Source organism: Podarcis tiliguerta, assembly GCF_965153285.1.
Source record: "Podarcis tiliguerta genome assembly, chromosome: 5".
In the NCBI taxonomy this organism is placed as follows: domain Eukaryota; kingdom Metazoa; phylum Chordata; class Lepidosauria; order Squamata; family Lacertidae; genus Podarcis; species Podarcis tiliguerta.
Genome location: NC_139538.1, coordinates 31,622,923 through 31,695,011, shown reverse-complemented (window position 1 = coordinate 31,695,011; position 72,089 = coordinate 31,622,923). Strand labels below are relative to the sequence as shown.

General features: G+C 41.8%; 1 protein-coding gene and 1 long non-coding RNA gene across 3 annotated transcripts; one reads left to right on the top strand and one right to left on the bottom strand.

Annotated features, from left to right (window-relative positions):
- Positions 1–23,613: 23,613 nt before the first annotated feature.
- On the bottom strand, positions 23,614–64,079 carry SLC25A36 (solute carrier family 25 member 36). 2 transcript variants are annotated; one of them, XM_083443004.1, is made up of 7 exons: positions 63,920–64,079; positions 49,457–49,627; positions 43,969–44,046; positions 37,812–37,912; positions 29,853–29,919; positions 29,251–29,540; positions 23,614–28,414 (listed from the first exon to the last, which is right to left on the bottom strand). In XM_083443004.1, the coding sequence occupies exons 1-7, from the start codon at positions 63,958–63,960 to the stop codon at positions 28,221–28,223; spliced, it is 942 nt and encodes a 313-aa protein (XP_083299130.1). In that variant the 5' UTR covers positions 63,961–64,079; the 3' UTR covers positions 23,614–28,220. The 2 variants fall into 2 exon arrangements, with proteins under 2 accessions (XP_083299130.1, XP_083299129.1); XM_083443003.1 differs by lacking the exon at positions 63,920–64,079 and adding an exon at positions 60,027–60,476.
- Positions 29,926–36,619, top strand: LOC310678770. Its single transcript, XR_014511956.1, has 2 exons — positions 29,926–35,521; positions 35,590–36,619. It is a non-coding gene; the product is annotated as an uncharacterized lncRNA (long non-coding RNA).
- Positions 64,080–72,089: the final 8,010 nt, after the last annotated feature.

Here is a 72,089-nt window from a genome sequence, read left to right as displayed (position 1 = left end):
AGGGGAGTTCAGCTGTTTCAGTTGCACTGGGCATAGAGCCTCAGAAGCTGGAGGTGCCACAACTATGAGGTAGAATGGAAAGCTGAGAGGTGGGGAGTGCCAAATTTTGATGTCACACAGGGAGCTGCTGAAATTTGGGTCCATTCACATGACATTGGATATCGCCCATGAATCTTTCTCCAACACGCATTTCTGGGATGATAGTGAAGTCCACAGCTAGAATCACAGATCCAATAGAATCTGGTATCAAACGGTTCTTCATTAAGTGTGGCTTTTAAGACAATAGAGTAGTTTTGGGAATCCAAACCGTATGTTTCCCATAGCATGGAGAAGGAAGTCCTTCATCAGCCATTATTAGAGCCCTACATTTTCTTGCTCTTGATTTGACCACTAAAATTACCTTACAGCTCTAAACTTGGCTCACATCTATTTTAGGCTATATTTCTTTTTAATAGCACTAATAAAAATAGCATAACTGTGTTCTCTTGAATGTAAGTCATCGAGCTTCAGATTGTCAAAACAAATCAAATCAATTTGTTATGTGTTTGCATGAAGGGGTTGTGGCAAATCAGCGGTCCAAAGAAAAGGCTAAAAAAAGAGAGAGTTGTATAACATCTAAAATCAACACCAGCTATCAGTGGCCCTTTGAACTGCCATATGTAGTTTTATCTTCAATCTGCCTATTTCCGTTCAACCATGTCTTTTTTAAAAGCAGAAGTCAAGCAAATTGACATTTGGTCTTAGGATAAATTGTATTTTTACAAATCTGACATGGTATTTTGTCTATTTTGCTCTGGCATAGGATGTAATGACACAGGGCCAGCTTAAGGCTGCCAAGCGATGAATATACTTCCTTCCAAAGAGAAGACATCAATAGTATAAATCAATAGATGATAGCTGTGTACAAGCTAATCTGTTTGCAGCACAAAAGTGTCTTTCTTCTCACTCCAAAATCATTTGTGTTGGTCCTGAACATGCTGCTTTTACTCTGGATCCTGCCATACATAAGAGTGGTTGTGATTACTTGAAATGCATTTGAAAACCCTTCTCTTGGTTCGGTTATCCATACCTTTCCTCCCCAGCGCATACCCAGGAGAATGAAGGAGGAAGTGGTGATTGTGATCTAGGTACATCCCCACACATAATGTCATTGGGCAAAGGTGAATACATGCCCCATTGCTGGGGCCACATACACTTGTTTTTAAATGGACACAGTGTTGGAGAATGAAAATCAAACTGCGAGGAGTTTTTATTTTTAGAATGAAACCAGTTTGTGAAGAAGCTGGGGGCTAAAAATATGTAATGGATCTAGATTGTTTGTGGACTATGTAGAAAAGACAAGTACTTCATTGTTCTGGAATAAAATGATGTCTTGAGCCTCATATTTGCTGTAAGTATAATACTGCCATGAGGTTATTTACTTATTTATAGTTATCTCCTGCCTTTCTGCTGTTGGCAGACTATGCATCTTGAGTGAATTAGAGTGGAATAACCACTTACAGTTTCTGGAGTTAAAGGGCTTTATTCATGCAGGAATAAATTTGCAGACTGAGTAGAGAAGAGACAGAGAAAGTCACAGACATCTTTTCATATGGAGAGAAGAATAAACAAAATGGTTCAGTTTTAAGGGTGGAGTTAACTTAGACAAAGAGGCTTACAAACAAGTGCTGGCTGGATTGCTAGACTAACTGTGCCCCCTAGTGGTTTAAACTAACACATGGATTAACTACAAACTCAAGCAAAGGAAATGCATTTGCTTTTCTACAACACATGGAACCCAAGGTGGCATACACGTCATTTTCAAACCACCCATCAGTCCCATACCTGTTTAATTCCAACAAGGTGATGGCCTCATGAGCCTTCAGCTCATACACAGATCTAGGGAGCAATCCTATGCACAAGAAGCTGGCAAAAAGCTTGCTGATGTAAGTTAAGTTCTAAACCTTATTCAGCTACGGGACTGCAACTGCTGCTCAACCTAACCCTGTCAGAGGGAAAATGAGTCCTTAATAAAGTGTTCTATGCTGAATTGCCAGATTACATGACAACCTAAATAGACTTAGGTTCTAGCCTAAGTCTCTCCTCTCTGGTCATACCTCTGCCACACCCCAGGAACACCCTTTGGGGAGGACTTGAACCAGCCTTGGCTTAGTCAGCTTTGACTTAACTGACTGAGCCAGTATGAGCCAAGTTATCCCAGGATATTTTCAGCTAAGCCAGGGTTGGGGGCTGAGCCCAAGATCTGCTGTATCCTGAGCTGTTCAGTTTAGCAGATCTTGCCATATGATTACCCCCCCCTTAAATGCTAACCACCCATTTGCCTTCATGATATATGGCTAAGGCATCCCTCACCCCTCCTCAAAGTGTTTCAAATAAACATTTGTTTCTAGATAAGCATGCATCTAAATTGCATTTTTGTGGTGTTTTTATATGCATGGTTTCAGGATTACGACAGCGGAGAACCCAAGCAGTGGTCCTGGCATGCCAGAGCGAAGTGTACACAACTGCAGTAACTATAAACAGATTTTATTTTTATTTGTTTCTCTAAGATGCAATGTGCTTAATAAGGAACAAAATGTGTTAATAAACTGGTACAAAAGACTAAAGTGTATAAATTGTTGCTACGAATTAAGGGAATAGTTATTGCAAAGCACCTCCTCTTTCTCTCTTCGTATTATGGATGCTGCCTACACAGTAGTGTGCAAATATCTCATAACGTACTTTATAGCACAAAAAGGACAGTAAAGAGAAGCCAAACATTTTATTTAAATCTCAGGGGGAGCTTAGTTAATGAAAGCACGATATAGTAAAACAAATCATAGCACTCACTCGGAAATCTATGTAACTGAGAAGCTGTCCCTGCCTTCTAAATAATTGGTTGTGTTGTTCTCCTGTTACCTAGCATTTTTCAATAAACATAATCAAAACGCTAGATTATTTTTTAAAAATTGGGTAAGAGTAATTGTAAACATAAATCAGATGAAGGAGCGCCACTCCAAAGGGCACAAAAGATCTAACGTGTTTTGGTTTGGGGAAGCTTTTATAGGTTTTCATTTTTACTGTGCTTATTATAGTTTCAATCAGCTTTTATTATTCAGGAGGTTATTAGGAAGTATAAATAGGCTTGGCAATAAACTAAGTAGGATGGTTTTAAGACTGAAATAAACAAGGCTTGAATGTAATTCGAGAAAAATGACGCATCTAATTTTTTTCTTCCATGTGCTCAAGCCCTGTTGGATAGGACCAAGGTTCCATCAAGTCTAACATTCTGTTTTCATATCCTATGCTTCCAGGAAACCCACAAACATGGTAGTATAGCAGCAACTTTTGTTGCCCTCTGCTAAGTGGCATGATGTTATGGACTGGCTGGATGCAGAGGAATAGAGTGAGGTGTCAGCTGGAGAACCCCCAAAGGGTAAAGGCTCAGAGCTCAGGGATTGGTGGTGGGATGATGTTGAGTGGTCAAAGGGAGAAGAGGGAGAAGATTGGGAGGAAGGGGTGTCCGAAGCTGAAGAGGTAACAGGGTTTAGTGAGCAGGGAGAGTCTGTAGCAGAGAGAAGTCCAAAATCTGAAGCAGGAGAAGAGGGAGGCTAAGAGGCAGAGATGTGTCAGGTTGTGAAGAAGCCAGGATGTCTCCCCCTCCTGGTGTGACAAGCTCCTCTGCCCCTGGTCTGCCAGGACCTGAAGAGGTATGAAGAGGGAGGAGCAAAGACAGGCACATTGGCATAGTCTCAGATTGCTTGGGAAGGACCTAGGAGAGGAGGAGATTTAGGTAGCTGTAGAAGGCTGGGACCTTTAGTTGCCTCCTAGGAGTAAGACCTATCGAGAAGAGCTGCTGAGCAGGCCTAGTTTCTTCCAAAAAAAATAAAAAATAACTTTACATACGCTGTGTGATTTATTGCTGGCTGGCTCCCAGACACATACTGACTCCCTGCTTGTAATCCTGATTATTATCACCCCGACCCAGCAGATGTTATTTTCATTTAATACAACACCCCCTAAACACTTGCATATTAACTGACAACCTCAGTCAAATCCAGGACAGGAGAGCAGATCTAGGACACACAACAGACAATGAGGGTAGAGGAGCCAGTCTTGCGGACTAGCCTGCTAGCAGCCACTTTAAAGAGCTTCCTGTTGCAGATATGAGGAGCTTATACTGCCCAAAGAAAGCCACATGGCATTCAAGGAACTGCAGGAATGCAGAGTGAAAACTGACACTTCAATAGAATTAGTCCCAGCTAATGACAGAAACAGGGACGCGGGTGGCACTAGGACTGGCTGATCAGAAGGGTTAGCGGTTCGAATCCCCGCAACGGGGTGAGCTCCCGTTGTTCGGTCCCTGCTCCTGCCAACCTAGCAGTTCGAAAGCATGTGAAGTGCAAGTAGATAAATAGGTACCACTCCAGCGGGAAGGTAAACGGCGTTTCCATGCACTGCTCTGGTTCACCAGAAGTGGCTTAGTCATTCTGGCCCCATGACCCGGAAGCTGTACAACGGCTCCCTCGGCCAATAAAGCGAGATGAGCGCCGCAACCCCAGAATCAGTCATGACTGGACCTAATGGTCAGGGTTCCCTTCCTTAATGACAGAAATATGTATATATGGAAATGCATGTGGTGGCACTGAAGCCTGCCTACACGAGTAGCTGATATCATTTTATGTCTCAGGCTTATCAATTCCAAGCTATCGAGCTCGCCTTCCTCTGATAATAATGCATATCCCCAACTGAGCAGGTGAAGCAAATTAGGAAGAAAGGGAGGGCAGACATGGAAGGCTTACATAACATGGTATTGTAGGATTCAGGCTCCTGCAGCTGGCTGGGTGGCTCTGATATCATCTGCATGTGCTGCTGTTATAATAATAATCATGGGAATGAATCACGGAAGTATTTGCAGTTTCTGTGCATAATTTCCCTTCTCTTCACCCCCCCTCCCCACCAAATGCTTTAATTTGGGTCAAAGCTTCCCATGATGGAGACGTCTCATTAGCCTATAATAGTTCTCCCCCTCACTCTCCTGCTCTTCATCTCATAACTATTATACCATTGAGGAAGGAGGAGGCAGGCTCCATCACAGCTCAAATCTCTTCAGAAATGCTACATAAGTAAATCCTATCTCTTCTATGTCCCATAACCATCCATTTATTTACATATTGTAGAGTGGATTGGGCAGGAGAGAGTTAATGGAGTTGGACAGCGCCTTGGTATAGCTAAGTTGCCAAGCACCTTCCTTTGTTGAGGAAGCTTGTCTGATGGCAGTCTCAGTTGCTGGCCTTTTAAATGGCTAGGACCGGGGTAGTCAACACAATGCCCTCTAGATGTTTTGGACTACAACTTTCATGGTCTCTGACCATTAGCTGTTTTGGCCTGGGATTGATGGGAGTTGTGACCCTAACTACCTTGTCAACCACAAACAGTGACCCACAGTGTGGTGTAGTGACGTTAGGTCACTACACACAGCCTGTGTACAAATTACTGGCTTACAGCTAGGTTATTCATTTTCTCAGGTTGCATCAAAATGCAGTATTTCATAAGAAATGACAGGCTAGATCTGAATTGTGGCCAATGTCTTGTGTGAACTGCTTCCCAAACCAATGGTGGGATTGCACAGGATGCTGAGCAAATGAGATTGTGCACACAGCTTATGATGGCTGGGAATGCATGATCAAAGATGTGAGATCCCAAGAGAACATCTAGTTTTGTACCAACTGAATGGCTACAGGCAGGGTGCCAATGACAGTAAAACACAACAGTTCCTGTTTGCCAAAGTATGTGACGAACATTTCCCCCTTACGTCTAGACTGAGAATGTTTTCTGCTGACACTCTAAGTTAGAAAATGAGGTGGCTATTACTAGAAGGTTGGATTGAAGTCAGTGGTGCATTCAAGTACTTTTAAAGCCATGTGCTCAATTGGAATCTTAGCGATAATAAGAATATGAAAATTGGCTCGTAAAACATGTCTAAAGAAATAAGAGCAGACAATAATGAGATACTTAAAAATGTAAATGAAACGCCTTAGATTTCACAGGGTTTGCTACCCCCACCCCCAGAAGAATAATGAAACTGAACTTTGGTGATCAATGAAAGTTCTCCATAAACTTATTTTATTTTATAAAATAACCGCTATGCCCTACAGTAAATGATTTGTCCCGTTGGGGTATAACCCTTAATGATTTCAGCTAGAGAAATAGGCAAAATCATTATTAAAGCCGCTTAATGTTTTATTGCTGGCTGATCCTTCCACATTGCTACTGGTCTTTCCCCTGTCTTACATGCTAGAGGAGGCTTCTCACACAGATAGGTCTGATTCAGTATAAGGCAGTTTCCTATGTTGCTAGAGTGTGAGAGTTCAACTGATCTGGATGTTTAAATAATGGCAGCTTCACGTGAGTCATAGAAAACTGTAGTGAGATGCATTTTGATATGAAACCAAGTGTATTTTGACATACGGACACTTCCAACACGCAACCTCTTCCCTCCTGCTGACAACCACCCAAGGAACCATGTCAGCTTCTTGTGTCCAACAGATCTGCATTGGACAAGTTCATCAATAATTTGGTGTTAAGGGTGACTAGGTGTAATCTTTACTGAAGACACCAAATTATTACGTGTTGGAAATGGTGGAGTCAGACTCAGTGGTAGCCAGATTTTGTCTCCATCCTCCTGCATTCTTCAAGGACAAAACTGAGACAAAGAAGAGGACTTTAAGCAGAGGCTTGACAACCATATGTCAGGAGTGCTCTGATGGTGTTTCCTGCTTGGCAGGGGGTTGGACTCGATGGCCCTTGTGGTCTCTTCCAACTCTATGATTCTATGATTCTAAGAGGGGAGATGCACACCTGGGGCACAGCTACTCCATTCAGGACCAGGGAGTCTCCCACACCTGCCCTCTCCCTGTCCCCCAGAAACGGTACTTCTGTTTTGTCAGGATTCAACCTCAATCACTTAGCTGCCAACCATCCTCCAACCACCTCCAGACACTCACATGGACAAGAGGAAGCGCGTCTTCACACAATGCAAAGTGATGACTTGAAATTGGTTCTAATAGGGCTATTCATCATCATCATCAACTTTATTGCCCTAGCCAAAGGTCATGGCATCATGCACCAAGGGAACAAAAAGAAAAGCAACAACAACCATAAAAACCATAAAAACACCAGGCACTGCAGATACAATAAACCACAATCACGTTTCCTCAAAATTATTTGTTGCATACGATGGAATAGCAAGGGCTTCTCAGGTAGAATGTGCCAGCTTAAATGTCCGAATCACCTTTGCAATTGACCGCTATTTTATCTAGTTCTTTTCTCCTGATCCTCTTAGCTGCCAACGCATATAGTGCTACTTTATAAGTTACAAAGTCATCAGTATCACTCAGCAGCCATTTCACCCTTTCCACCCTGTTTGAATGTGTTCCATTCGTGAGCAGGGGTTTTATAAATTGGTCTCTTGGTTCTATAAATAGCGGGCATTGCAATAAATAGTGGTACAGGCCCTCTACGCAAGGTTGCCCACACAGACAAAGTCTCTCCTTGTACTGTACTTTGCCGTACCGACCATCCACCACCACCAAGGGAATCAATTGGAATCGTAATTCTGTAAAAGTGATTCTTAGTACGGCAAGTGGGAGCTTTGTCAAATAACTAGCTTGGATGTGCTCTGTTTTGATAAGTGAGAATTTTTGGTAGAGGCAATTGTGGTTAAATCCCTTTCTGCATCAGACCTGAACAGACAATCTCTTAAGTGCCTCTTATCCCTCTTCATGATCACCTGAAGATCTTGTAATTGTAATTGATATTGGGTCAAGAGGCATTGGATGCAAGGGCGATCTGGCTGCAACATCTGTGACCCCATTGATCACCAGGGTTGATTTGGCTGATCTGGCTGGCTAGGCGGGTGTCCCCTTCCTCCCTCACTGCTCCATGTGCGTCCCTCCCGAAGCTGTGCACTCGGTGGAAGAGGACAACCATCCTAGATAGAAGGAGTGTACCATTCTTCAGTCAAGGGTTATAATAGGAGACTAGACAGATTCATGGAGGAGGAGAAAGCTATCAGTGGCTACTAGACATGCTAAATGTATACTACGTTTGAAGTCTTTCTGTATGTAATTAGTTGGGCACTGTGAGGAACAGGGTGCTAGACTGGATGGTCTTATGTTGACATGATATTAAATGCACACCCTCCAACATTTTGAAGCAAAAATTTGGGACGACATCTTATCATACGGGTATCGAAGGTGCAACCTTGGCATTATCAGCAGCACACTCTAACCAACTGAGTTATCCAGGTAACAAGAAAAGACTCCAAAGAACTCATCAGAGACATGAACAAGGCAAGCATCAAGGGGGAATTTGATTAAGGGTTTGCATCTTTGGTGTCTGTTTCCTCAAAGCTATCTTCGTATCTTGCGTAAGTGAGGGAGAACAAAAGAGCACTTCTACGACTTTAAAATATAATTTGACAAATGGCTGCCTCCTATTTTCCAATTTGAAAGAGGCTCATGAGTTGTGGAACAGGCACAAGTCTGACTATGTTGGATAAAAATAGATTGAAATCTCTACTGCAAACAGAAAGGATAGCCAAATGGTAGTTTTTATAGATATCTCATTGGCACACACTATAAATTTATTTCCTTTTGATGTCTAAATTGTTTCAAATAACGGCAAACAAAATGAATCTTCTCAAAAAGCAAACAATAATTTGGCAGAAACCCATCAGCTTGCCAGAATCTCTAGTTGAAGATGACTTATTCCCCCCTTACAAAATGGTGCTTTTCCATCAGTATCAAGTCCGGAGTCAATACATCTTCATCCCAATTGACTACAAAAGTCAATAGTGCTTTTTAAAGGTTTTTGTGGTTGTTGGTGATACAATTCACAGCAGCAAATAATGGGGCCAGAGAAGCTTGCAGTCAAAATACAAGAGTAAAGGCCAAGCTTGACTTTCCTTCCATAAAGGTCATATAATATATAACTACTTTAATAAATGGACAGAGCAATCCAAAAGGAAAGGGGTGGGAAGGTAAAGAGATGAACCGCCTTTCTCAGTGCCCCTCTGGAGTCATACTTTTGCCCTTTCTTGTATAAATAATATCATATCATAAACAGTTTCTAATACTGTATAATATTGCATTTTAATATTAATGCTGTGTTTAGTTGGTATGTTTGTTTATTACATTTCTATTCCAGCTTTCCTCCAAGGAGCTCACATAGTTCTTTCCCTTCCCCCCACTTTGATCCTTGCAATACCCCAGGTTAGGCTGAGAGACTGTAACTGGCACAAGGACATGCAATGAGCTTAAAGGCCAAGTGGGAGCAGAACCCTGGTTGCCCAAGTCCTAGTCTGACACTCTGACCACTACACCACAACCCACCTGGGGACCTCATGTGATGGTGGTGGTGATAAATGTCTGTCTCTCTATCTTCTATCTATCAGCAGTCAAGAGCTGACATATGTTTTCTCCATTTGAGGTACCTGTCTGAAGATTAAATAGCTATGGATCCTTCAGATCCATGCCTTTCACTGGATCACCCCCACTTTGCCTCTATAATGTTGGTGCTCAGAAGCTCAGAAGCTTCAGAAGTTGGAACAATGGTGGACAAAAGACCTCAAAAAGTTAGATTCCCCTGTCCTAGAGAAGATTTCAGTCTTTCTCCACCTGCATGGAGGGAGATCCAAAGCAGCTTATGATCCCAGGGATGTCCTGAAGTGGCTTTTGTGAGATATCTCTTAGCATCGGAATGTAATCTGAGTGGAACCCACACACATCCATACCTTCCCTGATCTTTGAAAGACATATTTCTGAAAAGTGTAAACTAATTTCTAACTACAGCATATAATGATCAACTGGCTGGACATTTGTTATATATGCACAGTGTTGGGTGCTGGTCTTCAGAGACAGCAGACTACCAATCACAACTCTCACATTTGTACAAGTTAATTGAACTATTAAATTCCTTAGTGGACTTGAAGGTTAAACTTACGACCGCATTAGAGCACAGCATCATATTGCACAGAGAGGTATGAAAACTAAGATCTATGTTTTTTAGCTGCAGATAATTTGTGTTACATAATAAAAGGCTATGACTTGTAAAAGGAAAACTCATCAATAGCTTGCTTCTTTATTTTCTTGCATGCTTAAATATCCTATCTTTTCCCCAAGGTGATGTACATAGTTCTTCCCATCCCCATTTGCTCCCCAAGGAACCAATCCTATGAAGTAGGTTATGCTGAGAGGTGGTGGTTGGCCCAAGGATATGCAATGTCCTTCTTAGCCAAGTTCAATACACTAACCATTACAAGTGTGCTCTATCCATTGTGACAACATTCAGTCCTACCCTCTGCTTCCCATTCCTAAGGCAGTGACCAACTCATAAGAAGGCTATCATCCCATGATGGCTAAGTTTGCTCAGTAGCCCTTAGTGAGGGTCTAGATTATTGGCAGTACATGGCGGCTAGTGGATTCCACAAATGCACACATTCCCTAATACTTTCAAAGACTCCTTCAAGGTTTCCAAGAAAAGACTTTGCTAGCTGAAACCATACTGATTCTCCACAAGGGTTCTCCTTGGATGTGCTTTAATGCATCAATTTGTTGTTGTTGTTTAGTCATTTAGTCGTATCCGACTCTTCGTGACCCCACGGACCAGAGCATGCCAGGCACTCCTGTCTTCCACTGCCTCCCGCAGTTCGGTCAAACTCATGCTGGTAGCTTCGAGAACACTATCCAACCATCTTGTCCTCTGTCATCCCCTTCTCCTTGTGCCCTCCATCTTTCCCAACATCAGGGTCTTTTCCAGGGAGTCTTCTCTTCTCATGAGGTGGCCAAATATTGGAGCCTCATAAGGACAAATGTTAAGCTAATGGGTGTTCTACCCCAGCACTGGACTGGGCTTCCTGCCTGGCCACATCAAATACATAATTGTATTTCTACCATGATCTCACATGAAGAGGAAACGAGTCAACAAATCTTAACAATAGTGCATGCTTTTGCATCACACAGACAGGGGGATGATGCCAAGCCAGGTATTCTCGGAAGTGAGAATCTCAACTGGAATCTGCTCAAACTGAAAGTGGATAATATGTTTATAGTTTAATTGCATTGTAGTCCCTGTTTAACAAACACAAAACCAAGTAACCCCCCCCCCTTTTTAAGCGAAGCTTTTGAAGAAGTCTGCATGCCATTCAAAGCAGCCAGCAAATTTGATGAGATGTACAGCAGAGACAATCTGAGTTAATTGCTATGGGTGCATAAAAGCTTAGCCATCTGTGCTATTTGATAACTATCAGATAAAATAGTTGGCTGATTATTCAAATTGTTTTCAAATAATTCATTGCAATTCTGCAAGCAACACCCAAAGAGATGCCATCATTATTACTATGCAAATTTTGAATGGCACATCACAGCCATAACTTTTGTTATACACTTATGAAGAGTCTCCTCCTATCAACTCAAAAGCAAAATAAATAAATAAATAAGCTCAACTGGGGGAAAAACAAAATAGAGTCCAAATGACTTCTGCTTGGCTTCCTGAAACAAGTTTGGTGAGGCATTTGTGGTGTTTTAAAATGCTACCTTGGGATTCCTGTCAAGGCACCTTCCCCACCTACATGTGTTCAATTCACATGCAACTATGTATGTATGCATGGCACTGGGAAATAATTAAACAACAACAACAACAATTTATTATTTATACCCCGCCCATCTGGCTGGGTTTCCATTTAATCCATTTAAACTGCAAAAAGGCTCAAAAAGATCAGAAACAGCCAGAAAGGAGTGGGAAAACTGCAAAAAGAGTGCAAAAAATGGGAAAATAACTAGCAATCCCAAGCACTTTGGAGTACTGGTATACCTCCCCTGTAGAGTGTCCCCTCCCTGCTTGTCATTGTTTCCACATTGTCCTCCAGCGGTGAGAAAGACGGAGAGCCACAATTGCCATCATTCATGCCAGTGCTGCTGGGTTTTTTAAGGGTTTCCAAAGGTTTAGAGGGTGTTTACAGGCTTTTTAGATGATGCTCCCTACTATAGGTGATTTCACGTACCCTGGAATGTAGCCCCTGCGTAAGTGGGGAGATATCTGTACATCAACACATACTGTAGACATCTTTTTTGGATTAGAAGAGAGCCATTTTTTAAAAAAAACCCACTGAGGAGTATCTGGAAAATAGCTGTCCTGCTCACGGCATTAGCACTGAAGCATGGCAGATCTGGACTCCAGATCTAAAACAACTTTCATCACCTACTACTGGCACAGACATATTGTGGAAAACCACTATTGCCATAACTGTGCCTCGTTGCAAGTAGTCTGAGATCCTGCACCATCCAAAAGAAAACTCCCAAATCACTCACAACTCTGTAGACTCTCCTCCTATGTCTGTCTATGCCATTTTGCACATTGGGGCTCATCCCTAGGAAAGTGTGCATGGGCACCAAAGTCCGAGCTGCAGCCGTTGCATATAAAAATACCTCCCTAAAGGCATTTGGGATGTCCCTGCCAACAATACTTAACAGAAATGCTTCTGGTCTTTTTAAAAAAGTTATTCCAAACATTTTTTGGGGTGGCAAATGGGTGGAAGGAAGAAGAAGTCCCGACAATAACGGATTGGCATAACAAGCTACCAGAATTTGCTGAAATGGCACAGTTGACAAATAGCCTGAGAGGCAATTCAAAACAAAAATTTATGGAAAAGTGGGATAGATATAAGATACATGTTCAAAAATACAGTAAAGGTTCTCTATCTATGCTAGCATTGGAGAGAGCATTGGAGAGAGACTGAGTTGAGAAATAAGACCAAGGATACATATTGATATAGGAATGTATTAGATAAAATGTAAAGAAATATACAATAATAAGAGTACATTCATTTGTAAAAAAAAGTAATATACAACAGGATAGACAGGAAGCCCAAAGTGTTGGTACATATATGATTTTAGAATAGTTTTTTGTTTTTTGTTTTTTTTCTTTAGGCATATAAATGTTGTGGAATTAAGATTGTTGGAAGAAATATCAACAACCTCAGATATGCAAATGACACAACCTTGATGGCAGAAAGTGAGAAGGAATTAAAGAACCTTTTAATGAGGGTGAAAGAGGAGAGCGCAAAATATGGTCTGAAGCTCAACATCAAAAAAACGAAGATCATGGCCACTGGTCCCATCACCTCCTGGCAAATAGAAGGGGAAGAAATGGAGGCAGTGACAGATTTTACTTTCTTTGGCTCCATGAGCACTGCAGATGGTGACAGCAGTCATGAAATTAAGAAACACCTGCTCCTTGGAAGAAAGGCGATGGCAAACCTAGACAATATCTTAAAAAGCAGAGACATCACCTTGCCAACAAAGGTCTGTATAGATAAAGCCATGGTTTTCCCAGTAGTGATGTATGGAAGTGAGAGCTGGACCATAAAGAAGGCTGATTGCCGAAGAATAGATGCTTTTGAATTATAGTGCTGGAGGAGACTCTTGAGAGTCCCATGGACTGCAAGAAGATCAAACGTATCCATTCTTAAGGAGTGCCCTGAGTGCTCACTGGAAGGACAGATCCTGAAGCTGAGGCTCCAATACTTTGGCCACCTCATGAGAAGAGAAGACTCCCTGGAAAAGACCCTGATGTTGGGAAAGATTGAGGGCACAAGGAGAAGGGGACGACAGAGGACGAGATGGTTGGACGGTGTTCTCGAAGCTACAAACATGAGTCTGACCAAACTGCGGGAGGCAGTGGAAGACAGGAGTGCCTGCCATGCTCTGGTCCATGGGGTCACAAAGAGTCGGACACGACTAAACGACTAAACAACAACAACAATAAATGTTGTATATACCAGTAAACTTTGTATACATGCTGAAAATTATATTATAATAAGCCTTGTAATGTAGTATGATAATGTTTACCAATGTAAATAAGAACGTTAATAAATAAATAAATAATTTTTTTTTTTTAAAAAAAAGGGAAGTTTGCATGGGACTGAAGCTTGAGGCATGTACCCGTGTCTTATACTGTCTGCATTTCACTGGACGACCCCTTTGTTCCAGTTCACCTGACTTGAAAAACATCTTTCACAAAAGATGAGAAATCACTTTAATGAATGGTTGGTACATTTTATTTTAGACTTAGGTTACTGCCTAAGCTGGCATTTTTACTTCAGTTATTCTACTACTGACTGAACGACCTGACACATCCATGAGGAAGCACAGAAGAAAATGTAGCTACGTAAAGAGCCATGAAATGTGGCCTTTTGCCTCTGCCCCACACTTATTCTGCTGAGAAATGTTAAGCATTAGGGTAGAAACCATTTTTAATGGTATTACATAAAAGTCTGTTTCCTTTTATATAGAATAGATGCACTTTCCCAATGAGAGGATTATTTTTGTGCTTGAACCATGTCACAATTTTGCCAGAGGTAGAATTTGCATCATTCACTCCACGATGAGCTAGGATAGCAGGGGGCAGGAAAAAGAAAGAAAATATGCACTGATTTTTTAAAACAACAACAGCAACAAAACAACTTACAGAACACACAGTCCTTTCTTAACTTATCTTTGTTCTAAGTCTGCTATATTTTCAGTGGGCACAGCAAAGAGTAATCGTGGCCAAGGAATATTAGGGGGGGGGGGGAGAGATATTTCACTTTCTCTAGCCCTTCTCAATTGTGCAAAAATATACTCACCTACTTTAATTTCTTCACTTTTAGCAACGATAAGCAAACCATTTGTTTCCACCACGACATCAAAATGCAAAATAGATCAGGTGATCCATCCATTTCAGTGGCATAACTTACATTAGTATATGACAAGTTAATTCTGAAGTAAGTCAACTGCGAGGCAATTTACTGAAGCAGAAAAAATCTGAATCTCTTTGGATAGACAGCACGTAAATTAACAGGCAGTGTAGTCCTCTTGAAATCAATGGCAAAGCTCCCATCGATTTAATGGAGTAGGGATAGCAGCAAAATACTGTAGTTTGTGTACTTCCTTACTATAGAGCCAAAATCTTCTAGAGGCCACTGATTGGAAATAGATGGCACACATCCAACGAAATTCACTGAAATCGACCTGGATTGGCTCTTGGCATGCTTCACTGAGACCTCAAAAAGCTTATCACAATAATATATATTCCGGACTTACTTCAGCATGTGCCATTTGGCTGAATATGACTGGCATTTACCTGTGACAGCATAGCTGGAAGCAGTGTAGATTGACTGAAAACTACACCTGCCATACGCAGCAGTTGGCAACCAGGACCTTTCTGGGAGGCTTCAGGCAAGTCTGTTTCTCAGCGCTGGATATCATTAGGCAGAGTGAGGTGGCGGCTGCCTCAGGCAACTGATTTGGGGTGTCATAGTAGGGCAGCAAGTTGCTATTAATTATTGTTGTGCTTTATTGCCAGTGTGGGAGAGAGGTTTCAATGGGATTTTCTGACTCGGGTACCAGAAGAACTCAACTGGCCTTGGGTACTATCTACCCTGACAGGCAAGTCATTTGCTAATCCTCTGGCATAATAGTGTCTTGAGCCAGCCCTGTCAACTCCTTATCTGTACAATTGATCAGACTTAGTCTAAGGCAGCTTTATATGATTGTGTTAATCATTTAACATGGGATTGTGCCCCTCCATGCATTGGGGACTTGCTCTTAATTTTTATTCATGTTGCTGCTACTTTATGGGAGACAGGTTTGAGAAGAAAACCAGCAACAGTCAGATCTACAACATATCCTTTCTTCAACAAGCATCAAGAGATGGCTCTTAGGAGGTCTTCTAGCTAAGCAGCTTTTAAGAGAGAAGTCCACATGGCTTCTGTAGCGAAGCTATATCAGATGTCTTCGGACTTTTGACTGGGCCAGAGCACAAACCTTGCTCACACTTGCTTGCACCTAAGTTTCAATGAAACAATTTAGGTTTGAATCTATATAACTGCCTCTTGATATGAAAGTGGTTAACATTGGTTATACTTGTTTGGACAAAGGTATGTGGTATGGCTCCATCACCTTGTTGTGGCGAAGGGGCTTGAATAACTCAGAGAAGCTATGAGCCATGCCGTGCAGGGCCACCCAAGATGGAAAGGTCATAGTGGAGAGTTTTGACTAAACGTGATCCACCTGGAGGAGGAACTGGCAAGCCACTCCAGTATCCCTGCCAAGAAAACTCCATGGACAAAGACAACAGGCATATAAAAGTTACGACACTGGAAGATGAGTCCCTCAGGTCGGAAGGTGTCCAACATGCTACTGAGGAAGAGCAGAGGACAAGTACAAGTAGATTCAGAGCTGATGAAGCGGCTGGGCCAAAGCCGAAAGGTTGCTCAGTTGTGGATATACCTGGAAACGAAAGGAAAGTCCAATGCTGTAAATAAAAATATTGCATAGGACCCTTGAATGTAAGAACCATGAACCTTGGTAAGCTGGATGTGGTAAAAAATGAGATAGCAAGAATAAATATTCACATGGGCATCAGTGAACTAAAATGGACAGGAATGGGTGAATTGAGTTTGGATGACCATCATATCTACTACTGTGGGCAAGAATCCCATAAAAGAAATGGAGTGGCCCTCATAGTCAACAAAAGAGTGGCGAAAGCTGTACTGGGATTCAATCTCAAAAATGATAGAATGATCTCAATACAAATACAAGGCAGACCTTTTAACATCACAGTAATCCAAATTTAGGGACGTGGGTGGCACTGTGGGTTAAACCACAGAGCCTAGGACTTGCCGATCAGAAGGTGGGCAGTTCGAAGCCCCGCGACAGGGTGAACTCCCATTGCTCGGTCCTTGCTCCTGCCAACCTAGCAGTTCGAAAGCACGTCAAAAGTGCAAGTAGATAAATAGGTACCGCTCTGGCAGGAAGGTAAGCGGCGTTTCCGTGCGCTGCTCTGGTTTGCCAGAAGTGGCTTAGTCATGCTGGCCACGTGACCCAGAAGCTGTACGCCGGCTCCCTCAGCCAATAAAGTGAGATGAGTGCCGCAACCCCAGAGTCGGCCACGACTGGACCTAATGGTCAGGGGTCCCTTTACCTTTACCTTTGATCCAAATTTATGCACCAACTACCGGTGCTGAAGAAATTGACCAATTCTGCAGATGGTGACAGCAGTCACGAAATTAAAAGATGCCTGCTTTTTGGGAGAAAAGCAATGACAAACCTAGACATCATCTTAAAAAGCAGAGACATCACCTTGCCAACAAAGGTCCTTATAGTTAAAGCTATGGTTTTCCCAGTAGTGATGTATGGAAGTGAGAGCTGGACCATAAAGAAGGCTGATCGCCGAAGAATTGATGCTTTTGAATTATGGTGCTGGAGGAGACTCTTGGGAGTCCCATGGACTGCAAGATGATCAAACCTATCCATTCTGAAGGAAATCAGCCTGGAGTGCTCACTGGAAGGACAGATCGTGAAGCTGAGGCTCCAATACTTTGGCCACCTCATGAGAAGAGAAGACTCCCTGGAAAAGGCCCTGATGTTGGGAAGGATTGAGGGCACAAGGAGAAGGGGACGACAGAGGACGAGATGGTTGGATAGTGTTCTCGAAGCTACCAACATGAGTTTGACCAAACTGCAGGAGGCAGTGGAAGACAGGAGTGCCTGGCATGCTCTGGTCCATGGGGTCACGAAGCGTCGGACACGACTAAACAACAACAAATATGGTATAGCTGCAAAAGTGGGTCTTGGCAAACATTTATTCCTGAAAGTGCTTTACAATTTTTTTGCTTACATTTCCAATGAAAGAAGCACCGACAGCAACCAGTATGGTTCATTGCAATGAAGCTGGATTTTGGAAGATTCAGGGTGGATTAAAAAAAAAGTACTTCTTCATGCAGTGCACATGTGTATCTGAGGAAGTGTGCATGCACACGAAAGCTTATACCCAGAACAAACTTAGTTGGTCTCTAAGGTGCTACTGGACAATTTTTTAAAAAAATATATGTTTATTTCGACTGCGTCAGACCAACACGGCTACCCACCTGAATGCAATGCACAGTTAAACTATGGAACTTGCTCCCACTGGAGACAGCCATCAACTTGGATATCTTTAAAAAAGCATTAGGCAAATTCATGGAGAACAAAGCTATCCACGGCTACTAGCCATGGTGGATGTGTTCTGTCTCCGCTGCCAGAAAACCACTTGCTGGGCATCACAGGTGGGCAGAGAGTTATTGCCCTCATGCCCAGCTTGCAGGCTTCCCACAGGCATCTGGTTGGCCACTGTGAGAACAGAACGCCATTAGCCCTATCCAACAGGCTCATCTTCTGTTTTTATCATAGGCAAAGAAACTGTCACACGCCATTGTCACAAAGATTCTGCTTTGGTAACAGCCCTAGGCTAGGCACCGAAGCATTTGAATCCCACTAGAATGAAACTGTGTTCTTTTCCCATTTGCTCCTCTTGAATAAACAGAGCAAAAATACACACAGCAGTTTTTACGGCACTACTTCACTACTTATTTGCCTCTCTTTATTATTCAGCTTCTGCATGATTTTTAATTCCCTTTACCCAATACTAGATAGTCTCCTTGAAGCCATAGCAACATAAGAAGAGCCCTACTGGATCACAGCAAAGGCTTATCAAGCCCAAAATTTTGTTTTCCCCACTGTGGCCAGAGAGATGCTCCTAGGAAGCTCAAAAGCAGAACATGAATGAACACAATACCATACTCCCTTGCTGCTGTTTTCTAGCAACAGAGAAGCATTTCAGACCACAGCTGGTGGTAAAGAGAAGTTTAATCATTCCCTCCCCAATGGTGATCACAATGGAAAGTGCCCCCATGCCACAATTAGCCTATATCTCCATTTTTTCCAATCATTAATTGCAGCAGGGCTGGAAAGGGGTTAAACCTTACCTCCCTGTGTGCTGTTGACTCAATGGTAATTGGGGACTGCAAGACCTGGGAGAAAGATGATAGATAGATAGATAGATAGATAGATAGATAGATAGATAGATGATGATAGATAGATAGATAGATAGATAGATAGATAGATAGATAGATAGATAGATGATAGATAGATGATGATAGATAGATAGATAGATAGATAGATAGATAGATGATAGATAGATAGATAGATAGATAGATAGATAGATAGATAGATAAAAAGGTAAAGGTAAAGGTACCCCTGCCCGTACAGGCCAGTCTTGACAGACTCTAGGGTTGTGCGCCCATCTCACTCAAGAGGCCGGGGGCCAGCGCTGTCCGGAGACACTTCCGGGTCACGTGGCCAGCGTGACATCGCTGCTCTGGCGAGCCAGCGCAGCACACGGAAACGCCGTTTACCTTCCCGCTAGTAAGCGGTCCCTATTTATCTACTTGCACCCGGGGGTGCTTTCGAACTGCTAGGTTGGCAGGCGCTGGGACCGAACAGCGGGAGCGCACCCCGCCGCGGGGATTCGAACCGCCGACCTTTCGATCAGCAAGCCCTAGGCACTGAGGCTTTAACCCACAGCGCCACCCGCATCCCTTAGATAGATAGATAGATGATAGATAGATAGATAGATAGATAGATAGATAGATGATAGATAGATAGATAGATAGATAGATAGATAGATAGATAGATAGATGATAGATAGATGATAGATCCCCTGATGTGGCCACAATCCATGCAATTAATGTAACATGTAGCTGGGCCCTAATACAAGAGTTTCATGTATTCAGATGTAATACATGAATGTAGCAGATCTAAGGTGTGCATTGCCATCTGCAATCTTGAATGGAGGTTTTTGGCTTGAATACAACTGGATGGGTTGAATACTAGGATTAGATAATTCCTTTATGTAGTTTTCCTACAGCACCTGATATGCTGTAGGGGGAAATCATATTCTGTTTGCATGGAATATACAAGCCTGGCCACTGAATCATTATTTTCCTTTCTCGAGTTAAAAGTTCAATATTTTTACACATGTCCAATATTTTGTTAGTGCTAAAAATGGCACTTAAAATTTTAATCCATTCCCTGGAAGGATGTCAAGATTTTAGACCACCCTTACAGCAAAATGAGATGGCTGTCATCTTGCAGCCTACCTAACCTCCTTGGTAATCATAATATATCATTTTTGTTGTGAGTAATTTGAGCCACAGTCCCAGGCCTTCAAGCATATCCAGTATCTATCTGCCTGGAAATCCCCTAAGCAACTTGTGAGTCATTCAATCACCGAAAAGGCTTGGAAGCATTTCTACTAGGAAAGAAATCCCTTACAACCTTTTATTATTACACATTTTTAAGCAGGCTTCGAAGAGAGAGAGACCTTGGGGAATGACGGATTTGTGGTTTATGCCAATACCTGTGAAAATAGCTGAGCAAAATTGTCATGAAAATTTACTTCCACGGGAACAAAACCTACACAACTGCTTTTACCGGACGGTGAATGTTTCTTAAAAAAAATTAATTATATTTAACTTGAACATCCATCAAAGCAAACTCCCTTCAGGAAAGTAGACTAGTGCAAAGCTGTGTTTAGTTAAGAATTAGATAGCTTGTGAATTGGACAAGAAGAAAATAACCCATGCTCCAAATTGGAAAGTGAGCCCCATGGACCGACTGTGCCCTATAAAAGATTTTATAGGATGGGGTCTTTTTTTTAGAAAGGCTGAGGCACTTGGCCAACAACATTAAGGTATCTATTGAAGTAGCAAATGCATTGCTTCTCCATGGAAATTGAACCCTTCCTGATAAACAAAATTGAATGCCCCGATTGCTGTGCCAGGATTCTTGGCAAGGTACAAACAGGTTATAGGAAGGATGAGCAAGAAAGAATAGGCCATGGATGGTCCCTTATAGCAGAAATGGGGAATCTGTGGCCCTCCACTTATTGCTAGACCACAGCTCCCATAATCCCCGTGCAATGATGCTGGGGATTTGTAGACTGGGCAGTATCTGAAGGTCCACAGGTTCCTCAACTCTGGTTCATAGAAAGCTGCCATACCTTGATTCAGACCATTGGTCCCTCGAGCTCAGTAAGGCCCACACTGACTGGCAGTATCTCTCCATGGTTTCAAGAAGGGATCTGTCCCAGCCCAACGTGGAAAGGCTGGGGATTGAACCTGGCACCCTTCTACATGAAAAGCATGTGCTCTACAACTGTGCCGTGTCTACAGCCTGCCTTTACTGTTGCTTCTCCTCACAGCTGTTATCTAATTGGATGCATTTCCTTAATTCAAACACCTCTTTCCCTCTGTTTCAGATCTCCAGTGTAACTCTCATCCTTCCTTCTCAGTGGATGTTCCAAGCGTGGATTCACTGATGTGTTTTGTTTTGTTTTGTTTTATAAAAAAAACAGCTTGGAGAAGGAAGATGGTGCCCCATTTTTACTGCAACAGTTGAACTAGAGATGGAGGGTGTTTAACCCAGGCAGCGTGTCTCTGATCAACAGCCTGCCCTGGAGGCTTATATTATCTATAACCGGAAAATAGGAAGTTGCCTTATACTGAGTCAGACCATTGGACCATCTGGCTTTGTATTGTCTACTTTGACTGGCAGAAATTCTCCCGGGTTTCAGACAAGCTTTTCCTAGCCCTTCCTGGAGACATCAGTAATTGAGCCGAAAACCTTTGCATTCAAGGCAGATGCTCTTATTTATTAAGAAATCAGGTGATCTAATCATGGATTCTCCATATTACACTGGCTTTTGACCCTCAGTACCCTATGGCAAGGTGCTGGACCTTCCTGGCCTGATCTTTATCTCCATCGCTGCCCCTGAGCCAACTTTGGCAGATTCCACAAGCTCTCTGCCTCTCTCCAGATCACCTGCCTTGGCCTCAAGGAAATGCATTTGTTCACTGTGGGCTGGAAACTCATTGCACCCATGACTTCTGTCAAGCAGGGAGATAGTCATACATGTGGCTTTCTATGCAACCCCACACCCCTGTTGGTCTTCTATTTACACACCCATTGTGTCAGTTTACCTGAGAGTTGTTAGGTCACTGATGGGAGATGCAGCCTGGTTTGCCCTGCTGCTGAATTTGCCCAGTTGCTTGTCACTTGTTCCCTTGGTTTGATGTTTTGTCGCTGGTGCAGAGATGCTACATCTGCTGGGGCTTGCCTCTTGCTTGTGGAACAGATTCCAAGTAGTCATAATCATTGCTAATCCCTTAAGCAAGGAACTTCTATATAAAATATTAGGGAGTATTGCACTCAGCTGCTGTAGCTGACCGTATCCATTTTTACTTGACTCTTTCACCTATTTAACATCCCAAGCTACTTAGCATTTATTTATGGAGTTTTTAAAAGTCACTTTTCATAAATAGTATTCTAATCAGGACACCGACATCAGTAAGGTAGGTCAGTATTGTATTCTGAACATAATGCCAGGCCACTTATACACTGACTAGATCACTTCACTGATCTGGAGAAGCCTTCTCAATTGTCCCATTATGTCATAGTCATTTAGTTTATATGCAGACTAAAGCTTTTAGCATAGTGGTGCCAGTACTTTGGAACACTGTTCTCATTGGGATCAGCAGCCAACGACGATTCTGATATTTTACCACTGGCTGAAAACGTTTCTCGTTTCATCAGATATTATTAGGGGACAAGACTGATTCAGAGTTGGCCATTTCTTTTGCACCTTATTCTTTTGCAATGCTTTAATTATTGTACTCTATTTCCCCCTGAATGTTGGTTTAAAAACTCTCCTGTAAATAAAATTAATTGTACAGAGGTGTGTGTGCTTGTGTGATGGAAACGAGGTATTGGCTTACCTAGTGAATTCATAGCCAAGGTGACATTTGAGCCAGAGACTTCTCAACCCCCAGTTTCTGGCCTGAGACTGATCTAACTGGATTATTATTATTTTGGGATAAACAATTGAAAACACTTAATGACCTTGCTAAAATGGATAAATGGCCCCAAATCAGTAAGTGTGATATCCTCCAACGGCAAAGTAGCAGTATCTCTTAATGAATATTGGCAAACTTTAACCCCCGCTCCCACGGCCAGTTGAACAGTTCCATGGGGATTTAGTAGGAGTTGCAGTTGCACAGCTTGCAAGACAAACAAGGCACTAGATGCCTCACTAATAAAAATTCATTGCATATAAGTTCAGGCACTCTCCTTTGACTTCCTACTACTTTTGCCCACTTTCTCCACACAATGCAAAATTTTACAAACTATTCCTATTGTAATATTCCATTTAAAAATAAAGAAATAAAATATTGAAACCATGGTTTCCCCCCCTATATTAACCTTGTATTAAATTTTATGCTTTTCATCTTGTCATCCTGATCTGGAATATTGTCCTAATGAAAGTCCTCCCAATTCCCTCTTCACTGTCTTTTAGACAAACTGAATATGTTTCTTTTATTTCAACACTTTCAGTGTCACTGTTTTTAGACTGACGTTTTTGACTACCACTTTTAAATTGTGCATTTTTTTGTAATGAGAGACTTGTTTTATTTTATTTTATTTTGGTGTAAGGTGCTCTGGGTGCTCTATGACCGGATAAGTGAGGCACAAAAATATTAAGCTAAAATCCCCCTTTAGTGTTTCAGCCTTTGCTGAATCCCCCCCCCCCACCAATTGAAACTCATTAAGCAGTCTGTATAAGGCAAATAAACAGCAAAGTAGGGCATGGAGGATATATTTTTGGCCAGTATTCCATTACAAAAGGGGGGAAAAAACTTCATGCAAGGCTAACGAATTTGAATAAACACGTTTTATTTTTGAAGTTTTGAGCAGTCCAAACAAAAAGTTGTCGGTATAATATAAATACAAAAGTATTTAAAGCACATCATTGACAGCCAACTACATGGTATGCAAGAACTATAGCAAACCACAGGAGCAGCAGAATATTGGAATATTGGTAAATAACAATGGTTTCCTAGGGCATCACGGTATGTTCACATATACAGGGTATGCAGACTTTTTGAAATAAAACTGAAATTGTACAGAACTTCAGGTCTTTTCAGAAACAGATCAGCATTTTTAAAAGAGAGTAATACATTTACATAGGCACACATCAGTGTTCTGCTTGTTTCAAGAATGTAAAAAGAAACTTGATAAAGAGAATCTCCAATTTGTAGGTCTCCGTCATTCTTTAAGAATACTGCTATCAGAAAGAATACAACTATCAAGATAAAAACAAACAGAATGGAAAACAAACAAACAAATTCAACATCTGGGATTTGAGTATGGGCGTGGAGCATTCTAACATTGGGCTGGGATTCAGACAAACAAGATACACAACTCCATATGCCCAAGCAGGTTTGGCTTTATGTTTCTTAGGTTGCAGCTTCCCAATGTCATATGGCAAACCACTTTTCACACTAAGGAGAGTTTCAAGACAGCTTGCAAAAAAAGGAAGTAAATAAATGAATTGGGCACATCTAAAGTAGGACTCTAGTTCCAAGCCCTGGATTAAAATCCAAGACACTTGTCAGAAAATCCCTTTCTGATAAAAAAGACTTTAAGCCAAATAGTATTTTGCATTGGTGCCTTATAATGACAAATTAGTCACGGGTGTTACTTGTTTGTTGTGTAAATCAAAAACCTTTATTCAAACCATTTGTGTATATCCAAGAACAAAGCTTATTTATAATGATTTTCAAAATTATAAACCTAAGCTGACTTTGAAGTTTCACTTTCAATTCTAGCTGTGCAATATGCATGTTTATTCCTTGGTTTAATGCTGTTTTGTGTTGAATTTTAAACACAGGAACAAAAATTTAGAAAGTACAGGTTTACTTGTTTAAAAGCATCTGTTATGGCTCATTCCCACAATGTGTATGGCACTCAACCAAATATTTTTCAAGAGCAGAACACAAAACAGTTTGACACACCAGATATTATTTCAAGGATGCATCCTTCCTGCATTGGCATGTACTATAGTGCCACCTTCTGGTCAAGCCTACTGCATACATACAGCCTCACAGCAAGTTTTCAATAATAGTGTGTAAATTGGGTGTTTGAAGTAGTTCAAATATTGATTTTCCAAGGCATTGTGGTTGAACTCCACTTTATCAAAGATATATTTTACTAACATAGCCAAATCACAATTAGGACAGGAACAATTTCTCCTTGAATTAAAATGGTGTTAATTTCCTACCCCACCGATCATTGACAATATTTCAACCATGTTTTTGTTATAATTATACAAGGAAAGCTATGGACAGTTTTTGGGAAACAGTTCAGAGGTATCAATAGTTTAAAAACATATAATTGGTTTAATAATAGCTGCATTTAAAGAAGTACCCTGTGAAATGCTAGAAGCCAAATGTGAAGGCTGAAAAGATAGGATTTTAATATCAAGAGTCTGCAATCTAGTGTTATTTCTAAGACGGTTAAATGGAAGAAACATCAACTGTCTTAGAGACTCTAACTTCAGTAAAGAGAATTACTTTCTTGTGGATTCAAATTTTGCTACTATTAGGATCATGGGGTAAGTGAAGTACAGTGGCGATGGCAAATACGTTTAGAGAAAATTGTTCACTTCATTAAATAACCACTTCCCAATTTATTACATACGATAAATGTAATATGTAATAAATTTATTACATATGAGGGGAGTGTAAACTTATTACAACCCACATTCAACAAATGTAGACCTTTCCAATTGGAAAGGTAACATTTCTTATTATCAGGCAAAATCATGAACTTGTAATAATTAAAAGTGAAGCTCCACCGGTGACACTAAAACATCTCCATTAAACCCAGGGGTCTGTTTTGAAGGAGCAGAGAATGTGGGTTCATGTAGTTGACTTTGTGTGACCGCATGCAATTTCAAAGTCATTGAAGTAGCTTCTGAAAGGGTTTCCATTCCTGTGACAGATTTGGTAAGTCACATTTCATAGTAAACTAGATCTGACTGTTCAGAACAAGTATGGTTCACTAAACTTGTTTAGACTATTTATTACCGTTGGAATTCCACTCACAATCACTACACAATGGGGGGAACTCTTGGCTGCCCGAATCCACCTGAGTGTTGACTTTTAGAAAAACCAAAAACACAGAAAAACTCCCCCCCCCCCGGCCTTATAATTAAACAATTTAACATTTCACACTTTGGCCTTTGTGTTGTCCTTTAGCACATTTGCCATTTCTTACCCATGGATGTCAGCAGCAAAATCTACAAATATTTATATGCAGGAAGAAACTAGCTTAAAACAGAGGTTATTGAAGAACAGTTCCTTTAAATAGGTTTTCATATTAATCACTAAAGGAATATGACTACATTTGCCAAGTTTATGGTAATGTGCGTATAATGGCTATAATGAGATCACTTACAACATTAAGGAAAAGAAGTAGACTTGTTTGCTCCCTACTGAAAAAAAATCTGACAGGTCACTGTTCTTCATTAGTGACTCTAGCAAGGAGTAGTACTGAACACTAACTTCAGACCAACGGTTTGCAAGCCTACATTGAGACATTTCTGTCACAGGCCAGAGGACACATAAACCAAAAGAAACTGCTGTTCGGACTGTGCACACATCTGACAGTTCCAGCATTATTTGGCCTAGCAAAATAAAGCCATGATATGCCTGTTTCTGCACAGTTCACAGAGGAATAAAATGTCGTTTTTTTTTTACAACTTTTGCATGAGCTGAGCATTACAAAGATTAGGGGATAGGACTGCCAAGAGGAAGCACTTGCGTTTAATTGCTTTAAGTGAGTGAGATATAAACACACTCAACATTTATCTGCTTTAGGGTGCAATCCTATAAAGTCTTAACTGGGAAGAAGTCCTATTGAACTCAACAAGGATTATTCCCAAGGAGAAAAGCATCAGATTGCACTCTGAAAGTACTAGACTTTGGGCAGGGTTGTGCTCTAAATTACAAATCTTCTCCCCTGGTGTCATTACCATTTAACACAGCTACATTGTAATGACAGGATGTATGTTAAAAGGTAAAAATGTAGGGTGTGTTTATTGTTAGAACCAACAGGTTATCTGCATTATTTCAAATGGCCTGCTTTAGCGATGTTGCTTTTCAGAGATAATGTGAATCATGCAAATGTCTGCTCTTAAAATGTAGCAGTGAATGCTGTATAAGAAGCATTAAGACGTTCAAAGCCAAATATTGGGAAAAACCACTTATGTGGTTTTCTGCAAAGTGCTTCAGGAGGAAGCAAGGAATAAAGCAAAAGGTGATGCCTAAACCCCAAGGTATTCAATTATCTTCTCTGGTTCATTCTAAGCCACAATCTTAGCACTCAATTTTGGACATGGCCGAAGTGTGCCCTATGTGTTACTGAAATCTAGTAGAGTTTGGTATTCTAGTTACTGCAGTATTAGGTTAGTTCAGGTAAAAGCCCTAGATGAACTTAAAGCGAGCACAATGCTGCATAAGCACCCGATATCCTGCTGTTTAATCACATACTGTTTGTTGGTTTTCAAGGATTTAAAAGCAGCATGAGAAAAGCCCTTCCAACACACCAAGCCAAGTTCTCTTTGCTGGTGGTTTGCTCCACAATGCTGTGATCCTTAATACATTTAGAGGTGTTTTAAGTTCCAAAGGGATTTATGGACACAAATTGTACAAAACTGAAGACAGGACGATTTGATTTCAGGTGGATCTTAAGGCTCTTCTCTATTTCCACGGTAGAAAATACTCAGGGCAATTAAAACAGTATACCGCTGCAACACTAGAAATCCCAGGGTCTGATATTAAAGCAACTGGAACTCAATACAAAACGAAACAGCCTGTCCCCCATCTTCACCTCAACAAATAAAGGCCACCTTTTCTGTAGTAAGAAACCTAAGTTCCCTGTCAGATCCCCTGAGGTAGTAAAGTGGGAAGCTTAGTGAATCTTCGTCTTTCATTTTATTTCAGACTGCAAAAGCGGAGTTTCAAGAGATAAGCATTTATGAATCTGCTTTAAATGTACACAGGCATACCCTTCAAACTGGCTACTGTGCAGTAACAGAAAATGAATTTTAAACCAGCAATGAACACGAGTCGAAAAAGAGATGTACGCTTTCCAGTGAGAACACACATGTTGCTATGTTCCTCCTTGCTCACAACCAAGTGTCTGATGCTCACTGCATAGCGTTAGAAAAGTTGACACAATAGGAGAAAATTGCAATGTTGAAATATGAGGAGTTTAAAGGCAATCCTTTAGGAGCAGCTTCAGATCATCACATTGCAAAAGATGCCATATGATGAGGCAGCATGACTGCCTACCAGCCTTCCATTTTGTCCATAGCTGCATGTTCTTGATAGATATTACTCCTACCTACCCACACTGAGAGTTCATGGTCCACTGCAAGCTTTTGGTCTTCCATCTTCCTGAACACAGCTGGTAATATTGCTATCCATTCAGTAAGTAGACTACCACTTCATACGTAGACATCATTATAGCTGTGTTTGGAATCTGTCTAATCAGATGCGTTGTTAGGCCACGGTATAGGGCGTTATAGCCTTCTTCTCGCACAAGCAAAGACAGTGTCTGAAAAAAAGACCTGTACTTTGTTCCTTCTTCTCGTAGTCTTGTTCGTACAACCTCTGCATCAAAAAAGGAGAAAACATTTTATCTTGAGGACAGCTTTCCACAATCTTGGAAGGATTACAACACTTGCCTACTTCTACAATGAATTACTTATTTCATCTGTTGTAGGACCCTCGTACCTACGGGACCACCTCTCCTGGTATGCCCCACGGAGGACCTTAAGGTCCATAAATAGCAACACCCTAGAGGTCCCGGGCCCTAAGGAAGTTAGATTAGCCTCAACCAGAGCCAGGGCCTTTTCAACACTGGCTCCGGCCTGGTGGAACGCTCTGTCTCATGAGACCAGGGCCCTGCGGCATCTGATTTCTTTCCGCAGGGCCTGTAAGACAGAGTTGTTCTGCCCGGCCTTTGGCTTAGAATCAGTTTGATTCCCTCCCCCTCTTTCTTTTTTTCCTTTCTCCTCCTATGAAGAGGCTGCATCTTAACGTTTTAATGTTGTATTTTAATCTTGCTTTTAAATTGTATTTTAATCAACTTGTTTTTATTATTGGTTGTTAGCCGCCCTGAGCCCGGTCTTGGCTGGGGAGGGCAGGGTATAAATAAAAATTATTTTTATTATTATTATTATTAGTAGTAGTAGTAGTAGTAGTAGTAGCCAAAACAGTACTCAAAAGCAACATGTTAGACAATAGAGCAGTATCTAAAAAGAAAAAAGGGTATTAATATACTAAAACTTGTGCACAGTTCTCAAAGGCAAAATGTGATGAATGTATTGGGTTAGGCAATGGGAAACTTTTGTTAAAAATAGCAAAATATTTACCAAAACAAAAGTAACTTATCTCTTGCACCGGGGAAAAAATATATTTGGTTGCTTAAGAAAAGCCTCCCTTACCGTGTGGATAGGCTATGGATGTAGCACAAGTTTTCGATGTAGCTGCAGCCATCATCATGCCAACAAAGTCAGATGCTTCTTTGACAGTTTCATCTTCCTCATCCATAGCAGAAGCAGACTTATACTCCAAAAGTCTTCGCTTAATACTCTCATAAATAACAAAGTGAATAACAGTTTCTGATATGCCTGCATAGCTCGCAGACATTCCTCGGTAAAAGCCTTTAATTCCATCTGTCTGATAAACCCTGCGCACACATTCAAAAGCGCTCATCCGTTTTTCTCCACGATTCCTGAAAGAGGGGGGAGAAATTCAACACTCAGAAGAGCTTTATTATATTTTGCCAGATGCAGACACCACTCACCATATTTGTAAGGTTTCCCATTTCATTATTTCATTTCATGATTCTACTTGCAAGCTACAGAAAACATACACCTTTCATATGAATACTGAAATGATATCTAAAACTAACCCAGATGGTTATACTGATTCAGATGTTACAGAAAACATAAGAGGTACTGACGATACCTCACACCCAGCAACTGCATATAGATATCAAATAGCATTGGGGACAATATTTACATTTTTTAAAAGAGTTCAATACCTTGCATCAAGTTGTAATCGTGTCTTTATTAGCCAAATTGGATTGGTTGCGGTGATTGCAGTGAAACCTAAATAAATATTAAAAAAGAAAGATTAGTTTTGCAAACATAATGAAAAACAGCAAAGCTAAAACATGAATAAAGATACAAGTTGATACAAACTGACTTGTGCTATGCTAATGGTTAAAAACCAAAAGTAGGCATCTTGACATTTTATTGTTTTTTTCCAGTCCACGCAGCCAATATTTGTTTTTGCAAGATTTCAATAAAGTAAAATAAAGCCTCTTTATTCTTCTTAGTAACTAGCCATAAGTACATCTAGAACCCAATTTGTGCCCATTTATTCATACAAATCCCTTTTTGACACCTTTCAAACAGCCAGAGTGAGACTAGGCTAACTGAATTTAAATGCACTCCAAACAAAAGCAAACTGCAGTGAAACTAAAGCATGCCAGAAGAGTCTAAAACGTTCTCTATAAATTTAATTTATAAAACAAATCAGATCATAAAAACACGTTAACTACTTAATGTCGTACAGCTTAGAGACACAATACTGTACATCAACATAGTATAGTTTATACAGTATAATTTAGCAGGATGTTGTATTAATTGTGCCAGTGAGTTCCACTAGCAGTAAAAGCAAGGATTTTTGGTTGGTCCCAGGAATACTTGTACAAACATACAAAAATGAGTTGTGAAAGGAAAGCAGCTACTCAAAATCTAAACGGGATTAACAGCCAATAGTGTGATTGTTTTGCAACTTGTAAATAATATCTCCTACACTACACTACCATAAATAGAAAAGCAGTACAAGAGGGCAGCTTTTGAGAACTGTACAGTTATAATATAAAATGCATTGCATATCAGGTAAAATGTCTGCAGAAGGGAGGTTGGGAATTTGTTGTGCTCAAAGTACCCAATTTATTACTATTTATTCAACTGGAATGACAAGCAAATCATTCCTCTAACCATGCAAATCCTGCTCTCCTCTTGCAGAAGTGAGTGTTCAGGAGCACTTTGTGCAGTGCATCTCCCATGCACATTTCAAAATAGAATGGAAAAGCCTGCTAGTGAACTACACAAAAAGGAATGTTTGCAAACCAGTTTCCTCCCCCCCCCCCCCCCGCGGACAATCTCTATTGATATTCACATGGGGGGAAAACTTGCACATAAGTGACTGTAAAGGTTAAAAAAAAGAACTGCCAAAGGATCTTAACTGTTTTAAGGTTTAGTTAACGTTACAAAACTTTCTCTTACTTCATGTCACAAAAAGCACACTTTAATTGCTTGCACAGAAGCAGAACTGGTAAATAATATTGTTTGGCTAAATGGCAATATGCCTAGCTAATGTTAAGCTTGTTTTAATGTTTGCATCCCCCAAGTCATTGTTCTTCCTAAACACAGGCATCATCTTTGGCTTTTAGCCACAGAAATACTGCATAAGTGCATTAATGGTGGGAGGTTTTTTTGGTTTCATACTTGTTCAAACAAATCAACAAACCTGGAGAATTGGTTTAAACATTGCCCATGCATACGGGATATAACACAGGACACAAAAGGAACTGTGCCCTAGCTGCCCTAAATTAATCACTATGAAATGGTTTTATGGAGAGTTAACTAAATGGTCTGTCTGCCAGTGATGTTTACTGCTTACAGCACATGCAAACACAGGTCTACTAAGAAGCAAGCTCCACTGAGTACAAGGCGGCTAACTTCCAGGTAAGTGTGTAAAGGTCTGTAGCCTTAATGTATTTCTAATTGGTAATTTAATTGGTAATCTAAAGGGGAATAGAAGCAGAGAAGAGACTGGGTACAACATTCCATGAACCCAACTTCAATTCCTGGGTATAAATGCAAGCAAACATGCTTATACTTAGCATCTTTGGAACCTATACAAGCCTAAAAAGGAAGAGAATCAAGACACTGAATATGTTGGACAATGTTTATGTCCCTTGTTCCAACTGAGGAAATAATACTCAGAAGAGTATTTAGCATTGGGCAGATTGTGCCCCGTTTTTACTTTTAAGACTTAAGCAATGTTCACCTTTATATAATACTGCAATCCCAAATTTAAAAGCACCAAGGTGCTTGGACACAAAAAACTGCTGGAGGGAAAGTTCACAAATACAAATGCACATGCTACAAAAGAGGGATTACTCTTTTGGCAGTTGTTGAATCAATCCATCAGATCACATTTAAAACTTGGCTAAATTTTAAAAGGAATTATGAGGGTTCAAATGCTGCTCATAGGAATGTCTCATACCAAAATGCATTTGAACAGTGACTACATATGACTTCAGCTTTGATTCAGCTGCATATCTATAGGGCTGGATCCAAATTTTCCATGATCAGAGGAAAGTGAAGTGATTTTTTTTGCCAATTCCTTCTTTTCCCTGAATATCTGCTCCAGAGGGTAGGAGACTACCCAAACAGAATGGGAGTGGTGCTAGGGGGTGGGGAATCAGCAAAAATTACCTTCTCCCACTCTCCATCCTCCAGTAGGAGCCTCCACTGGATCAGAGTCCCTTATGTGAATGGAAGAAGCCCTTTAGTTTGTGTAAACGCATAATGTTTTAGTTAATTATTATCTTTAAATACTGGAATTCAATGCAAAATATTTAAGGCCATTTATATGGCTCCATTAAAACAAAATGAAAAACAAAAAGTTGCTCAAGGCAATCCTATGTATATATTTATATTTTACTCAGAAGTCCTAGTACGCAATGGGAATTATAGGCCTTATTTCAGTTTGCTGTTTATTTCCAAAAGCAATTCATGTGAACCTCTAACCAAAGAAGGAGCTCTCTCTCTCTCTCTCTCTCTCTCAGGATTTTTGGAGCAAAACAAGCTTAAAAATAAAACAGCTAAGATCCCAGGTATGCATCTGCATTGTCTTTGTTTGCAAGGGATAATGTATAAATGCATGTGAATACATATTATGCCAACAAAATTTAAATAGAAAGGAAAGAGTGTGGTGACACATACAGTTAACTGTACTATTATTTAAGGGCAGTTCTGAAATACTTTGCCAAAATAAAATAGAAATATATAAATTAAAGGTAGGAATCCTACGAATTGTCAATAAGGAATGTAATTTCACCAACTTGGCTAAACACACAACAGTAGTCCATAAAACTGTTTTTCCACCTTTCCCCAGGCTGCACTGGAAGGAATAGCTGGGTGATGTATTAAAACAATGTATACAACTGGAATTCAAATAAAAATATTCCCCTTACATTGTTTGTTTAAGAGTGGTTACAAACCCAAGGTGTGGTTCTTACGCTAGAGGCTGCAAGAGACGCTCAGTTCAGTACTCACGAGGTTTAAGTTAGTCCATATTTCTGCAGGAAGTGACCTGCGGATGGGGAGCATGAGATGACACGATCTCACTCTTTTCACGGGAGAAATGTACAGTAAATGCCTAAAATAGACACAGGCTTTTCTGTATCATAACAACAAGCAGTGACCTCATCAGACATATGTGACAAAACTGAATCCCAATGGAAGGATTTGTGAATTAGTAAATGTGAGATCTAACTTTTTAAAAAAGTTTAGAACAATAAAAAAGGAAAAAAGGTAGTACAGGCCACAGGTATTTTTTTAAAAAAAGTTTTTCAAAATGTACTGAGTACTGAAATTTCTGCCATCTGCAGCAGTTTAACCATTTAATAGCTTGCAAAATACTTACCTATACTTATTTTTAAAAGCCCAAAGTGCTGGGTGTGTATGAGCGCATGTCAAATAAAAATGCTAACCTTGTCACAATGGGCAGAAAAAACAGGTTGAAACCAGTTTAATTTAAAATTTGAGACATGCCTGAACTGAATAACTTGTACCTATTTTACAAATGTTTGAAGTTATAGATTAAGCTAATTTTGAGTCTTTGGGAAGTATAAAGCAAGGAGAAGACAGACAAAATTAGAACAGATCATATAATTCAATTAAGCCATTATCTTCCCTCTTTGGCTCAAAATGGGATATAACGGAAAGCCGGGCTAAGCGTAACTTGACAAAACATCTTCCATACAAATTTTTAAACTTTGTCTATGAGTTGGTTCTATGAAAACAGCAAATGACTTAATAGTAAAGACCCTGAAGTTATCAAAGATTACAGAGCATGTTGTAGTTGATGGAATAGGAATGCTCCTTAGAACACAACAGCTTCCAACTGTTCCATCAAACAGTTGGGTGTATAGTGTCAACAAAATCACAAAAGAAAGTGTCACTGCTCTTTAACCCAAAGTAGCATTGCTCTCCATTACGTGAGAAACTCTGAAATTCACAATGCACTACCTCACCGCAACACCACCTCAAAGGACAAGGTAGAATGAAATGCCCAGCTTCCACACATTCAAGAGGGTATATTATACTAAACTGAATCATGTAACTCTGTGTCATGGATTGGCTGGACACAGTGGAATGGTGGGAGGCACCAGGAAGAAGGCATCTCAGAGCCCAGGTGGGATGATGATGAGTGGTCAGAGGGAGAAGAGAGTGAAGACTAGGAGAAGGTGCTGTTGGAAGCTGAAGAGGTAACAGGGTTTAGTGAGCAGGAAGTCTAACAGAGAGAAGTCCAGAATCTGAAGCAGGAGCAGATGGAGACCAAGGGACAGAGATGAGTCAGACTGGTGAAGAAGCCAGGGTGTCTCCCCTCCTGCTGTGACAAGCTCCCTTCCCCCTAGTCTCACAGGACCCAAAGTGGTATGAAGAGGGAAGAGCAGAGACAGACATGTCGGTGGAGTCTCAGATTGCTTCAGAAGGATTCGTGAAAGGAGGAGACTTAACCAGCTACGGAAAGGTGGGGATCTTCAGTCCCCACAACTGCCTCATAGGGACAAGATTTACCAGGAAGAGTTGCTGTGCTAATTAGACCTGACTCCTCTGAGCAGGCTTTGTTTCTGCTAATAGTTAACTTCACGTACTCCTTGTGATTTATTGCTGGCTAGCTTCCTGACATTCTGTATGCACACTGGAATGTATGCAAGGCTTTAGACTGAGATGATAGACTCATTTTGGAGCTAGCTTTTTTTGTAACTGAGGCAACTAAATATCTTTGAGGAGTTCTGTTAATTTCCCTGTATAAGTATAGTTTGCAAAGGGGGAAAAAATCCAATTAGGCTTTCTTTACATTCTTAGACTACAGTTTATTTTTGCTATTTCTATTCAGCAAAGCAAATGGAGCTTAAAAAATAAGGCATTTTGTTGACTGAACTCATTAGGCAACATATTGAGGGTGGAATGGGAGCATGATGGCAGTCTGGCTGGCTAAGGATCCCCTGGGTTCTGCAGCAATTCTATCGCTGAATACAAGTGGCCCTGTATACTTGTCTAACTTAACCCCGAATACATTCCAGAATGAAGGATGATAAGCAACTCCAAGAAGGGCTGTGAAAAAATGTCTGACAAAAATGCTTCTCCTTCGTTAGACAGTAAAAGTACAATAAAGACTAGGTACAGAATAGCATGAATTTTAAACATTTCAGACTTGAAAGATTGTTGGTTTTTTTAGAAATTTAAAAAGGAATACTGTCTACAAGGTTTCAAATAAAAGCTAATTTAAAAAATAGTTCACAACCGAAACAGAGTATAGCAATATTTTGAGTGTGTAGTTTTGAGACTGTTTTGGTGTCAAGTGACTCAAATCAAATGGTATATATATTTACAATTGCTAGTGATATGAAAGCAATAAAAGCATCTATAAACAAGATTTCAAATGGTATATATATTTACAATTGCTAGTGATATGAAAGCAATAAAAGCATCTATAAACAAGATTTCAATAAAATAAATTTTTTTTTGAGAAGCCAAGACATAAAAAAGCCTCATACTTCTTAACTGTTCAAGCAACTTTGAATTTTAAGCCAAAATAGACCTTGTGGGAACAATTGTTAATAGCATAATGTAGTGCGTTCAATGAAAGTTTTAAGAAGCAATTAGAAAAGTGACAAGGTTAGCATTTTTTCTCACAAGCTACGTTAACGGCCCTTTATATTAGTTATATGGCTACACAGCCAACACTATGAATCAGTATTTTATGCATCTTTAGCGGAGGTTTTAAAATGGAGTCTATGGGATTTCTAGCATCCTAAAGCTATGCTAGTTCAAGAGGAAAAAAATAGCTACCTTCCGAGCCAATCTGCATGGGACATTCTTTCACCAACCATGTGGTTTAGGTGCATAACTGCAAAGCTGAACGTTAATGCTCCGTCAGTATTGCATGAGCACAAGAGCAAAATAATTTCAAGTGGTAAGATCAAAGCCACAGAAGTGCAAAAGAGGCAGCTTCGCATTTTAAAAGCAGAATAAAATATGTACAGGTCTTGAAATGACAAACAGAAAAATCGAAGTGTCTCAAGAGATTCAAAATTTAAGTTTCTTAAACCCAGGGTTTAAATAGCAAAAATTCAAATACCAATACAGAAATTATTACTGGACATGTATGTAGATATGAAACCTGCCAACAAATCAGATTTTCACATTTATTTAACTGGGCAAAGATGCACATCTCTTACGAAAAACAGATAAGGAACCTTTAAGTTAGTTCTGAACAACCTTTTGTGTGCAATATACATTGCATAAACTAAAAAATAATCTTAAGATTACTAATCCATTTTCTTATCTTCTGCTCTGCTCTTTTGTCAAGAGAAATAATATTTCTTTAGAAATTTCTCTGGAGGAAAAAAAAACACAGGTAACAGAATAATCTTTCATATTAACAAAGCCTCTGAAGCAATTAATTGAGGTGCAGTTTCAAAAGAATAGCCAATCACAGAGTTATCCCTCTCCCACCAAACCCATTTCATTCCCCATGGATTCCTTCGGTGGAGTGTAAAAAGAGATAAACTATATTAGAAGTACAGTTCTAAGCATGCCAGACAATCATCTTAACACAGTTTTCTTTTCTACTCATTTCTTAGATCTAACATTTTTAAGTTTTAAAAAAAGAACATTTGGGCCACAGTGCCCACCTGGGGAGAAACCCTATGCTACAGGGTTGGTTGAATTATTGGGCCATTATAATTTTCTTTCATCAGAACTATTTGTGAGCCACTCTTAAAATTTCTAAAAATATTTGTATGCTATATAGAGAAGATTCACAGCAGAAGCTATCATATTCCCTGCAAGTGTCATATAGTATTAAGAACTATTATGTCCCACTTTAGCCTTATTCTTCTCTTTTGAAGAAACAGAAATAAAAAACTCTACAAAACACATCATGGCTGTTATGTTAGAGGAAGTACACAAAAAGATATACATTTAAGCCATGAACTGAAACATTCAGTAAATCCCCCTGGTTCAGGTGGGGCTACTTTTGGGGAAAAGGGTACGGCATTGCACCCACAGGCTGTAAAACCATGCACAATGACTCTGGAGTAAAGCTCATGAAGTCAGCAATACTGCAAAGAATTGTGCTGGATTGCATTTTTATTTCTCTCTTTCCCCAAGAGGCTTATTCACCTCCAAAACAGGAAAAACATATTTACTGGCTTTCTATTGCCTTATCAAAGGGGGGGGGGGACCAGATTACCTAATACTGCAGCAAATTTTAAATATTTCAAGCATAGGAGGGTGACCAAAATCTGCTGGTATATTATTACAGAAAGTCAGAGCAGTTGTCTTAACACAGGAAGGAGTTTCAAAATAAAATGAAGGGGCAAGGAGAAGTCTCATTGCTGGCTTCTTTAGTTCCTATAAAATTTGCTTAGCAAATCTGAAATTAAGTCCACATGACTTAGCTATCTGGAATGACAGCAAGCAAGTCTGTTCATATACCATAAATTCTCTATTCATTCTCAAGCCATAAACCTTCATTTAAGACCAGAAGATAGTCTGCTCAGCCATTCTGCCGCTATACCCCGAACCAACCATTTCCTGTATTTCTGCAGTTCCCCATTCACCATAGCCACGCTAACACTAAAAGGCCTTCCACATAATTAAAGCACAAAGTTACAGATCCTTACCTGCTACTCCAGCTGAGGTCATGTGTACCTTGGTAGATTCTGGCTCAAATATATTATTCAGCATTTCCTTGCAATTGGAGTATGCGGCAAAATATATTGCTCTGAAAGGAAAACAAGTTAAATATGATCAATACAATATAGCTTTGTAGTAAAACTAGTAACAGTGATGATAGTTGCATGGAAGTGCATGCCAAGCAGATAGGTCTCTTTCTCCATTGAAATATAAATGCACCATTGAAAGCAATAAAAGGAAGCAGTGCTAGTTCTTTCAGATGTTCTGCAGAAAGACCCCACCACACTCTGAACTTCCAATTCCTCTTAGATCTGCATCACAGGAATTACTAGAACCTGCTGTTAAGGGGTGGGTGGGGTGGAAACAATACACCATTTAGAATAGTACTGTAATCACAAGACAATGACCACCTTCCCTCAGACCTAAAAAGTTCTGACTTACAAAATGGCTAGGTCTGAACTGTGACAAGTTGGTATGTTTCACCCTCTGTTGGATTCTTCAAGAGCACCAAGCAAGAGCAATACAGTGGTGCCTCTGGTTACGAACTTAATTCATTCCGGAGGTCCGTTCTTAAGCTGAAACCGCTCTTATCTTGAGGCCCGCGTTCGCTAATGGGGCCTCCCGCTGCGTGTGATTTCCGTTCGCATCCTGGGGTAAAAGTTCGCAACCAGGAGCAGCTACTTCTGGGTTAGCGGGGCTGACCCTGAAGCGTTTGTAACCAGAGGTACCACTGTATTGAGATGCTGCCATACATTCGTACCTTGGTTCTCGAACGCGTTGGTACTCGTATGCTTTGGCTCCCAAGCGCAGAAAACCCAAAGTAAGTCTTCCATTTTTCAACGTTCTTTGGAAGCCGAATATCTGACGCAGCTTCCGCTTGATTGCAGGAAGCTCCTGCAGCCAATCGGAAGCCGTGCCTTGGTTTGTGAACGGTTCCAGAAGTCGAACGGACTCCTGGAATGGATTAAGTTTGACAACCAAGGTACCACTGTATTATGAAATCATTTCAATACAGTTTTATATTTACAAAAAAGAAAAGAGATTTAATAATATAATAATAATAATAAATTTTATTTATATCCCGCCCTCCCCAGCCGAAGCCGGGCTCAGGGCGGCTAACAACAATAAAACAGTACAAAAGTACAGCTAAACAGCACTCTAAAACCATTCATTATAAAATTAATTAATTCAAGCCACTGGCAACCATTGGGCCAGAGCTCTGCGAAGATTGCCGAGGGAGGGAGTCAGGCTGTGCCCTGGCCAAAGGCCTGGTGGAACAGTTCTGTCTTGCAGGCCCTGCGGAAAGATGTCAAGTCCCGCAGGGCCCTGGTCTCTTGTGACAGAGTGTTCCACCAGATCGGAGCCACAGCCGAAAAAGCCCTGGCTCTAGTTGAGGCCAGCCTAACTTCTCTGTGGCCTGGGACCTTCAAGATGTTTTTATTTGAAGACCGTAAGTTTCTCTGTGAGGCATACCAGGAGAGGCGGTCCCGTAGGTACGAGGGTCCTAGGCCCTATAGGGCTTTAAAGGTTAAAACCAGCACCTTAAACCTGATCCTGTACTCCACCGGGAGCCAGTGCAGCTGGTATAGCACCGGGTGAATGTGATCTCACAGCGAAGACCCCGTAAGGAGTCTCGCTGCAGCATTCTGCACCCGCTGGAGTTTCTGGGTCAGTCTCAAGGGCAGCCCCACGTAGAGCGAGTTACAATAATCCAGTCTAGAGGTGACCGTTGCGTGGATCACAGTGGCTAGGTCAGGGCGAGAGAGGTAAGGAGCCAACTGCTTAGCTTGGCGGAGATGGAAAAATGCCGCCTTTGTTATAGCTGCAATCTGCACCTCCATGGAAAAGAAGGTGTCGAAGATTACACCCAAACTCTTAACGGACAGTGCTGGCACTAATTGCGCCCCCGCAAGAGATGGGAGTTGCCCCCCCATCCCATATCGTCCCGTCCCAACCACAGGACCTCTGTCTTCGAAGGATTTAGCTTCAACCGGCTCCCACGTAACCATCCAGCCACAGCTTCCAAACATCTGGTCAGTGTGTCTGGGGCCGAGTCAGGATGGCACCTTCATCGAAGGAGACATGATCACATCTATAACTATGCCAAAGATCAAATCCAGCGTGTGGCCTGCTTGATGTGTGGGGCCTGAAACAAACTGGGAGAGCCCTAGTGTCACCATGGAAGACACCAGGTTCAGAGCCTGTGAGGAGGGAGTGGCATCAGCATGGATTTTGAAGTCCCTCAATACCAATAGGTTAGGGAACTCCAAGGCCCAGCCGGCCACCGCCTCCAATAGGCCTGACAGGGTGGCTGCTGGTGCGCTAGGTGGCCGGTACACCAGCCAGACAGCCAAGCTCTCCTCGGAGCCCCACACTAGGCCAACACATTCAATGCCGAGGATCGAAGGCGATGGTAGAGCCCTGAAAGGACAATCTTCCCGGATTAATAATGCCACCCCTCCCCCCCGGACCACAGTCCGCGACTGGTGGAGGACGGAGAAACCCTGCATTTAGAAATGCAGACACATTTAAAGCTGCAAGATAGGGAAAAAATATTCTTCTAAACAAAACAATAGACACCCAGAAGGGGGCCTTGCTTACAGCTGCAAGTTAACACAAGCAATGAAATGTTTTGGATGTTCAAAAGCGTTATGAATCACCTACTATCACAGTTTCTCTCTCCACAGTCACTGAAGACAAAGAAAGTTGACCAGGCAACAGCTACATGTAGTAGGAGCACACAATGTACTTGCTAACACAGCTGGTGAATACAATTTTGTATTTTTATTTTGTGAACCACCCTGTGATCTTCAGATGAAGGCCCATATACAAATTTAATTAACTAATTAGAACTAAGTAGTAAAAAGTTCTTTAACACTTGAGCTAGCGTTTTTTAAAAAGTGGTCCACTTTTTAAAAAAGGGACTTAAAATTGACACAGAGCACTCCCAAGCCCTTCCTTTCTCAACCTGTGGGTCCCCAGATGTTGTTGAACTACAACTACCATCACCCCTAGCTAGCAAGGCCAGAGCTCAGGGATGATGGGAGTTGTAGTCCAACAACATCTGGGGACCCACAGGTTGAGAACCGCTGCAAGCCATTTTCTGAAGAAGCTATTTAGATCCAGCACAAAAACTAGTGCTTCACTTCATTTTCATGTTGAGATATTTTAAAGTGCCTGATAGGCAAGTATATATATTTAGTTTTAAATGTTTAAAGCAGATAACAAACTATCCTAGTAAATACATATTTGTTGCAAAAATAAATAACTCATATAATCAACTTTTTGCAACTTAGATAATCTTGCCACAAGGGGGCAGGAGAGAATTTTCTACAATCTTTTATTATATATATTATTTTACCAGCTTTGTTTCAAATTTGTGCTATTCTATATTACCAAAGTCCCTTAAAGCATATTTAATCTACAAATAGTAATTAAGCACACACAAAGGAATACTTCTGTAATACTCTAAAATTTAACTGATGTACATTGACTTTTGAATGGTAGTAACATTTTGCATGTTATTTAAAAAAAACAACCCGCATACAATCAGCAGAGGTTACTATATGAACAGCCTCTAAGTCTTCATGAAACAGAACATTAAGTTAACATCATTAGCTCCTCAAACATGTGGCCTTTCACAAGGACCTGATAAAGTGGTTGTTTTACGTGATGTAATGAACAAAATGGAATCCATAATCAATGCTGTATGCTATACATGTTAAGAAACAAGCTTATTCAAACAGAGAGAAGCTGTTAAAGCTACTTAGTGGATGTTTAAATGAAACAAAAAAGTATTTGTCTATGGTTGATGACTGGAAAAAGTGTGCTATGTTCATTCATAAGCCTGAGAATACATTAGCAAATGGGCAAGCCTAGCATGAAAATTGGGTAAAGTGCACAGCCACATTTTAATGAGAAAGAGAGAGAAACAGGTTAAGTTATTTCCTGAGGCCAATCTGAGACACAAAATACACAAGACTGCCTGCACCTTTCTATGGCTTAAGGAGCTATACACCAAACTATTGTATTTAAACTTATTAGAATACTAGTCCCATCTTATGTGATGCACCTTATTTTTGCCCACTTTCCTGGCAAATTAATGCAAGATGGCTTCTACAGAATAATCTCTTATTGGCAAGTTTAAAAGGAAAGCATCTGGTGGGTGAGGAAAAATGAAGCGTTCGCCTTCAAGCCTCTTCCAGCTCTAATGCTGGACTCATATTACAGACACAAATTTATGGACCGCAATATTAAAAAATACTGTGCACAACAGCACCCCCAAATATTTATGAAATAGAAAAGGGCTAGGTAGAAAGAAAAATGCTATTTCAGCAGAAACTTTTAGTAACGAGTGGACGTTGCAAAACTAGGATCTATCATCAAGACAGAAACCTATTTCATTTTTATATTGCTGTGGTTTGTATTGTCTGTTATTTTGCACAATAAATGTGATTTATATGAGGCACTAACCAGCCAGAAATTAACTTTGGCTGAATTCCAACCCTAAAGTCAGGGTTTTAATATTAAGAAGCAAAGAGAATGGCTGTGAAGGAATCAGATACAGCTGCGATTTCTGAATGAGGAACAAGACAAAAAAAAGTTTTTACAGTGTTATTTTGTAGACACAATTCCATTAAATCAGCCACAGTGATTTTTTTTACACAAGATGCCTGGGACTGCTCTATTAGCCCACTATTGTAATCTACACTTTGTTTTAAGAATATACAAATGGTCCTTCTTCCCTCTGCTTACCAAACAACTACAATTACTTGCCTACGTGGCAACAGCTTACAGCAGAACAAAAGCAAACAATATTTAGCATTATGGAAACTTTTAAGAAGGGCAATATCCAAAATGGAAATGATACAGTACTGCAAAAGCAAAATGTTGCACACATAGCAAAAAAACTACCTAGAATAATAATATCATGTCTGAATACACCCATGACGTCTAAAGTGCTTCCCAGTAACCAAGTGAGAGTGGGCTGAAAGTTGGACCTGCCAGAATCAAATCTTTATATCGTACAAAAGGTGGCTGGAGTGAATTCAGAGGAAACAGATCAATGCGTCTTAGTGCGCATCCAAAACTGGGCATGCAGCCACTGTGACTCATGCACAGAACAGCTGTTTCTTGGCATATGCCTCCACCACTTTTGACATTACAATCTAATGATTTTTTTCCACCGCTCATTCCATACATTTATTGTCTTCTACAGAAACAAAGCAACAAATTATCTGCATTAAGTCTATTCTTCTGTTTCACTTGAGTATTTTGTACAGCATAAAAAACAGAAAACCTCTAGGACTTGTTGTCGACCTCCAAATGAAATCACATCAGTTTCACTGTGTAATCCTAGCTCTGTATTGCTGACTGCTGGGGAGAAGTGGGGGGTAGGATGCCAACTAGGTGCTGCTCTGCTGGCCACCACCAGCAGAGGAGGAAGAGTGGTGATGGGCTTCACCATGGCAGAGATCACAGCTGCAGCCTAACATGTGGGAAGCTATCACTGGTGATAGTAAGTGGAAAGCCCTGAAATGGGGAGATTCAGGTGACAAGCACTAGTGGCTTTGGATTCAAATCCCCATGGATCCTCCAATGGACCCAGAACTCAGGTCACTCAGCCACCAGCACAGGCATAGCAATATGGAAGGAAGCACTGCCCTGCACTTCTGCTTCTGGTCAGTGCAAACTCACAGGGCTTTGAATGCAAATTTGATGCACTGGTCCTCCAAGCCCAATGTTAACATTGCTCTGCCGGTCTTTCTTTGGCAAAAATAGTATATAATAGCCTTTATGCTTTGGGGGAACAACACCACAAAGTTAAAATTGATCATAAAAAACAATATACATTTGACAACCATGGGGCAAGTTTCAACTCAAAAAGCATGCTTATTTTGTGAAAATGTTGTTGGTCCAATAAACATATTGCCTGGAGGCTGGTGGGGAAGGAAATGGCAGGAATCGCCTCCCCCAGCAAAATCTGGAGACAAATCATTCGCTGACCCCACGAAAATGTTGCCCAGTGGCTTCAAAAGAAGGAAAAGTATTAGAAGATTTATTTGTGTGATAACATAATTACTTTGGAAAACTCTGCCCATCACCTAATCCTAAATAAGCTATGATAACATTTGTTCATTTTACCTGGATGGAGCCACGCCTACCAAATTAGGACCCAATCCCCGGAAAAGTGAGCGAGGGCCTTCCTTCTGTAAAATCATCCTGCAAAAGAAGCACACATGTAATAAAATACATATTTAGGAATACTGAAGTTATATTGAATCACATAACTTTATTTCGAAGCACTAAACATATACAAACAGGCATATGTATACACAGCACTTTTCTACACCATAGAAACTAAACAAATGTTGGGGGCTCTTTTGTAATTTTGTACATTTTCCTTTTTTTAAGCAAATCTCATGCTCATTGCAGGACTCTTTGTAGACAGGATCCCAGCCCAGCACAACTTCCACGCATTACATCATCCCACCCCTGTCTGACTGGGGATCTTGTCTACAAAGAGTTCTGAACTACTGTGAGCAAGTACTCCCCACCACCACCTTCCATAGTTTTTTCCTCCACTCTCACCCCCAGCCACACCATTCACTTCTTTTTTCCTAAATTGCATGCTGCATTGCTGCATTCTCGCTCCTTAAGCAACAACCGTTCCTATGTATGCACTGTGCATGCAGAGAGCAGCTGCTGTTAGCATCTGTCCAACCACAGGATACTGTGGTCTTGAGGCCCACTGGTGGCCCCTGGCCCACAGTCGGAGAATGCTGACAACTGTTCTCGAGTCTACCCTACAATTACTCTCATGCAGGGAACCAGGGCTAAAACTACAGCACATGATGTTACTGCTGATTTTAATGTGCTTTTATGATTGAATGGTCCTGGTGATTTTATTCTTGCACACTTGTTTAATTTTGTGTTGCTGGCTGCCCTGTGCTCCTAACTAGAGGAAAGGTGGGATACAAGAATAATTTAAACTTGCAGTTGCTGAGAGCTGGGGCAGCTCCAACTATTCCTGGATGACACATATTAGTTAGACGTGTTCTAGTCTGGCTCAGGCCCGGCCATTGGAATTAGTCTCCCTTGGTTGCCCTGATTTTTAACTATTATTATAACTGCAAGGTACTTAGAGGATTTTTTTTTATTTTAAAAAACCTACCCACCCACCATCATTTAGTTCACATGTAGCCCCAGAGACACAGAAGTGGGGGGAGAGACCTGATTTTATTTCTTTATTAAAGAGTTTCTTGATTTACAAAAGTGTTTGCAATGTCTCTCTCGTATTCCCCCCCCCCCCCGGCCATGTAACATTTTTACAAATGAGTTTCATTTGTTGAGACATTAGGAAGAAAAGGGGGAAAGGGGGAAAGAGGTGAAGAGGGGGGAAAAGATGGGTGGGGGTGGGGTCGGGTGACGATGTTTCTATTTTAATTACTATATGTAGGGTTTGGTGTCAGCGTTGGTTGTGCAGGTTTTTTGTTGTTCGCTTGTGTTCCTTTGGTGGTGAGAGAGGTTGGGGTTGGCCTAGGGTGTGGTTGTTCATTTGTGGTTGGCTGTGGTGGTCTTTGTTTTCATGCGAGTGGGGTGGGTGGGTGTTTTGGATCAGGTTAGCCATACTGATTTGTATGCTGTTGGTGGATTTTTGTCGTTGTCTTGTTGGGCTGTGTATGTGATAAAGGGGAGCCATACTGGGGTGAAGGTGTCTTCTTCTATTTGTGGGGAGAGACCTGATGAGCCTCAGCAAAGCCCCACTGCTCCACCAGCTGGCAAGTAGACCCTCCCCAGAGTCTGAAGTGGACATCCTCTTTAGGCTCCAGGGAGAGTCTCCTGGTGAGTCAGAGGGACAGCAGAGGCTTCCTTGACCAGCTCAAATGATGTGTGGAATATCTTCTGTGTGCAACAGCAGAGCTTTGCTGAGCTGACAGGCAGCTCTTAATTTCACGCAATTTCACTGATACATGCAGGGGTTCAGAACGTAACCCCCGCGTAAACGGGAAGTCGCCTGTATATAAATTTTGTTAAATAAAAAATAAAAACTGGCCACATCAAAAAATGCCTTTAAAGAGAAATCACATTTCCTAAGAAGTCAGCACAGAATATGTTTAAAGCTGGATGAGAAGAGTTAGACGATACAGGTATCAGGGAAGAAGACAGGGCACTTAACATTTGTGTATTTAAATGATAACCCTTAAAATATAGTGCTCCAAGGGCACTAGGAATTCAGGATGAATTCAGGTAACTTTAGGTTCAAAGCCAAACTTGTTATCTAATCAGCATGTTGCAATATGCACCATATTATGCTTATCAATACAGATAAAGTGTCCAATAAGGTCAAATTTTCTTTAAAGCACTTCTTGTTCAAACAGAAATACAGGTTAATGACATAAAAAACTAAGCAATCTACAAACAATGTTGCAAGAGACATTCACTTGGAACTGTTTGAACTGATCCAAGTACCTACATTCATTTCAACACAGTGGTTTAAAGATTCAGTTTATTTATGCAGGCTGCACTGGAATAAAAATCTCGTTCTGCCTCATTCTTCTATCCAAGTGCAAGATCAGAAGTCACGTTTGAAGCATGTAGTTTTAAAAAGGATTTGTTTGTAAATTACACTGTGCCATTTGTAATCACCACTGAGAGGTCTGAGGTATGTTGCACAGCTGGATTCCTGAATGCCAATGCATCTAAGATTCATTATGTAAGGTATGATTTTGCAATCTTAACTATGGAGTATGTCACTGCACAACAGCAACAACAAACAGTACAGCAAGCAATACATGAAAGATACTGCAGGAATTGTAGTTAATTTCATTGTTACGTTTAAAGTCATTTCTTAATCTTAAAAGGCAAACTTTAATACAGATTGAAATTGGCAAGCATGCCACCATTAATTATCCCACAGGGTGCAGATCCTGATTCTACTCCTGGGGGGGGGGGGGGACCATGAGGAATACAGCAGCCTTCCAGGCATTTTAGTTGCCACTCCTTAACATTTCTCAGTCCCATAAAAAGGTAAAGGTACCCCTGCCCGTATGGGCCAGACTTGACAGACTCTAGGGTTGTGGGTTCATCTCACTCTAGAGGCCGGGAGCCAGCGCTGTCCGCAGACACTTCTGGGTCACGTGGCCAGCGTGACAAGCTGCATCTGGCGAGCCAGCACAGCACACGGAAACCCCGTTTACCTTCCCACTGGTAAGCGGTCCCTATTTATCTACTTGCACCCGGGGGTGCTTTCGAACTGCTAGGTTGGCAGGCACTGGGACCGAACGACGGGAGCACACCCCGCCACGGGGATTCGAACCGCCGACCATGCGATCGGCAAGTCCTAGGCGCTGAGGTTTTACCCACAGCGCCACCCACGTCCCTCTCAGTCCCATAAGCAGAAATAATTATTAAAGTGAGCGAAGTATGAAAGGCTCAGTACCCCACAGTTGCTTATGCTTTTAGAAAACTTTAGAAAAGGCAGCATGATTGAAGACAACCCATCAGCTCATTCTCAGCACAGGAGGATGGATTCCTCTTTTCTTACAATGGATCCCTCTTCTTACAATGACACTGTAAGACAGGTCATTATTACCTATCCATGTTGTAGATGGGATAAGGTGGCTGGGGCTGAAAAGACAGAATGCCCAAAGTAGGACTTCCTAGTTCAACACAACTATTAGCTAAAAACAAATCTGTAAAAGCAACTACTTTGTACAAGTCGCTTACTGTCTGAGAAATACTGATGAAAATACATTTTAATCTACTCCTTCTTTGTGGGTTTTCTGCCAAATGATTTCTCTGCGCTTTTCTATCAGAACCATTTTGTCCTTTGGACTCAGATCTAAATTTGTAATCCTACTTACGTAAGAACTACAGAAACATAAACTGTTCACAGTTCATATTGAAAGATGCCCCAATCATTCCATGTTATAAATCCTACAACTGCAAGCTGCAACAAAAACTCAAGAACACAACGCTGTATTCTCAAAAATTAAGAAACATATTATTTCAAAAATAGCACCACTTGGGTTCTTCATACAGTGGTTGTTCGTTGTCGCACCTTATCAGCGGCAATCTTTCATCTGTCTGATAGCCAGACCACTTCAGATTCCTTTAAACTACTGTGAGAAACAGTTTTCAGCCTATATTACAGACTTTTCCCCTGATGGCCTCCAGACATTTTAGACAACACCTGCCTGATAAGTTACAGCCCGAAACATATAGAGGGCACCAAGCAAGGAAAGGGTGGAATAAACCAATTACCCCACCAAGGAGGGAGGGACACAGCACAGTCCTCACCACTATGACACTAGCTTTGCAATGGAATAGCTTGTTATGCAAATGCTCGCCTAATCAACAATCTCCTTGGAACGCATGTGTTTGATAAGTGGGACCTGAGTGTACATTAAAGGTGCCAGATGCTCACCTGTGGGGAAGGAATTCCACAATTTAGGGGCTGTCACATAAAATGCCTTCTCCTGGATTACTCCTTCCCTCATCCTCTGAGGGTGATAGTAGTCTTAACACCCAAGAATGTATGTAGGAATGAGGCAGTCATGCTATATATCAGAGCACAGTAATCAGACACTTTTGTTTTTGGTACCCATTAAAGATGGATCAAAATGGTGGGTTTCAGCTGGCAGGGCATATTCTTGTCTGCAAATAGGATTGCACCTTGTCTTAAGTATGGGAGGTTGTGTACAAACCGTGACCTGGAGCTTACTTTCTAAAACCTGAAAACTCAAGCTCAGAAGCAACCAACTTCAAAAGAAGGTGCCATAAAGATAACAGAAGAAAAGTCATTTATTGCTTGTTTTGTGATGACCCATGACAGGAATCTGTGGCACGCCCACCCTAGTAAGATGTGTCTTACTGTCTCCCTCATTATTGGCTTTCAAGAGAAATTTAAAAACATTCCTGTTTACCTAGGCATGTTATGGCTGAAAGACATTGTTCTTGGCAACCCCCAGATAACTGGTTGAGAATGTTTTAAACTGTTTTTTGAATGTTTTAAAATTGCTTTTAGTATTTAAAAAATATATTTTGTGACTGCTGTGTCTGCTGCTCTGGGCTCCTTTCTCTGGGAAGAAGGGTGGGATATAAAGCAAATAAATAAATGAACATAAGATACTGTGTACAGTACTCTGGTTTACCATATAACCCAAGACAGTCACATTTTTACAGTAATATCAAAATCCTGCAGGACCTCACATTGCAAGTCAGAGGAGTAAGGAGAAGCCAAGGAAGACTACCTACAGCAGATGAAGTGCATCTCCAGCATGTCTTATTTGAATTTTTCCTAATATAATTTTCTCTTTTCAAGGGGCATAAGGCTATGCAGTGATAGCTTGGGTTACATACGCCTCAGGTTACAGACTCCGCTAACCCAGAAATAGTACCTCAGGTTAAGAACTTTGCTTCAGGATGAGAACAGAAATCGTGCTCCGGGGGCACGGCAGCAGCAGGAGGCCCCATTAGTTAAAGTGGTGCTTCAGGTTAAGAACAGTTTCAGGTTAAGAACAGACCTCTGGAACGAATTAAGTACGTAACCAGAGGTACCACTGTATAGCAAAACAGCACCTTTCAGCAGACTTAAAAACAGGAAAACTCAAGGAGGGTTGGTACTCACTTTAAGCAATGGAGAGGCCCTGGGGAAACTCTAGTTACACGATTAACACTGGCACCATTCACAGTATTCAGCTGAACTTCAGAGATGTAGAGTGTAACAGAGGAAGATTGCAGCCGTGTTTTTACAACTTCTAGTGGACATGTCAGAATCGCACCTACGGTGCCCCCACATCTGCAAAGAAGAAGAAAAAAATAGTAAGTCATCAAGGAATGCGGAATGTCTACAATCAAGCAATTTTACAAGATGGTATAAGATAGCCAGGAACTGTGGCAAGACTCTTGACAGAGGAATACTTCCTTCCAAAAGTAGCAAAGCTTTGGTGTAGTATTGGCCTTGTGTTATGCTTTGTAGGCAGTGCATGCATGTACGACATTTAACAGAGACATGCACTTCCTGTAAGAAATCCTCAGCAAATTGTTTGATAATAAGGATTTCAGTATTGCTTCTGTACTGAAACAACTAAAGATTGCAACTCATTCTTTCTAAAAAAAGTTCTTCGTTGACAGCTCCTTTCATAAGCATTCAGTACTTAATTTCTATCATTCGCTTAATCTTGTAAATATGGCTGAATAGCTAAGGCTTCTAATATTCATTATCAGATCTAACTCAAGTTGAAGTCAATTGCATTCTCTCAACCTTCTTTTAAGGTACCCAAGATATACAATTAGACTTTCTAGTTCAGTTGTTTAAAATTGCATCATACAATGTTCCAGTGTTTTCCTATATGATTTTGCATGCAATACTGTGCTATATTAGCAGAATTACGATAGTGTTAGGGAGGGGTAGAGAAAGACTTTTGAATGCTGGTGATGAGTGATGATTGGATGAGCGTTTGAAAGGGGTTTTCAATATTGGGGGTATGACACTTGAGAGTCAGTGGAGTGGAGAGTGGAGCTGAGAAAGGGTGTGAAAGTTGGTGGAGGATGGGAAGCAGGGTTTGTTAGTTAAGAACTATAGGGAAAGCATTATAATAGCAACTGATGTCACTGTAATAAGATAACAATTAACAATAAGATGTTATTACATCTGTAATAAGATAACAAAATCATATGCCTCAAATAATCATATAACCTTTGTTTATTATTTCTCTTTAACAAATCAATTGTCATTACACTGCATGTCTCTTACTTGACTCTCTCAAAAGTGAAGTCTTTAGATAAATATTATCTGTGGTGGCAGCAGAAATAAAGAAGAATGACTGAAATACCCATAAAAAAAAAAAAACCCAGCTCATAGCTGTACATCTTATTAAGAATGAAAAAGTGGTACAGGGCTGAGTGGAGAGTGCCAGAGCATCTCAGAGAAGGAGGGGTGGAGGCTACAACACATGAATGCAGAAAATTGCCTGCTGTGTAAATGTTTAGTTTCTTGGACTAGTTATTCTAGTAACAAACTACTGTAACTTGGCATATGTTCAAATACACCACAGCAGCACATGAAAAACTGCCAGAAAATAAGCAAAAATAGAAAGCCAACAAAGCACAGTGGACATATTCAAATATTGTGCTACAAAAATAAAATGTGCACCCTTAATTTGAAGCATGTTCAATGCTATTCTTAAAATTTAGAAAGCTCTAATCCTTGAGGCATTTGGTGCTGAAAGGGCCAACCAAATTGAAACTATAGGCATCTCTGTTTTTCACTTGCCACCTTCCATCATGGTGAATGCTCTATAGCTTGCTGGCAAGCAACCACTGTCCCTCCCAAGCATGAAGCTGTGAAGATGGATGGGAATCATCCCAAGAGCTGTGCCTGCTGCTTCCCCCAGCTCAAGTTTCGGAGGAAGGCTAGAAGTTATTTAGCAAATGTGTGGCCAAGGATCCTGTTCTTTGACTGCAGCTTGGTGAGATCACTACAGGCACCTCTGCCAAGCAATGGTCAAAGCTGCCATACTTTCTCTGCTCCCTGCCCCTTTTCCTGAAAGAAAAGGGGACTAGTTCCCTTGGTAAAGGCAATCTAAATTAAGCTGGTAGAGAAGGCGGGGAAACAACCTGGTGACCACAATTTTTGGCTTGGATATTGAGCCTAGGCAAAAACTGTGGTCCCCTAATGGTTGCAGAATGCTATCAGTCAAATGCTCTTTGCTGCTCAAGTGTCCTTCAAATTGGAATCTGCCTCTTCATGAAAACCAAGTAGATTAAATTTCTGCATTTTTAAAGAGAGAACACTTGCTTGTGAGCAGCACAGGAGCACTAGGCTTTTGTCATTAGGTCTGTCATTAGGTCTACAGGCGAACAGTCAAGCATAGTTAATTGAGGCATAAAGACAACAATAAACTCTCATCTAGATTACGTTTCATGCCAGTGACCTAGATGTATCACTTTACCAACCCTTTCAACTATCTTGTCTTTGCACCAACACCAAAGTAGCATCAAGTAAGCTTCCAAGTTTATAAATAGAAATGAATTACAATGTGCATTTTCAACTTCATTCATGTGATTTACCCTCTGGTGAAGAGACATTCTCTCAATTACAATAAATGATACCACGTCATGCAGCCTTTTAATATTATTTTACTAGTTCTGACTATGAGATGCTTTTATGAACAACTACTTGTGTGATCTATACAGAATAATATTTCAGAATTGCCTTTGAACCCTGCCTGGAACCTATTTTTACCCTCCATTTATAATTCTGTTTTGTTACATTAAATTTCCTCCAAATGATCAAAATTATAGGCTGCTTACTTAGATAAAACTTCACACTTGAATGCCACTTTAGGCATGAACAAGCGTAAGGAAGCCTTGGGCTCTCATGCTTCCTCCTCCCCAGTGTGATTGGAAGGAGGAATCTGGAAGCTTTCACTCCTCTTGACAGTCAAACTAGGGAAGATGAAGTGAAGGGGGGACACAAACCAGAGATTTAACTATGCTTGCTGATGTTACACTAGTTTAGTGTGACATCCTAATGTGGCTGTTCCATACTTAAAGAAGTGAGAATCTAGAACAATGTAAAACACTGTAGCCAAAGTGGGAAACATTGGACTAGGTAGTCAAATAGGTTAATCTGGTTTAATGACAGCTTCTGATGCCACTCTCTGGTGGTACAGCCTCATGAATGGACCATATCAGAAGAACTGAAGCTGCTAGTTTCAACAACACAGAATGCACTGCTTTCTGTCTGAGCTACAAGGAACTACAATCATTTGGTACAAAGAACTAAACATATTTTACACATATATACATATGTTTACTGCCCAGCATTTTGTACTTCAGGTACATGTTTTTCTAAAATGAAGTTTCCCAAAATAAGATCTGCACACAAAAACTGAAAGCGTTCAACAGAGCTCTTAAAGAAAACAAATGTTATTTCTGTACGAATTAGTCAGACAGCCAGGTGCCTAAAATGGGACTAAAGTGCCTACTCTTAACAGAACATGGGGGACTCTGTATTGAAAGATTCTTTTTTCGTACCTGGACTGTTTATTTACCAAGCTTGTTACCAGAAATATAGCAAAGGAAGCAACAAGTGATTTGTCTGCATCAACCAGGAAGGTCATTAAGACAAACAGGTACCAGCAGTACTGCAAACAAAATCTATACATATACAGCCACAAATACTTTTTATTATAGGTTGGACTCTTAATAAGCAGTCAGTTTAAAATGTTCAATAGCTCCTATTTTCTGTTATCACATAGCATTAAGCTATTTTAACTGCATTAGCAGAGCATTATCTCTACAACATGAAGTGTTAATAATATTATTTGGGTTTGACTTAGCTCAGTGACCAGCACAGATAAATATATGAACTGTGCTAGCTGAACAGCTAAAGAACCTGAGCAATACCAAATGAAGAAAACAAAATAGTAAGCTCCCTTTCCCAGTTCTTTATACCTTTTCTTGCATCTAACAAAACCTTTGAAACAGGCAACAGAACTCATTATGAGTAAGAGTATCTCAGGAAACAAGCTTAACTCCCACATTTCAAGGTCAGTTTGCAGAGCTGAAGCTTAAAAGATCAGTTATGCATTTATGCATAAAAAGAGTCATTGGATGCACTTCATCCTATTCTCTGCTTTACAGCTCTTTTACAGAGTGCTTTACAATCTATGTGTGTGCATACACATTGTCTCCATTATTTAGCCTGTCAATAATCAGCCAGGTTCAGGGCTAATTACTGTGAGTGGGACAGATAGTTTATTTAAAAAATTAATGAGTATACAAAAATGAATGGAGAGTAGTCATCAACCTGTGCCTCCATTTTATGTATTTTGTGTATCAAGTGAAAAGAAATCAAAGAATTACAGAATCATGGAATTGTAGTGCTGAAACATACAAACTACTCTTATATTAGCTCTCCTTCCCATATTTTGTGTAACACTCAAAGCAGCTCTAAAATATATGAGCTTCTGAAAGCGGGGCTTCCCTTTCAGATTGTTTGGAAGCTGCAACAACCACAGAATGCAGCAACAAGGCTGAGTGTAGGCATTTCAGGCCAAATACACACATTTTGCTGGTACCAAAATATATATATTCTGGTTGCCAGTCTACTACTGTGCACAGTTTAAGATGTCAACACATCTAAATTACACCTATAGGACCTGGCGCAAAATATTTGCACATTCACCCATTGACAACTACGTAATATTTCAATACATTATCTGCCAACTGAGTACCACTCACTGCCTTGCTTCCTCTCTAAGCACTTTAGTATGGTGGCAACTACCCTTCGGAACTCCCTCCCACCGGATATCAGAAGCCTTCTGTATGTTTTTTCCAGAATGTGCTATAGATGTTCCTCTTTCAACAAACCTTTTAAAATACATATAGCATTTGGTATCTGTCTTTGGAACTAAATTGATTTTATGTGTGCGCTGTTGTTTTAAACTATATTAATATTTTTTTGTAAAAAAATGTAATTGTTTTAAAGGTGTGTTATTATGTGTTGAATCGATTCAGGATGCTCCTTGGGAAGTGATTCATAAATGAAACAAAAAAAACTACCAAGCTATTGCTGGATCTATGAGAGGAGTATTCATCTATTGGTTAGTTTACATGGACATAAAAATGTGAGTTGCTTTCCTGGATCAGGCTAAAGTTTTAATGAAATGAGAGCTATTTCTGCGAGCGACCAGACAACTAGAACAATGAACATCAAGGAAGAGATAACCACTCTGTTTGCCCTGAAACTTCATAATGTTATGAACATGGAGATTCCATTATTGGTTGGAGCTATGAAAGTAAACCCTCCTCATAGAGGAATTTGTTGATTAAAAAAAAAATGCTATCTACATCAATGGCCCAAGACATGGCACCAGTGCATCATTTAGAGATGCAGATGGTGAAACATATGAGGACTAAGTTTGCTGATACTTGGCAGGAAAGGTAAGGTTCGAAATGACATTCTTTTTTTAAAAAAATCCTAATATAAGTAAAGTAAGAACAGTCAAAGCTTTGGTACTATTTTCAAGACAAACTGTGTTTTTCTGAGAAGTTAGCAATGACTCAAATAATCTGAGCCAACACCAATATTAAGCAAAACTGCATTTCTAATTTTCAGAAACCATATCAGGTTTTTCATCAACCTCAAATGACCCTGGAAGGAAAGTCCAACCCTAACAAGAATCTTATTGTGACAGTTAAGGTAATAGTTACCTATAAAGCAAAGTTAACAGACAGACCTAAAGAAGAGCTGTAAAAACTTTTTTTTGAACATACGTATTTCTAAAACCTGCAGGTGGCAAGCACTATCTTAAGAGGCGTTATTTCTTTAATTGGATAGCTGTGGTATGAGAGCCACAAAACCAAGTCAAAAACAGATTCATAGTTGGAATAATCGTATCATTTTTAGGAAGGATCTATAAATGATGGAATTTGGTATCAGGATTTGAGTCTTAATACTGACGGGGTTTTTTTAATTGCAAACTTGCACATATACAGAGGGGAGGGGAGACACTGTTGACATTTATGAAGAACTGAACACAGAACTCAATATTCTTATAGGAGTCCCTCTTTGCTCACATCCAACTCAAGGAAGACTTTCCACAACACGTACTATATTGCTACAATAATGAAACAATCCAGGTGTCAGGCTCTGGACATTATTGGCAGAAATTGCTTGCATCCAAGCTCACTTTCAACCTCCTGCAACAGACCATAGTAATGGGCTGTAAGAAATTTACTACATCCAGGCAACCGTCAAGCTTCAGAAATCCACAAGTAAATGATTAGCCATACAAGCTGCTGAAAGCCCAGGCAAAAACCATATTTGTACAGCAAGACAGGAAGAAGCCTACTGTTGTCAAGATAGTTTTTTAAAAAAAGAGAGAGACAGGCATTTAGAAGATAAAGGTCCCCTTCTCCCACAACACAGCTTTCCAGTCCTATAAACACTTTTATCTATCTGCTTTAAATGAAGGGTGACTTCTAATGTCACATGATGGACTTTCCCTTTTGTCCCTTCTCCACTGCAGTTCCCCAAGCAGCCCAAATCTACTGAAGAGAGTCCCTCAACCCCCTAGAACAGATATTGGTGGAACATCTGCAGTAGAGAAGAGGAATCTGTTCCACCAACAGAGCCGTATTCCGATGGTGGATGGGCACAATTTGATTTCTCCAGAAGTCTGAAGCCATTATACCTCAGGCCTGCCTTAGATTATATCTGCTCTATCATAAGTTTCCCTTCTAGGAAAATATGCCTCAAGTCTAAATCTAAGGCTTAAGATGCCTTCAGTTTGACTTCACACACCTGAAAAAGTGGTTTATAGTGAACAGTTATATTCTGAGAAGGAGAGGAAGTCACATATACAGAGCACGGCAACATCACAACGTTCAGCCTTTGCGTAATACCACCGTGCTGAAAAGAGAAATGTTTTGCAATGTGACCACTACAAACTATTTCTTAATGTTACTTTTGTTGTATAATCCTATACACATTTAACTCACAGCTCAAGCAGCACACATGCCTTCTTTCTTCTTCAGTGATCACTTGTAGCTGAGTAAGTTTGGCTTTCATGAACACGGTCTTAACAGTGAGTTCGTAAGTGACCGTGGAGGCCAGTTCTGGATCCACACATCCTTTCACAGTGAGGACATAGGTTTCTGGGCGGGAGTTGATCACGGTGTGGATTTGCCAAGCGTGCCTTCCTCTTAGCACGTTTCTCCCTTGCATCCTGAGTTTGAGTGTCTTCAAAGACACCTTTGGTAAAGGCTGTTCTCCAATTGGAGCGCTCACAAGCCACTGCTTCCCAATTCTCTGTGTTTATACTACATTTTTAAAATTTGCCTTGAGAGAGTCTTTAAACCATTTTTGTTGACCACCAGCATTACGCTCCAGTGGGGTGTTTCCCTTCAACAAAGTGCAGAATCATGGCAATGAAAATAGAGTTGGGGTGATAACACAACCCTGTTTAATACTTGATCCCACTGTACATGGTTCACTTTGAGAGCCATTGTTATCTGCTATTGTTGCTGTCATATTATGGAGGAGCTGAAGGATGTTCACAAATTTATCTGGGCAGCCAATTTTCAGGAGGACAGTCCACAGGACATTAAAATTTACAGTGTTGAAGGCCCTAGTCAGGTCAATAAACGCCATATTTGGGGGTTGGTTTTGCTTTCTGCATTTTTCTTGAAGCTGTTGAGCAGTAAAAATCATATCCACTGTCCCCCTAGAAGGTAAAAAACATTTTGGGATTCAGAAAGGGTAGCCTCAGATATTGTTAGGAGACGGTTTGCTAAGATCCTTGCAAGAATTTTGCCAGCCGCAGCTAATAAAGAGATGCCTTGACGCAGTGGATTCTATCACCTTTTAAAAAGAGATTAATAATTTTGGCATCCCTAAAGTCTGCTGGGATCTCTTCTCCGAGATTTTTTCGATGAGCTTGTGAAGTTATTGTGTAAGTTCAATTCCGCCCACTTTGAAGACTTCGGCAGGTACCCCATCAGGTCCACTGGCTTTGTTGTTTTTCATATGGTTAACAGCTGTACACAACTCTCCCATTAGAGATACTTCAAGCTCATTTCCTATTTTTATTTGTGGAATTTGTGAGAGATGCTGGTAATGTTCTTTCCAGCGCAGTGCAATACTGTAGCTTCTTTACCTTTTAGAAGTGTAGTACCATCTGTTGACCATAGGGGGCATATGCCATGATTTATTGGCCCATAGATGGTCTTTGTGGCTTTAAAGAAACTCTGTGCATCATGAGTGTCAGCTAAGTGCTGGATCTCTCTAACTTTTTTTATCCACCAGGTGCTCTTTAGTTCTCTGGTTCTTCTTTGAACCTCAGCTTTAGTGTTGGCAAAGGTTTTTTTCTTAGCAGCACCATTTTTCTCTCTTTGCAAGAACTGAAAGGCCTTCCTTTTCTTGTCAATAACACATTCAATCTTACTATCATTCTCATCAAACCAGTCCTGGTGTTTCTTGGTTTGGTACCCAATAGTTTTTTCACAGGCTGCAATAATGGATGTTTTTAGCTTGATCCAGTGTTCCTTGATGTCATCAGGGAACTCCGAAAGCAGACTGTCTTTAAGAGTCATTTGGAAGCAATCCCACTTAATAGGATCTTGCAGGGCTTGAGTGTTCATTTTGTGCCTTGGTTTCCTTCTTGCTATATGTATTCGGTAGTCAAGATAAAATGGGAGAGAGAAGCATGCCACTCGAGAAATGATGCCAGAGAGCATTCCCCAGCAGCTAGGTAACAAAAATAGTTGAGACGGATGACCCTGAGTTACTTTCACTCTGCTATGCATTGGACTACATGCATATTTTGCAGCTCTGCCAATCCAGGGTTTGGGGATAAACGTTCAGCTGCTACTCCTAGAACAAGAATCTCAAGGTCTCTACCGTATCTTCTACACAATATGAACTTTGGCCAATTCCATGGGACCTTGAAGCAGAAAACAGATTCTAGCTCAGCCACCTTCCAAAAAAAGTGGAAAATTACTAGCTTCAAGCAAGTGTCATGTGTCTCTGAACCCGTTATCTAGTTATACAACACTGGTTTTCATCCACACCCAAAACAAAAGGGGTGTAGAAAAATGTGCATTTGTGGAGGAGACAGAATAGGAAGAAATATTTGTAGTTGGTCTGTTCAAAAGCAGCACAATAAAAGAGATGAATAGTAAAACCTGTGACCATTCAGAAAAGGAAGGCTAAGATACTATTTTCTCTTATCAGAAAAAGGACAGGGACAACAAATGTGTTTCCCAAGAAAGTAGATGAGATAACATTGGTCTCCTGCTACTCAGAGCTGCCTGGAAAAACTGAGACCACACAGCACCGTGTCATTCACCCAACACAAAGCAGTTTTCCAGAGAGTTAAGGCTAGTGTTTCCATTTACAACTAACAAGTCCTACCACATTGACATAAAACCATACATATTCATCCCATTGCCTTCAAGCTTCAGTCACAGTAGATTCTTTTGTAGGTTAGCTCCTGAACTCTACCCCTAAAGTTACTTATGGATACAAGAAGGCCTATCTTTAAAGCAACTTAAATATCTGCTTTTTTAGTACACACTAAGCCTTTATTTATTTGAAAAATAATGTCAGCAAGATACTTACAAACTAATCCTTAAAAAGAAAGGATCCTTTAAAAAAAGGTGCAGACGTATTCAATGAGGCTTATTCCTATATATATCCAGGATATGTATGTATACACAGAATTGCTGCCTAACAGTATAATCCTATGTATGCCTACTCAACGTATGTCACCTTGAGTTTAATGGGTTTATTCCAGGTATGTACGACTGGCCTATTTACTAGTTATGTAGAAGACAACAGTATTACAGTAAATTTATTTCAAGATGCCATGAAGCCAATCTAGAAAGAAGAACACTGTGTCAGGCAATGTGAAGTATGCTTGATCCCTCCCTTTCCCTTATCAAAATAAAAGCTACTACTTTTATGTCACTGCTCTGCTAGGATTACAGTTCCCTCCAACACAGCAAATTTGGGTGGCTGACCACCTATCAATCTGGAAACAACCCCCCCCCCCCAAAAAAAACACACCACCCCAGCAGTTTCTACATACCCAGAAAACTTCCTAGGGACATGAACACATTTTCAAATTTAAAATCCCAAATGCAGCCTCACAATGATGGGTGAGTTGCCACATCTTACATAATGTCAAAATCACTTGAGCAGGGAGACAAAAGAATTTAGAAGAAAATGGTTAAAGCCTTAAATTATAGGAGGTATTTTGGAGAAGGGAGATTGTAATCTGACCCAAAACACTCCCTTCCCAACACTATACAGGACTGTATTCTGGAGATACGTGACAACATTTTCCTGCAAGTCCCACTTGTAACTATTTATTAGAAATGCTGACTTAGTCGCCACTGGTGATGCATAAAGATTATCTAAATAAGCAGGCCAAAATCAACCCAATAAAACAGCAGTTCTGTCTCCCGGCGCCCGAGACGAGTCTCCTCTATCCCGTTCTGCACATTCTGGGCAGAAGAACTAACATTTCCTCAGTCACCCCAACCAAATAAGTTTCGTTTTCCCTCAGCACATGGATGCTGAGGGAGAAGGTATGAGTTGCGAAGAAACGATAGAAAGGGAACGAGGGAGAGAAAAAGGGGAGGAGGAGGAGAAGGGCAAAAGGCCAGTGACAATTCCCACCTACCCTCCAGCAAACAGGTGCACGAAAGTGTCTTTCTGGTTCATCTTCTCATGCTCGTCCCAGGAAGACACTCGAGGGGAAGGCGGCGAGAGGATCAGCCTCCGCCCGGCGCTCCTGGGCAGCCTGAGGAGAGAGGAGGACGCGGGGCCAGGAGCGCTGCCATCGACCTCGGAGAGGAAGGCAGCCCAGGAGGGAGCAGCCTTGGCCCTGCCGCGCTCAGGGGCCCCCACACGACCCTCTCCCAAACGGTTCCTCCTGCCTCAGCCCCAGAGAACTCGCCACCCCGCCGCCGCCGCCTCCTTCCGCCTCCTCGCCCAGCCGGGGATACGCAGCGACAGGCAGCTTCCAAGGCACCGAACGGCCAGGCCCGCTCGCTTCTTCCAACGCGAAACGAGGCCCAATATAAACAGACGCCGCCATTGGCTCGCGGGCGACGTGACGTCGCCGGCCCAAGCTTTAATCAGGCTTTGCGCACGTGATCGGAGGCGCTCAGCGCAGCCAGCGCATCAATGGAAGGGAAGGAGGCGGAGGAGGAGGAGGAGGAGGAGGAGGAACCCGATGCATTTGCAAAGCTCTGGTGGAGGTCTCGTGCTAAAACAAGCTGTAGCTTAGGGCCCCATTCTCTTGGGGGGGCCCCCAAATTTAATTGTATTTCACTATTAATATACTTCTTAATTGTATTTCATTTCAACAATTACTTTGATAAAATACATATTTTGTAATGTGCAAAGGGCTTTAGATCCCTATTAGGTCCATAAATTATCATATAGCATAGATTCAGCACAAAAAACAGCGACAATTTGTTGCTGACAAAGTACAGCTGGACATATAAAGGGCCCCAGTAGCTCATCAAACCTAAATCCGGGCCAGATCCTATGCCCGTGCTTACTTGGGAGCAAGCAAAGCCCGTTGGACTTTTCGGGACCTGCTACCCCCCCTCCCCAAATACTGAGCGCTGAGACGTGCGGTTCACACGGATTCCGCAGCAAGGAAAATGCTCACAAGCGTTATCTGCCCGGATTAGAGCGCTATCTCTCCACCTTTGGCTCTTGCAGGTAAAGAGGGACGGCCGCATGGGCTGTGCACGTCGCCGGTCTTTTGCAACTCGACTGCCTGTCCTCTTGGGCCAGAGGGAAAGGGAAAGGAAGTGAGCCTTGTTCAAATCGTTCCTAGGCTTTACAGGATTTATGCTCCTTAAGCCAGAGGTTTCACCCCAAAGCCAATTCCATCTGCCTAGGGGAGGATCTGCAAGCAAACAGGGTTGTTTTGTTGGGTTTTTTGTCCCTCTGCTTATTTAACACCAGTCAGCATTTATATTGGAATTTCTTTTAATGCGTTTTTATTTTGTCACTTTTGTTTTTACTGCCCTGGGCTACCGCGGGAGGGAGGGCTAGGTGTGAATTTAATAAACAAACCCCAAGTTGCAGATTGGTTCCATCAAAACCAAGATCAGATTTTTAAGACTTGGAGGAAAAGCAAATGGTGCCCTTCTCCAGCTTACTGTTCTGCCTACTTCTGTCAGATCATGCAAGTGTTTGATAAATACTAAAGGCAAGCGTGGTGGGGGAAGGTTACATTCCCTTTTAGAGATTTATAGTTTCCCCACCATTTTAAGCTTCCTGCCCCAATTGGTGTTTAGCAGCCAGGCAACCCTTAGGGCATTTTCCAAACTACTTGCTTCTTTCATGCAATATTTAGTAATTCTTACTGGGCCACAGGATCTTTAATTGTACTTTAAGCAAGTTTTTTGGCCCCTGGTATTGGAGAAATAGGATTCCCCCGTTAACACTCCAAAAGCGTGATTAGTGTTGAGTGGAATTTCACAAGCATCATAAAAATAACATAGGTGTCACTCTACGCCCCTCCTTCAGCCACCAACATGGGTGTTGGGATTGCATTGCTAGGCTACAATTCTTACCTGAGAGTCAGCCCCACTGAATTCAGTATATTTTAGACATGTATAAGATTACATTAACATTTCAATTGCCTTCCCCCTCCTTTGGCTTCAGCTTCACACCCAACACATTCTTGTGTCCTTTTGGCCTATCAATTTAGCTGAACCCAAATGAATCCAGTAATTATGAGAATGGAAATTCTTTTAAGTCAGACACATTTGTGCTTCTATCTGGTATTTTTATGTTGTGAACTGCCCTGAGATCTACGGATTAGGGACAGTATACAAATTTAATAAACAAACAAAAATAAATAAATAAATGGAATCTGGCTTATTCAAGAGCAACATCTCATGAAGAAAAGCCTTTCCTTGTTCATAAAACTTATATTATTCCAGTTCTATGCACATTTACACAAAATCAAACCCAGTTGAATCAAGAGGGCTTTATTCCTGAATAGAAAAGCAGAGTCTCTGGATATAGAAAAGTGTCCTTAGGATAATTGGGGGGGGGGAGGGTAGCAGATGACCACATTACATGAATCAATTGGCAGAATTAGAAACACAAAATAAACAGGCCACAGTATAGAAGAGAAACTAAACTGAATAGGTATAAAAGTTGGGTCTAGCCCAGGAATAGGTAATTATTATTTTTGAGCTTGAGGGCCACATTCCTTGCCACATATGTAAAACCTGATGAATGATGAATTTATGTGGTGAACTGCCCTGTGATCTTTGGATGGAGAGCAGTACACAAATAATAATGAATGAATGTAAATTCTCCCTTTATACAGTAGGCAAGTTTCTACACACATGCATTCAAACTCCTCTTTATCTACCATCCAGTGACCTAAGCAGCATTGCCAGAGGTAAAAGACATGTTTTAAACCATGCAAAAACATGAGTGTTATGAAGCAGGGTGGCTGGGGGGGGGGGGGGGTTGGCCTGCAGAGAATCCAGAGGGGAGAATCATATAGAGACAGGAGGGCCACATTTGCCTCCCAGGCCTGAGGTTCCACACCCCTGATGTGGGTTTTTAAAGCTGAAAGCCACATACTGTAATATAATCTGAAACAAAAAAATTATAATCCTTCCATTCTACGATTCTATGACATTTTCAGCAGCATGCGCTGAAAAATTTGCTCAGTTTCTCCCCCTAAATGGTTGTTCATGTACTACCATGAAGTAAGGGGTCCTACATAAATAGTCCAAATATTGACACCTTCGTCTTCAGGGTACCTGTATGCACAATCCTAATCCCGCTTGTCTGGAGGTGAACCCCACTAACTTCAGCATAACTAGCTTCTGAGTAGTTGTGGTGAGGATTGCAGAATGTTGCTTAACTAAGTCCCACACAAAACCAACCGGTGTAGAACCACTGTCTCCTCCCCTTTCCCCCCAAGCGCAAAATACAACCCCAAAAGGTGACGTCACGGCCTTCCCAATTAAGGATGCGAAAGCGGGGGAGGGAGGGAGAAGAGAGATACACGGAACGAAGAGGCTCCTCCGCCCAAAGTCAACACAAGGCGAGAGATTCCGAGAGATTCGGCTCCTTTGCTACCTTCCCACCCCTCTCTGGCGCTGGATCAGGCCGGGTGCCTGTGCAAAACGTCTCTTGTTTTGTCAGGAAATCAGCCCTGCCGGATTTCAGAGGGATCAGGAATGCAAGCCTCAGCGCCTACCCCACCCTGCAGCAGTTGCTGCTCCTACTCCATTTGCACCGCGGCTGCCGCAGCCCAACCGAGAAGCAGAAGGGAAGGTTTTCTCCGGAACGCCGCCTCGGGTCTCTCCCCAGACGGGCCCGCTTCCCTCCGGGAGTCCCCTTAACACCCCCAGTCAGTCGCCTTTTCCCTCCCCGGCAGGCCTTGTGCAAAGCAAACCGATCTGGCCCGCTTGCTCCCCGAGCGGATCTCTCTCGCGCTCCTGCAGAGGCAGAGGTGCTGCGTTCACACGTTCCTCCCTCTCCCGCGCGCGCCCCCGGCAGCCCCCGCCCGCTCGCACCTACCCTCCAGCAAACAGATGCACCAGGGTGTCTCTCTGGCTCATTCTCTCTCATTCTCGTCCCCAGCAAAACGGGAGGGAGGCCGGGGAAGGGAAGGACGCGAGGCGGCGCAGCGCACTTCCTTTTCTCCCAGGCTGCTCAATGGCGCAGCGCCGAAGGAGGGGCTCTGCCGGCCGCCCCCTGCCGGCCGAGGAGCGAACCGCGTCTCTGCGGGAAGAGGAGCGAGCGCGTGCCAAAAGAGGAATCCATGCTGAAGTGGGGATAAAGGGGCGTGCAATAGCAGGCTATAACCTACGGATCATCTGCCCAGCCACTCCCGTTTCTTTCCGTCGCGCAGGCTCGTGGGTTTGTGCCCAGCACTGGGCTAAATAAATAAATAAATAAATAATCCTGCATTGCAAGGGGTTGGACTAGATGACACTGTTGGGCCCTTTCAACTACAGTGGTACCTCGGGTTAAGTACTTAATTCGTTCCGGAGGTCCGTTCTTAACCTGAAACTGTTCTTAACCTGAAGCACCACTTTAGCTAATGGGGTCTCCCGCTGCCGCCATGCCGCCGGAGCACGATTTCTCTTCTCATCCTGAAGCAAAGTTCTTAACCCGAGGTAATATTTCTGGGTTAGCGGAGTCTGTAACCTGAAGCGTATGTAACCCGAGGTACCACTGTATTGTATACAATTCCATGCTGAGCTCATGGAACTGCTTTATAACGAACTGCCAGTGGTGCCCAAAGTGGGCAGTAGCGCCGCCTAGAGGGGGCGCTGAAGGTGTACTATCGGCCTTCGAAAAGCGGCTGGCTACCATGGGGTCAAGTTCATCCACTTTGTTTAAAACTAGTTTTAATTGGTATTTGAAGAAACGGGCAATTCATTGTTACTGTTTCAAATTTTGTTGTGGTCCTTCCCTAGTACAAACCGCGATTCTGAATAAGGTTTTTTAGAGGGTAGTGGGCACTGGAGGTGGAACCAAGAGGCAGGAGAAGTACCAAATTTGGGAACCCTGGCTTCTCATAACGTCTCTCCTGAAAGCCTGCGCCTTGCAGTCGGGTTTCCGTAGGACTCTTCAAAGCTCCCTGGATCCCAGACGGCTCTGCCTTTTTTGCAAATCTTCCTGCCACCATCCCTCTCACCAACCCTGCTTTTTCTATTAGCAGCAACCCTTTATGCTTCAGCTCATGCGGCATTCGCAAGCCGGTAGGCAGCACAGCACCACTTCATGTCCAAACCACACAGGCCTTGCATAGTGAGCTTGATGTACTTTTTAATATGTACCTAATGTAAAAACGGGATGCAGGTGGTGCTGTGGGTTAAACCACAGAGCCTAGGACTTGCTGATCAGAAGGTCAACGGTTCGAATCCCCACGACGGGGTGAGCTTCCGTTGCTCGGTCCCTGCTCCTGCCAACGTAGCAGTTCAAAAGCACGTCAGAGTGCAAGTAGATAAATAGGTACCGCTCTGGCAGGAAGGTAAACGGCGTTTCCGTGTGCTGCTCTGGTTTGCCAGAAGCGGCTTAGTCATGCTGGCCACGTGACCCGGAAGCTGTACGCCGGCTCCCTTGGCCAATAAAGCGAGATGAGCGCCGCAACCCCAGAGTGGACCTAATGGTCAGGGGTCCCCTTACCTTTACCTAATGTAAAAACACACACCAAGAAACACATCACTGGAAAGTGTTCCGAGGCAGAGGAAGCAGCTGTCAGAGAGGCCATTTTTAGTAAACTACATAGCTCAGTCGGTAGAGCATGAGACACTCAATCTCAAGGTCATGGGTTTGAGCCCCATGTTGGCCAAAAGATTCTTGCATTGCAGGGGGTTGGATTAAATGACCATAGTAGTCCCTTCCAACCACAATTTTATGATTCTATCCCCCCCCCCCCAATTCTAGCACCCCTTCTTGCTACTACTTTTCTGATTGAGCTGTTTTTCAGTGCAAAGTTGGGACATTGTTACATGTTGTGCAGCTCATCTTTAGTCTTTTCAAACAAGAAACCTAAAGATTCCTGGCAAAAAGTCACTCTTTGTCCTCTTATCAGAACATTCAGTCATATTTGGGTATGATGTTAATACTGTTTTTCCATGTGAGCACAAGCATTAACCAATTACAGATTTTGAAAGAGTCTGATTGTGTACATTGCATGTGCCTCAAATATCTCTAAAAGCGTTTCAAATGTCTGGACAAAGTGAAAGACTGTGCAATATTAGATAACATCATGCGGAACTCATTTTTCCAATGAACTGCATCACCACTAAATAATAATAATTATTATTATTCTATATTAGTATTCAGTTGAAATTGAAATTCAGTAACCTTAAACAGTCAGTCATGAATGAAAAGTGAACAGTGACCTTTAAAGGCCCCTCTCTTCTGAGGATTTCACCATTCTTTTATAATGCTTCTGGTGTCATTTTACCTGCTAGGCAGCTGGTTCTGTGGCAGGCAAGATGCCATTAGAACATTGGAATCACGGCCCAGTCATTAGACAGGAGAATGCTGCTGCTTCAGGTGGCAGAAATGTGTGCCCCCCCCAGCTGAGTACCCTGCTACTTCCACCAATTTGGGGCCTGAAATCACATGAGATCCTGTGGTGAATGTGGCAGGGCGTGTGGTGTTTGCAGGAGCAGGTAGGTTGTGGTGGGAGAGGCACAAGTGGCAGGGCACAGCAGCACTTCAGTCAGGGGCTGGTCTGGATCGGAAGACTGGGAAATGCAATCGCAGAGAGATCAGCTCCTAACAGAAGAGGAGGGGGAATACCCCTCCCCCCCGCTTCCAGAAGCAGAGAGACAGGCAGACACAGAAGCTGCTCAGTTGAGAGAGGAGCTACCCAGCTATGAAATAGTAGCTAAGCAACCAGAAGGGAGGGAGCAGCTGGGCGATACATCAGTCAAGAGTGTGGGAGAAGCACCTCCCTCCCCCCAAACTCGGAGGTCTGAGCATGTCAGAGAACAAAGGAGACATAGGGGGGACTTCCTGTTGGCATGCTCCTTGCTGCGGAAGTGGGGGGGAGTCACAGTAGGCAACTGATATCCTTGCGGAGGGCTGCCTGTTTGTGCTTGCAACATAATGCTATAATAAAAGGACTATAAATCTACCAAATGCTCGTTAATTCTTATCGCTGAGCTACCAGAAGGGAGAGGGGAAATCTCATACTTGACTGCTTCCCATTTTGCCTCAAATGGTGAAATGGGATGCATCCCTTCTGACTGGTGTGAAACATCTGCAGTCCCCTTCTAGGCCATGCTCTGCCATGCACAACTCTCATTAGTATTTCGCTCACTCGGCAGAACAACCCAAATCCTCTTTGCACCAGGTTGGGAAGTGTGTGTGTCCCTACCTACCTCTGCCAGACTCCCACCAGCTTGTGCCTGCTGAATGACAGCAGAGAAACTCCCCCACTCGTCAAATGATGGAAATGCTAGTAGCAGGATCTCCACTGGCTGCTGCTAGCAGAAAGTCCCTGGAATGACTCTCACCCAGCAATGGAGGAGGAATATGCAGAACTGAAATTCACAAGTGGACTCACCTGATTCAGTCCCGATAAATCATGACCCAAGATCTACTCACAAGTCCATTATAAAGTATTTTTATGTACTTAGAAGAAGTCTTACATCCATTTACATCTGTTCAATTTATCTCTGCATTGAAGTATAATAAAAGCTTCATACTCTGAGCAATATCTCTGCACTATCACTTAATAAAAATTCCCTACACCCACTACATAGGCATAGTTGAGAGATGAGCAACTTTTGATGCCCCTTTACTTGGGCTTTTCCACCCAGGCCATTTTTTTATAACCTGTTAATGGTTCAATTTGCTCTACGCTGCTTTTAGATATTTTTCTATTTTATGTTGTATGGAAATGGTTTTGAATGAATAAATAAATAAATAAATAAATAAATAAATAAATAAAAACTTGTAACTAAGAACTTGGACCTAAGTTTGTTTATTTCCTTCTCCTTCCCAATCCATTTTCCTTTTCTGTCCTGCCTTTTTAAATTATACACCTGAAGACAGAGGCAGTATCTCTTTTAGTGATCTGTAAGCAGCTCTGGGAACCTTTGTGGGTTGAAGAACTGGATCAGAATTCTTTAAATAATGAAACAACTGACATTCTATCTTCTCTAAAACTCATTGCTGGATCTAGTTGGGTATTTTTCTGTAGCCAGTAACAGTTAACTCTACCTGCATTGCCTTTGGCTCCTTGGATTCCACAGCAATCAAGGCCCCTTTTAACAAGCCTGGGCTGCTAGAGGGAGAAATGCAGGTCACAGCTTGCCAAAGAATGGAAATGTACTGATTAGGCTGGTTGACAGCAACTGCTATCTGTAGCTGCTCTCTTGTTTCAACCTCTCACAGCAGGAAGAAAAATACAGTTTGCCCTCTTTCCCCCTGCCCCCCCCCCACTTGATTCCGTAAGCAGTAAAGCACATCTATAATCTAAAGCACAATCAACAACAGTAATAATAATAATAATAATAATAATAATAATAATAATAATAATTTATTATTTGTACCCCGCCCATCTGGCTGGGTTTCCCCAGCCACTCTGAGCGACTTCCACAAAGACCAAAAAATACACTAATATGTCATACATTAAAAACTTCCCTTAAGATGTCTTCTGAATGTCAGGTAGTTGTTTATCTCTTTGACATCTGATGGGAGGGCGTTCCATAGGGTGGGCGCCACTACTGAGAAGGCCCTCTGCCTGGTTCCCTGTAGCTTTGCTTCTCGCAATGAGGGAACCGCCAGAAGGCCCTCGGTGCTGGACCTCAGCGTCCGGGCAGAACGATGGGGGTGGAGACGCTCCTTCAGGTATACTGGACCGAGGCCGTTTAGGGCTTTAAAGGTCAACACCAACACTTTGAATTGTGCTTGGAAACGTACTGGGAGACAATGTAGGTCTTTCAAGACCGATGTTATATGGTCTTGGCGGCCGCCCCCAGTCACCAGTCTAGCTGCCGCATTCTGGATTAGTTGTAGTTTCCGGGTCACCTTCAAAGGTAGCCCCATGTAGAGTGCATTGCAGTAGTCCAAGCGGGAGATAACTAGAGCATGCACCACCCTGGCGAGACAGTCCGCGGGCAGGTAGTGTCTCAGCCTGCATACCAGGTGGAGCTGGTAGACAGCTGCCCTGGATACAGAATTGACCTGTGCCTCCATGGACAGCTGTGAGTCCAAAATGACTCCCAGGCTGCGCACCTGGTCCTTCAGGGGCACAATTACCCCATTCAGGACCAGGGAGTCTTCCACACCAGCCCACCCGCTGTCCCCCAAAAACAATACTTCTGTCTTGTCAGGATTCAACCTCAATCCATTAGCCGCCATCCATCCTCCAACTGCCTCCAGGCACTCACACAGGACCTTCGCCACCTTCACTGGTTCTGATTTGAAAGAGAGGTAGAGCTGGGTATCATCTGCATATTGATGGACACCCAGACTAAACCCCCTGATGATCTTTCCCAGCAGCTTCATATAGATGTTAAAAAGCATGGGGGAGAGGACGGAACCCTGAGGCACCCCACAAGTGAGGGCCCAGGGGTCTGAACACTCATCCCCCACACCACTTTCTGAACACGGCCCAGGAGGAAGGAGCAGAACCACTGTATAACAGTGACCCCAGCTCCCAGCCCCTCTAGACGGTCCTGAAGGATGTTATGGTCAATTGTATCAAAGGCCGCTGAGAGATCCAGCAGAACTAGGAAGCAGCTCTCACCTTTGTCCCTAGCCCGCCGGAGATCATCAACCAGCGCGACCAAGGCAGTTTCAGTCCCATAACGAGGCCTGAATCCCGATTGGAAGGGATCCAAATGGTCCGCATCCTCCAGGCTATTGGTCTTTTAAGGCTTTCTCAGTAGTTGAACCCATATTATGGATACCCTTTCCCAACCAAGCTAGAAGTGACTCCGTATCTGGTTGTCTTCTGCCAGTTTAGCAAAGACCTTTTTTATTTATTCATCTCAGAAGGCTTTTTAGGTGGATAATGTTTTGTCTGAAGATTATCCGGTAGGCCTGCCTTTGATATTACTGCTTAATGTAATGTTGCCATTGTGATCTTTGCATTGGCAACCTCAAGACTGGATTACTGCAACATGCTGGGGGGTGGGCGTGTTCCCTTGGTTAAGGAACCCAGAAACTGTAGCTGGTGCAGAATATAGAAGGCAGATTGTTGAGATCACCCTGCCAACACCATATAATCCCCTGGTGGCAAACAGTCTCTTCCCTCAGAATTCTTCCTCTGGCAAACAGCTCCCTTTTGACAGGCGGGAGGCATCAACAATGCACCTCACAACATTATGGCACCAGGTGACCCATTTTTCTAGTGCAGCAAGCTGTGCTAAAAAGGAAATCCAACACATCCAAGTGGACCTTGAAGTTACCACTGATCGCTTGGTCAGTGGTGACTTCTAGCACCACTTTCTGTAGGGGTCTGCTGTACTCCTGAGTTTCCCGTGGAAATTCACTCAATTGCAACAGCTGTTCCAGAGTGGCAGGATATTTCCACTATTCTATGGTTCTTCGTCAGGGTTCAGCCCTGACCTGTTCTCTTCCCAGCCTTCTTGACAGACATTGTAGCAGTAGATCCTATGCCCTTTTAAAATGTTTTGGGGAAGGTGTTATTGGTTTGTTGTTTTATTTTGATTATATATATTGTGGTTTTTACGTTGATCTTTTCTGTGAACCGCCCTGAGACCTCCAGGTATAGGGCGGTATATAAATTCAATAAAATCATCATCATCATAGATCTAACAACACAACTGAAAGGAGCGGAGATTTAGTAGATTTAGGTTAAGCTCTGTGTTCAGTCATGAAACTCTCTGAATGACTTTGGGCACAAATCCAAGTCAAAGTATATGTCACATTAGTCTTGCAACTTTCGCCTTAAGTGCAAGAGTTTTCTGATTTTGACAGGTGTCAGGAGCTGGACTGAGGAGGAATGGTGGGGACTGCCCCCCCTTCCTACACTTTCCCAAGAAGAGGAGGAAAGTATAGATTTAGAAACAGTGGTTTGCAGAAGGTCATAGTTCAGAGGCTGCAGTAGGGAAAAGTTGGGAAATACTGGGAGAGGAGCAGGAGGGCAGGGAAAGCACCAGGAGAGAGACAGCTCAGTTTCTCTAGAAAGCACCCCTGACCCCCCTCTCCCAGGACCAGACGGGCATTGAGGGTAGTAGAACAGAGAGCTCAGAGGCAGAAAGCTCAGATTAGCTGACACAGGGGTGGTGTAGAATAGGAGGGACTGAGGGGATAGGACTTTAATTGGAGCAACATCATTATCTAAGAGAGACCGCAGTCCTTTGTGTGTGTCTCTGTGAATATTGAATAACCTACTGGTAAGAACTCTTCTTGTCTATCTGCTTCTTGGCATCCCACCGTGGGAGGGCTAGGATTCCCTGAAGCCTGACACAAACAGCCAGTTTATAAGTACCAATCCAGAATAGGACCCTGGCTCAGGAGCTGGAGGGGCTTTAAACATTTTCCTGTCTTGCTGCAAACCTGATCCTGATTGCTGCTCCCTCAATCTGCAGTCTGCATTGCCGAAATGGTTCCATTCTAGGTAACTTCCAAGTGACCTCATTGAAGCCCACTTCAGGAAATGGACATGTGACAGCAGTTACCGTGACAAGTAATTTCCCTTTCTCCAACTTTGTTAACATCAAACAATAACCATAGAAAGGGAAAACCAGAAACTCATGTGAAGCATGGGAATGGAATTACTGCATTTGTACTATGAGTACTTTAGGAGTTCCAATTAAATTAAATTCTGTCTTATGCAGGACGCGTGCCTTTTAAAACAAATGATTAATCTTTCAGTAGAAATATCTTTGCTCATGCCATTAGCTGGTACACAACTCACATGTCCCTCAGTGGGAGATATCTCTGTTATTGGGATAAGTCCAGCCTGGTTACATGCATCTTGAGTGCTGGACAGAGAGAACCCTTTCATCAATTATGACATCCACTGAGATTTTGATTATAGAGCGTAGCAATGAGAGAGAGCACTTTCCCCCCTCCATGAATGAAATTGAGCAAGTAATCAAAGTGCATATGCGTCTGATATATAAAAATGGTTCAGCTGCCAGCTTAACAGAATGGATCTTGTATTCATTCATCCGCTGAAGTATTTCAGAAGCTAATTCTAGGATATGTGGTGGATATTAGGCATGTGCACTGATCACAAGAT

What these genes read in the sequence shown, in the direction of transcription:
- SLC25A36 (XM_083443004.1), bottom strand. Translation starts at nt 63,960, where the DNA reads ATGAGCCAGAGAGACACCCTGGTGCATCTGTTTGCTGGAGG. An exon ending in GTAGGCGTGGCTCCATCCAG is followed by an intron (nt 37,913 to 43,968) that starts GTAAAATGAACA and finishes TTTTCCTTTCAG; the next exon opens with AGCAATATATTTTGCCGCAT. An exon ending in CGATTACAACTTGATGCAAG is followed by an intron (nt 29,541 to 29,852) that starts GTATTGAACTCT and finishes CCCCTCTTTCAG; the next exon opens with GAATCGTGGAGAAAAACGGA.